Consider the following 66,340-nt stretch of genomic DNA (forward strand, 5'->3'; position numbering starts at 1 on the left):
ATAGTCTGCTATAAAAGACTCTGACTTGAAAAATGTGAAACAATTGAAAGAAGAAAAACAACGCCATTTCTAACAAAACAATTAACCAAACACAAATATGACAAGACATGAACCAACCACAACAACTAAGTAAGAAACTTGGAGTACTTCTAACTTAGTTAATTTCTTAATGAAGCAAATAAGCAATACATGACATAATAATGTGAAATAATATATTAAAATTCCTTTATTAATTATAGACATGAGTGTAATGACAGTATCTCATAATTTACATCACTGAATGTATACAGTGATGTTAATAGCATATAAAATAATAATAGCAGTTGAAACTTAAATACCAATAATACCTACATGTGTGAACTGACATCTAACATTTAATTCTCATTAGTAACAATGAGCCTAAGCCTGACATAATTTGCCTTAGTTTACCAAGTTTATATTTTATGTTGAGATTACAGAATATTTTTTTAGGAATTATTCATTCTTAATCTAGTCAAATTTCATTAATGATCAGTCTAAAATCAGTCCTTTTTTCAATTCCCTTAAACAAATCAAATTGATACAAATTGAGTCTCTGTCAATAGCTAATGGCCTTCAAAACATTTTTCGGCTTGCCTGTTTCTTGTAAATCTGTGACAAATAAACACAGAATTTAAATCAAACCAACTATTTCCCCTAAAAGCAATAAAAAAGCCTTGCATTAAGAAAGTAATTTTTAAAATGATAAATTAATTGTTAATCAATGCATTTAATAATGTTATAGGATTTATTTAAATTTGTAACCACTTTTTACTTGACATTTGTGTGTAAAGAGTCATTTTGAAGCTTGTCATTATAAAATCTGACGCTTTATTGGATTACAGGTTTTAATAAAGTTGGATCAGTTATATAAAAATAATGTGCTTGAACATTAGGTAAATGATAAATAAAGCAGTCATTAATTGGTCATTATTTACATGAATTTTTAAAAGTGTTCTTTATTTTTGCTTTATTTAAACATTTTGTCATGACAGAAAAAAACTTTTAAAATGTATCTTTTTTTGTCTAATTCTGCCTTTAGAAGACAATATATACCACATAGCTATGCAGAGAGAAAAATAACTGAATACTGTGTCACTTTACCTAAAAAAATAATTAGGAATTTGTTTTCTCTGTGAACACTACAAACAATGTAATGACAAATGAAATGGTTCAGAATGAAAATCTCTATGGAAATGTAATAAAAAAAAAGCTTGGCTATAGAAATACTATGAAAAATAATAAAAAGCTCAAATTACCTATTCAATTTACATATTTGAAGCCCATCATCCATGCTTGGATCTATTATTGAATTTATGGATGGAATTTCACAAGTTTATGAATGTTTTCTTTCTCTAGAGTTTTACAACTACCAATGCAAGTAAAATCTAAACAGTCAACACATAACTTGGATTTGCTATGGGGCAATAGAATAAACATGTGTCAAACTCATCATAATTTGTGTCCCCCATTTCTGTTTCCATGGGAGACAACTCCATAATTTACATATCCCTTTGTACACAAATTTAGAATACACAAAATGACAATGATTCATAAAAATTAAAAGCAAACCATAAGTTATATTGTGTTGTTCTTTCAGACTCTTATGCATCATATCAAAATAATTTCAGACTTGCAATCTTCACTTCATCCTACACTCAATTTCAAACCTATAGCATTTCTTCTCTCAAAAACACACATTGTGCATAAGTGGACAGCTAGCTAGTAAATACAAAGTATGAATAACTTTTTCTTTTAATGTACAAAACTGATTGTTTTCTTTTATAAATTTTCAAATAATTTTACTTTTTATATAATATTGCATAAGAATCATCATTAAGAAAATCACTTATGATAAACAAAAATACAAAACTTCAAAGTAACAAAATGATAGAATGAAATTTCATCACTAAAATATAAGCATCATGATATTAATGACTATCTATAACAATGACCAAGTGTACATACCAAGTTTTATAACATTACAGCCAAAATATCACAGCAAATAATAATCAAGTCTTCTGTTTGAAAAAATATCTTTCGTTTCCTATTCCGGATATGATATTTGGATTTTATTATTTTGGTAAATGTTTATATTATAGTGTAATACCATGTTAGTTGTTTATTTATATATATATCAAATATACATATCTACATATAAACATCATATACAGATGCGTTTCATTGTGTCCACATCTCATTAAGATGGTCAACAAATTATTGTGCATTTGCTTATATTTCTCGTCCTTTTATAGTTGCAAAAATAAACAGGGAATATAAACATCAGAGTAGAATACATTAGTTTTGAAATATTCTTAACAAAATGTACCCACTTATCATAATCACCAAAGTTGAATTTTAACTAGCATGTACTTTTCACTAATATGTGTTACTTTTGTCTTTAAGGTAGATCACCAGTATATATTTTTTGAGACAGATTTTTTTTATAATTTGCCAAAATGAAGATTTTACTATGCTCTTTTCAAAAATTTAATAAAAAGTATGGGTCACCGTGCTATTTTTCAAGCAATGAGTCGTTGAAAATTGCAAAAATTTGGTTAGTTTGTTCATGAAAAAACACATTAGTGTGCATAAAAAAAATTCTATGAGATAGAATTTTGAAATAAATTGTGAGAAGAAAGGTTTCATAATATGTTTGAAGAAAATTAAAAGAAAACATGGTGTCACCGAACTTGTTTTCCGGCTACAAGTAAAAATAAAAAATTCCCCTATTAGCCCAGTATAAATTTTGTACTAAAAGAGTTATCTCCCCTTAAATGGCTTATTTGAAAAAAATAGTTTAAAACCCCCAAAAAATGATATTTGATAAAATATTTTGAATGAATCCATTAATAAACAGGTTTTCTTCAAATAGAAAAACAGTCTAACTATTGAATTACAATTCTGTCTCTAAATTGGCAGATTTAGGCAAATAACTAGACCGATTTTGTACTGTGATTGTACAATCCAAGATGGCGGTATACCATCAATCTACCTTAATTGATAGAGCCTTATGCATCACTGTTAAACATTTAATAACCAGTTACCAGGAACATGTTTATTCTTATCAACATCACACTCAATACATAATGTTCTTTTCAAATATCAGAGGAAATTTCAAAAGCATATTTCTGTTGTATGTAAAAATTAGTCACCAGAATCCAAGTTTTAATTGTAACATATGCACAAAACTAAATACATGTAGTAATAAATTAAAAATATCCTCACATTTGTTGTTTATATGATTTTGGATATACATGAAATCAATTTTGATGCACTTATTTTATAAAGAAGACTTTTGTAAATATTTCAACCAAGCTGGCATACAGTGTATATATTTACTTGATACATTGGTACATGTATTAACATTAACTTATGGATAGTTTATTTGGTATTAACAATTATTATATAAATCTCTCATTTTGAAGTCTGAATTTCAGAATATCTTTGGATCATGAAACAATTTCGGATGTTATCCTACATGATACTTTTTTTAAAGGAAAAAAAAACATGTGAACAGTCTCAAAGTTATATTTGGTTTCTTAACATAGTATTTACAAACAATGATCACCATATATTTCAGATAAAGATAGATTTAATATTTTACAATTCATTTCTAAGTTTTTATTCTGAAAAAAACAAATTATTACAGATATTTTAGAACATTATATCATTTATATGTTTGTAAGAAGTATTGATGGGTTATTTAAGTAAGTGTGAAGAGGTTGGAAGGCTCTTATAACTAATTTATCTTTTCAGTTTGTTAGATTTCCATCACAAATTATGATTATTACAAGAGTGCTCAGTTCAAGAGACTTGAAACTTTGTCCCACACTTTCTTAATACATCTTTGTAACAGTTCAATTTTTAAATGTGAACTATGATTGAAAATTTAACAAATTTGAACATCTGTTTGTGAAAATAATGTCTCCCCCACAGCTTTAAAAAATATATTTTTTAACAAGCACATAATTTTTCATTAAAATAATACATATGACTATGTCTGACATATCAATCATTATAATTAACTGTTATTACAGAGTACAATGTTTACATCTTCACACTTAATAGTTATAGAACTTAAATAAACCAAATCTTTCGGTATAAGTCATAATTGAATGGTAGCCAAAAAATATATCAGGATTTATCAAAGCAGTCAACAAATGTTTCAAGAATTAAATGCAAAATGTGTAAGCAACAGTTATAGCATGCATAGCATGATTTAAGACCAGTGGCAATAACAATTATGCAGGGCTATACCTTGACCCGTTCAAATAAAACAAACAGCTACCAGTTGGTACACTTATCAGCCTTAAATTTCAAAACCCTGTTACAAAATATTGGTAAATTCATACTCTGAAGCATTTATTTTTTGCATCATTATTGCACTGTCTATTTTTCGAAATTTAACTTTGAAAATACCAAAATCTAATAATTTTATCTCCCGTTTCTGCAGTATATCAACAGTGGAAAAATCTTGGGATTAAGGATTTTAAAACAACTCAATATTTGCAACTTAAAGGTTATTGATTAAGTTATATTGTGAAAGAATTGCTGTATGTAAAATAATTGTATGAATCTTCTAAAATAGATATGACGTAAATATAAATACAAGATTCACATAGCTTCTCATTGCTTAAATCAAAAGTTTTAAAAGAAAAGAAGCAATACAACTGCTTTAAGAAACATTTGACCAGATAATTTCTGTCACCATGGTAATGACAAAACCATTCAGATGATTAATGTAAGAACTGTTCTCTGATGGAATAAAGAAGGTACCAGTATAAACTGCTACCCTGTAAGAACACTGTTGGTTATTACGAACAACAGCCACCAGATGATGTCTTTTTTGTAGTCATATCTACTCCTTGTCTTGGTTCCATTTCTCTACCAGGTGTCTACAAAAATATCAAATTAAGCGATCAAATAATAATATTGTTGGTTTAGAAATCTTTCCATGTAGAGTATTTCATTAGACATTTGATCATATTTGAATTCCTCATCTTGGCAATTTCTATGAATGTTATTGTGGAAATAACACCTCATATCTAATTGTTTATGCCAGTCTAATTCACCAAGTAACAATTGGTATATAAACAAAAGTTGTAAACATAACATGCATATATTGCACTTATATACAGGGTTTCAGCTAGGATTTTGAGGGCTTTAGTCACTTTTGCGCGTGATAAAAATCAGCCTTATTTTTTATAATAGCAAGGGGTCTAGGATGTTTATCAAACTAGCTATAAAAATATTTCCAAGTCCTTGAAGGACTAGTCTAGGATCTTTGAAGACTTTTGGATAGCTGATGTAGGCAGTTATTGGCAAAATTGAATGAATAGACTGATGTGATGCTAAGATATGAAGATAAGAACAGGGATCTGGTATAAATATGGTTCACAACTTCACTTCAGTTATTTTCAGGGCACACCAAAAGTTGAGTGCCTCTATTTTTTAAACCACTGCACAAATGAACTTGTTACGACTTTTTCACTTCACAATCATTTATATCCTTGAAAAAACGTTTAAATATCTATTTGGAATCAATTTCTTTAATATTGGATAGAAGGATCTGCATCTATACTTAATGTGACTATTCTAATGACTGTAGACTACGTTTACTTTCGATTTTTAAACGAAACGAAAATAGAAACGGGAAGTGACAATTGAATAATAATTTCAGAATAAAACCGGATTTATCTACGAATTTTCACGCATGCATAATACATAGAACAGGAAGCACCTGTTTGCAAGTGAAAATATTTACGTTTTGAATAAAGTTCATTCTTTTTAATCGAAGTTGTTGAAAGTTTTTGATGAATATTTATATAAAGTATGACGAAAATACGTTAAAATGACGAAACTACAACAAGCAAACTGCAAATTATGATTGTATGGGAAATATTGAAATCAAAATAAAGTTGAAATGTCCGGGAAGTTTATCAATTTTGTTCAAATGACGAAAATACGACAGAATTGTAAGAAATTATTAAAATGAAATGCTGACTGACTGATTTTACTTAAATAGATTATTATGATGGTCATTTATGAGGTTTTATAATAATAATTAAGGGATTAGTGACCCATTTGATTGGCGATAGGCGGATTACTTGTCATCACAACTTTTAACACCTTTGGTAAACGTTAATTACCTGAGGGTCATAAACTTGTCAGAAACATAAAGACAGGTAGAATTCAAGTAATTTGATGTGTAAATATTTTTACACTTTCCAAATTTAAGTGACGAAATTGATATGAAATATTTTCGTCACTTTTCGTAAAATACGAACGTGACGAGCGCTAGCAAAATCACTGCATATATAGCTACATTCAAATGAAATTAACACCAAAGGAGTATGTTCGATAAGGTCCAAAAATGGCCCCTTTTTTAGCGTAAATTTAAAATTCAGATTTATTGACCAATATCACGATAAATTACAGCTAATACATTGACTAGCTAGGATAGAAACCATTTTGTTTAAAATTTTACGTTTCAGCGTTTCATTATGACGTCACAAGTTGTACTCATATTGATTTTTCACGAAAAAATCAATGAAAATGGGTAAATTTACATAGATTATTGGACAGGAAACATAGAGCGCATACGTCGACAACAAAGATCTTTTAAAATAATGTTTGTGAAGACATTTCACATGTCTTGTGTGAATCTTAAGCTTGTTGACGCCTGCGCTCTATGTTTCCTGGTCCTTCATTTGGTTGAAATCTAGCTGATTTTGTTAAATTTCACAAAAATTCCTTATTGTGACCTTTTTTGGTTGTAAAAATCAACGTGTTAGAATTAAACTTTGACAAAAACAGTTCTGTTTAACTTTCTAACATGTCTTTAAGGCAACTTAAAACAGTTATTGTCTTGTAACTATGAACTTTATAATTGGGGACAAATATGGCCCTTTCCGAACTTACTCCTTTAGCAAATTTATCTGGATCTTAAATTTTTATACATTTTTCAAATTCATGTTGAACATGTGTTGAAAGACAGTAATTGAGTGGCTGACGTTTATTTATGTGTTACATATTTGTTTCTCGTTCATTTTGTACATAAATAAGACCATTAGTTTTCTAGTTTGAATTGTTTTACATTGTCATTTCAGGGCCTTTTATAGATGATTATGGGGTATGGGCTTTGCTCATTGTTGAAGGCCATACAGGGACCTATAGTTGTTAATTTCTGTGTCATTTGGTCTCTTGCGGAGAGTTTTCTCATTGACAATCATACCACATCTTCTTTTTTATATTTATATAATTGACATATTTATTAGAAGATTAACTTTCTCATCAAAATGATCCTCAATAATTAAGCTTTTAAATAAATCACATAAACTAATTAAATACCTTGTTCAGAATTGCTTGTGCTAGGTCCATAAAAGCTTTTTCTACATTAACATTAGCTTTAGCACTAGTTTCTAAGAATGGTACACCATGTTCTTTTGAAATCTGAAAATAAAAATCAGGAATTAAAAATATATCTCTCAGTCTCTTCTTTAATACACAATGAAGGCTCATTTAAGTAAGTACTACATCTTTATTCTCTTAGCCAATGCATGACAAGAGTACTCCAAATAGTTGCATCAATTTTCTAGGTGTGCTAGTCTAGAACATTTGTTGAGTTACAATGATCTACTCTTGCTTCTGATATAGTTATTATGAAAAATCCATAAAATTCACACCTAATTTGAAACTGTCCCTGTATTGGTGTGCAAACTGTGAACATATCACTTTAACATGTTAAAGAAATATTATAAGGGTGTGCTTTTTATTTGTTTTTTAAATATTATTGCGAACCCTATGATAGTTTTCCATAGATTCACCTGCAAGTTACCTGTCCATTTAAACTTTTAATTTTAAAAGGTTTGTTCCTTTTCTTTAGTTTACATTAAACATGTTAAAATTAATATTGATCATTTCATATTTACTTATGATCATCTTCAACATTTTATAAATCTGTATCAAATTTAATCCAAAGAAGCTTCCTTGTTTCATCAATTTATGTTTTTTCAACTGTGATATAATTATATGTGATAAATTGATATTTTTTTATTTGTTTCAGCTTTAATGACATAAATGAGAACCAGTATGTTTCAGTTTAATACTACTTACAGCGTCTCCTCTATCTTTCGACACTTGTCTCTTACTATCCATGTCACATTTATTTCCCAAAATCATTTTTTCTACATCTTCATTTGCATGCTGTAAAATAAGTGTTTAAGTTGATAAAATGATAATGTAACAAACATATATTTCTATTGTATGTAAATGTATGCTGTATACTTATTGAGCTCAACCAAGATATTCTATCACCATAATATTTTGGCAGACTTTTAAGATTTTATTTTTAGTCTTTGCAATGACTTATAGCAATATTATAACACAAGAGGCTCTCAAGAGCCTGAATAGCTCACCTAAATTTTTTTGGTTCAATCTCTCATCAATGATTATTTTGGCTCTTTAATTTATTTAAATGTTCTTTGAATCGTCCTATTTTCTTTAAAAGCAAAAAAAAAAAAAAAATCTCCTATGTTCTATTTTAGCCATAGGAGCTATGTTTCTTGACATACAAGGAAATAAAATATAAAATTTATACTAGATACTCTGAAACTCATTTAGCCTAAGTTTGGCTGAAATTGATACAGCAGTTTCAAAGGAGAAGATTTTTTAAAGTAAGTCAACATGATGAACAAATTGTGAAAAAAGTCTTTTAAAGGCAATAACTCCTTAAGAGATAAATTGACAATTTTGGTCAAATTGACTTATTTGTAGATCCTACTTTGCTTAACATTTTTGCTATTCACAGTTTATCTTTATCTATAATAATATTCAAGATAATGACCAAAAACTGCAAAATTTCCTTAAAATTACCAATTAAGTTGCAGCAACCAACAATGGGTTGTTTGATTCATCTGAAAATTTCAGGTCTGATAGATCATGACCTAATGAACATTTTAACCCCATGTCAGATTGCTATTAATGCTTTCGTTTTTGAGATATAAGCCAAAAACTGCATTTGCCCCCTATGTTCTATTTTTAGCAATGGCGACCATGTTTGTTGATAGATCAAAACTTCGGATACAATTTATAAACTAGATAACCTAAGGAACATTCAGTTGAAGTTTGGAAGTAATTGGCCTAGTAGTTTCAGAGGAGAAGATTCTTGAAATAGTTTACAACGACAGACGACGGACGCCAAGTGATGGCATAAGCTCACTTGGCCCTTCGGGCCAGGTGAGCTAAAAATGTTATTATTTATAGTAAAGAAGTGAATTATTGCATTTACAAAATGATTTATATATTTCAATTTTCCCACAGAACCGTGAGAATTTTCCTATAATTGATAATAACAATAATACTTCCTCTTACCTCATCAATATTTCGTAACCATTTAGTAATATTTTCAAATGTTTTATGATTAGTTATGTCATAGACTAGCATTATTCCCATTGCTCCTCTGTAGTAGGATGTGGTAATTGTGTGAAATCGTTCTTGACCTGCTGTGTCCCTAAAATTATAAATTGTACATTCATTTACCATAACAAACAACAGATGGTACTTATTAATAATTATATATTATAGTAAATACATGTCTATAAATATTCAAAATTAGAATTTAAACACTAAACAAAATTTTACATTTCCATAAAGATATATATGCAATTTGATTTTTAATTACAGTAAACATATTATCATTAATAACAAACTTTTGACAGAATAATCTCTGATTTTAGTCTACATTATGTGTTCTGAACTAGTAACAGTATCTTTCATTTTGAGGTTGCTGGGTGATCTAAATTGTAATCAATTGAGTTTTTTTAATAATTTGTCAAAATGTAGTTTTTATCATGCTTATTTCAAAAATGTAATAAAAAGTATGGACCTTTTTTGCACTTCACAGGTTGTGCAAAATTGTCAGATTTTGTATAGATTTGTATGCATGGAAAATTCAATTTTGTGTGATCGAAAAACCTATGAAATAAAATTTTAAGATAAAATATGAGAAGATAGATCTTTTAACATGCTTTCATATCAGAAAAAGAAAAAATGGGGTCACTGGACTTGTTTTCATGCTACATTGTACATTGTAACACTTTCTACATGTTCTAGTAAATTAAATACTGTATCAAAGTTATTTCCCCTAAGAATACAACTTTTCAAATTTGAACATTTGTTTCTTCCTGGTTTAAAGTTCTAAGCATAAAATTCATGTACTTGGTATACATGCTCATGTGGAATTGGTCAGTAAAATCAATGAAAATACAAAGTATTTCAATTGGTACATGTAACTGGAGAGCCTAAAATATAGAATCTACTCAGTCATTTGACAGTTTGTAATTCGGACAAAAACTATTCTTTTTCTATACTATTTTTACATATAGAATGTTAGACTTAAGTTGACCTATATTATATAAAACCAACTGTTAAAACTTCCTTTCCCTAAGTGCTATTCTCTTCTCAAGTTTTGTAATAATATACATGTACATATATATATATTATATTTATAAATAAATATTTGAACACGTATATTGCTAAACATGCAAATGTACACTTTCAGAAATAACAGTTGGTATCAATTATACAAGCTTTATAAAAGCATGTAAATCTGGTTTTTACATACAATGTACATGAACATATACATGTCAGTCAACAAGTCACAAAATACAAACACTTTAAAACATCTTTTTTGTACAGTGCATACAACTTTACCACATTGCTGAAGGATCAGCATGCATGCATAAATGAAGTAAAAAGCCTTTTCTCAAATTTGAACTTTTATCATACATTATCTAACCAGATGCTCCGCAGGGCGTAGCTTTATACGACCGCAGAGGTTGAACCCTGAACGGTTGGGGCAAGTATGGACACAACATTCAAGCTGGATTCCGCTCTAAATTTGGATTGTGATTAAATAGTTGACACAGCATAGGTTTCTGACACAGAATGAATGTGTTCTAATGAACTTAAAATTTTTGTTTTCTCTTAGAGCAATTCACTATGCTGTTGAATATTAATCCTCTCAAAAAAATGTTTGAAGAAATTTTCATTTTATTTATGAAATTTCATTTCAAATGAGAAACTGAACCCAATTTTTTTAATCACATCCCCCTTTCTCTTATTCCAAATTAGTCTCAATTAAATTTATAATGGAGTTTGCAACAATAACTACTCATTTAAAAACATCATAAGATATTCAGATGTAAAAAAACTGCTTGTTATCACTTAATGGTAAAGATTATTTTAATTTATCAGTTGGTAGTAAAAAGTGAATATACATTGTATATAACAAAGGTTTGAGTTGATTCTGGACAAAGAAAGATAACTCCAATTAAAAAAAAAATATTGCTATTTCACAATATTGTGCAATTAGATATTTCTTGCTTACTATTCTGGACAAAGAAAGATAACTCTAATTAAAAAAAAAATATTGCTATTTCACAATATTGTGCAATTAGATATTTCTTGCCATTGTGCAATACTGTGCAATTGAAAAGACTTGCTATTGCACAATACTTAATATAATATTTTAGATCCTGATTTGGACCAACTTGAAAACTGGGCCCATAATCAAAAATCTAAGTACAAGTTTGGATTCAGCATATCAAAGAACCCCAAGATTTCAATTTTTGTTAAAATCAAACTAAGTTTAATTTTGGACCCTTTGGACTTTAATGTAGACCAATTTGAAAACAGGACCAAAAATGAAGAATCTACATACACAGTTAGATTTGGCATATCAAAGAACCCCATTTGTTCAATTTTTAATGAAATCAAACAAAGTTTAATTTTGGACCCCGATTTGGACCAACTTGAAAACTGGGCCAATAATCAAGAATCTAAATACATTTTTAGATTCAGCATATCAAAGAACCCAACCGATTAATTTTTTGACAAAATCAAACTAAGTTTAAATTTGGACCCTTTGGACCTTAATGTAGACCAATTTGAAAATGGGACCAAAAATTAAGAATCTACATACATTTGTACACAATTAGATTCCGCATATCAAAGAACCCCAATTATTCAATTCTTGATGAAATCAAACAAAGTTTAATTTTGGACCCTTTGGGCCCCTTTTTCCTAAACTGTTAGGACCAAAACTCCCAAAATCAATACCAACCTTCCTTTTAAAGTCATAAACCTTGTGTTTAAATCTCATAGATTTCTATTTACTTATACTAAAGTTATGGTGCGAAAACCAAGAAAAATGCTTATTTGGGTCCCTTTTTGGCCCCTAATTCCTAAACTGTTGGGACCTAAACTCCCAAAATCAATACCAACCTTCCTTTTGTGGTCATAAACATTGTGTTTAAATTTCATTGATTTCTATTAACTTAAACTAAAGTTATTGTGCGAAAACCAAAAATAATGCTTATTTGGGCCCTTTTTTGGCCCCTAATTCCTAAACAGTTGAAACCAAAACTCCCAAAATCAATCCCAACCTTTCTTTTGTGGTCATAAACCTTGTGTCAAAATTTCATAGATTTCTATTAACTTAAACTAAAGTTATAGCGCGAAAACCAAGAAAATGCTTATTTGGGCCCTTTTTGGCCCCTTATTCCTAAAATGTTGGGACCAAAACTCCCAAAATCAATACCAACCTTCCTTTTGTGGTCATAAACCTTGTATTAAAATTTCATAGATTTCTATTCACTTTTATTAAAGTTAGAGTGCGAAAACTAAAAGTATTCGGACGACGACGACGACGCCAACGTGATAGCAATATATGACGAAAAATTTTTCAAAATTTGCGGTCGTATAAAAAGGGAAAGAGCCAGACCAGCAACTTTAATTGCTGTAAACATGAAACATGCTCATGATGACTTGATAAATGTACTTCCTGATTTTGGAGAGGACTTATGACATACTTAAGTTATTTCACCTCAAGATGTGGAGATGAGAGAATATCCAATTACCATTACTGTAGAATATCATAATTCTGTATAGAATAATATAAGTATACAATTTAACTTACCATATTTGTAATTTAATTTTCTTTCCTCCTAATTCTACAGTTTTAATTTTAAAATCTATACCTGCAAAACAATAAGAAAGTAATTTAGGTTATAACTATTTTGTTCTGTTTCAAAACGTATTTCAGGCTTTCAGCATGTTCAGAGTTCACAGTAGTTTGGATTTAGCTTCAAATTCAAACCATTGTATTGTATTTTGTCGGATAGAAGTTATTTAAGCTCATGCATATGCAGCATGGTATACCAAAGATGTATTCAAATATTGTGAAGGGATTAGAAATTACAAATATAATTCCATCATGTCATAATTATTTTAACATGGGTAGGCATTATACATGTTACATGTATATACATTGTACTAACTTGTCACTATTTTCCAATTAAGTTTGAATATTATAATTATGTTCTCCAGCACGTTACTTATATACATTGTATCAATGAACTTGCATACATGTAACAGACACAAATCAAATTCAAATTTAACTTTAGACAATGTTAATTAGATTATAACTGAACATTAAAACTATTTTTATAATTTTTATAATTGGAAATTTCCTGTTGTTCTAAAAATAGATCCCTGCATCAAGTCGCTGAAATGGGTCCCTGTTTGAGTTTTCCGTTGCTCAAAAGGTACACGTGTTTTTGTAAATATTTCGATCTTCTCGGTGTTTGTCCAATTAGCGTGTGTCATGTAGTCATATTTTTTTCGCATTTCTTAGGATTTTTCATAACATACATCGAATTAAAACGAAAGTAAATGTCCGGTTAAAATATTGAATAGAAGCATGTTTTCGGCTTATTTTGGAAAACTGAGGGAAAGTTATAATGATAACAAGACTCAGCCAGTGTCTTTAGGAAGCGTCCATCGAACTCACAGGCGTGTGTGTGTGTACAATAACGAAAACATTGCTAATAAACACAGGGTTTCATCAAAAACGAATTCAGTTGGAAAAAGTGAAAGGCCCAATCAATTATGAAATGATAAAGCATCAGAAATCAAAAGTTCTAATAAAAGACAACTAAACCCAGATTTATGTAAATTGAATAAAAGAAAATCATTCAAGTATAATTAGAGTTTATATACTATTTTTTATTCATTTTACGGTTAACTAATGAATACACACACCATGCACACAGCCACTGATCAGGCACTGGTCTCAGGATTTATTATATAAAGGTATAAGACGAGTGCCTGTGAATACACATATCCTTTTTTGTGAGAAAATACAAAACTGGCAAAAGGTTTGAAACGGGACACAAATTAAACCTACAGTAACTCCTCAGTGAATAAACCGAATAAAACAGCTAGCAAATAACCCTAACCATAACCCTAAACCAAAAAAAAGAGCTAAAGAAAGACAGAAACATATTAATTTAAGATGGAAAAAAATTGGGGTTGATATTGCCTAAATATTCAATATTGTGGCGAAGAAAAAACCCAATACATTAAGGAGCTTGGTGGTGAAAAACCCAATTTGATATTAACCTGAGGGGTGAATTGGAATTGATAATGCAATTAAAAAACTTTATCACCCAATAATATAAGAAAATGGTGGGTAAAAACCCCAATTTATGAATTCTTATCTGGAGCTCTGTATATATGGTGTCCAGAATCATGCTAAGTGTTTAGGAAATTTTTGTTGTCAAAAATAAACTTTTTTAATTGTTTTAGGATGTTGTGTTTTGCCTATTGAGTATTGTATCTAGGGTTGACATCAGTGTAGGACAAAGCCTCAGAATTCAAATTATATTATAAGCAGTAAAAATTAAACAAAGTATGGTTGTGTTTCTGCTTTCTATTTTACAATAGCTGATTTAGCCTTGCGGCTTTTTGTCTGCTATTACAGGTCATCACAATACACCTTATTGCTAATCCCGCTTCAACTTTAAACTCATACAACAATCACTTTTCCATTGTAGCATCAGATATTTTGTTTTATGACATAAAAATACAGGAACCTGTGTGATATCCAGTAATGGCGGACAAATGGCGATAAGGTGTACAGTTCCCGTAAGATTTTGACATCATTATTTATGATGTCAAAATTATAAATAACAAATATCTGTCGCCAAAATGGGAAAGTTATTGTTGTATGACATCAATGGTCCAACCACAGCAGATTTCCAAATAGTAATAAGGTGTTGTACCACAAAAAATAAAGGGATGTAAAACATTTGAGTTATTACGAGTCATTGTTATCTCCCAATAAACTGTAAAAGACACTCCTGAAACTGAAGTTATCATGACCTTGACACTATTCATAAAGTGTGGCTAGTAAAATACCAACTGGTCAATAAAATTCATGTTCACTGTATCAGTGTATGAGTCATCATCACCTCATCAGTTCAATCACTATGTATAAAATCAAGTGTTATAAACATCAACACTCACCTATTGTTGATATAAATGTTGTATTAAAAGCATCGTCTGAAAATCTAAATAGTAAACAAGTTTTCCCAACTCCAGAATCACCAATTAAAAGTAACTTAAACAATAAATCATATGTCTTTTTCGCCATAACTTGAAGAAGTGTTTTTGGTTTGATAAAATGGCGGTCTGATTTTCCTTTTTTATTTTTTTCTGACGATCAATTCCTGTTTTTAACTGTCAAGAATCTGACTGTGGTTCAACATGTTAAAGTTCTTGTATATAAACAAATGAGACTGTCTATTTTAGGACAATGATTAACAATCAACTGATCGACCGATCAAACAGTAAATTTTCCGTCTGGTCACGTCACTTCCTACTGGGTCATCAACAAGGGAGATAACCTTGTCAAACTCCTCACAACTTCCGAAACAAATCGTAAGCGCACCGAACCTTTCCGAAGATCTGCGAACGATTGCAGAGTCTACTCGAGTCAGTCAGAGACATAATACATATTGTATAATATTATGTGTCTCTTGCATTATACCCCAAATATACATGGAAAAAAGTTCCATAAAATCTATGAAGACTAAAACAATCACCATTAAAAATTCATATGGAGATTTGCATTGAAAAGGGTGGATAGCTCTTGCAAAAAAAAGCAGAAATATCAATAAAAATTGATTCAAAATTAGAACTTTACCCACTGACTTTACCGCTGCTATTCATCAGAATGTATTGATTCTTTATTTTTTTTAGCGGTCTTTAGAGTATAACAAACAACTCTCACGGTGTTTTCATATATTTTATCAAGCTATATATATAATCTAGATTTCGTAATTCATATTAGTTGACCATTTATTGAATTTTTCAACATGTCAAGCACAGGCACTTGTTTTCTATCCATGGGAAGATCTACTATCCCTATATATTACGATAGTAGTTAATATATAGGGATAGTAGATCTTCCTATGGATAGAAAACATGTGCCTGTGATGTCAAGGTAAAGAATCTCAAAAGTTAATAAAAATAATTAAGCATGTATTCTTCTTTTTGTGGTTTAAAGTTTCTTTAGATAAAGTAAGTTGCTGAAAAAATACAATATACAGCAATAACAAATTTTCACATTATTTTTTTTCAAAATGGTTACAAAGCTTCAAATTTGCAATTTCTTTCATGAAAAATGCATGAAAAAAACTACCAATAACTCTTCGGTTGTGTACATTTTATGAGTAGAAGATAATATAATTTAGTCAAATACAAACTTATAACACCATCAATGTATCATACTTTACATAAATTTTAAGAAAAACAACCAAAAAATGACCAAACTTTGAAAGACGCATTTTTGCAAGAGTTACCTCCCCTTCCAATGCTAATTTCCACAGGAAATTAAAAATGCTGATTTTGTTTTCCTCAAGTTATATTTTATAGGACTTTTTTCTGTGTATATAAAGGGCAATATGCTATAGATTCGAACTAAAACATTTTCTGTTGCAATTAGTTTGAGTTCAATTCTTAGTTTACTGAACTATTAATACGAAAACAGCCTTAAAAAAGACACTAAATACATGCAACTCTGACAACGAATTTAATAAACAAATCCAGCCAGCTGAAATTTTAAATGCAGTTAAAACACTTAAAAATGGTAAATCATCAGCTGAAGACTTAATTTCTAATGAAATGATTAAATGTGGTATGCCAGTATTATTAGAACCCCTATTAAAACTTTTCAACCTAGTATTTATGAAAGTCAGCTTCCCAAAATTATGGAACAAAAGTCTGATTACTTTAATTCATAAAAAGGGGAACAAATCTGACCCCTCTAATTATAGAGGTATCTCATTGACCTCTAATTTGGGAAAATTATTCAATAAAATTATACACACTAGACTAATGAAGTTTATTAACACTAATAATTTGATAAGTGAAAATCAGATTGGCTTCAAAGAAAAAGCTAGAACAGCAGATCATATCTTTTCATTAAAGTCTATTGTAGACAAATATAAAACTAAAAAAAAGAAAATTTTTGCAGCATTTATAGATCTGCGAAAAGCCTTTGATACTGTCTGGAGGGAGGGTTTATTCTACATTCTACTCCAAAACAGAATTCCAGGCAAGCTTTTTAACGTCATCCAATCAATGTATAATGACAACAAATGTAGAATTAAATTTCAAAATGGTATGAGCCATGAATTTATATCAAATTGTGGAGTAAAACAAGGGGATGTACTTAGCCCCACTTTGTTTAATATTTATATAAATGGCCTTGTAAATGACCTTGATCATGCAAACACTCAACCAATTATTATAGGAGATGTTAAATTAACATCATTATTATATGCAGATGACATTATTTTATAATCTGAAACCCAAGAAGGGCTACAAAATGCACTAAATGAGTTAACTAAATTTTGTTCCCTATGGAAACTTGATGTTAACAAACAAAAATCAAAAATTATAATATTCAATTCTAATGGAAAATCTCACTGTAATTATTTTAAAGTAGAAAAAGAACATCTTGAGACTGTTAAATCTATTTGTTACCTTGGAATAACTATAAATTGTTCAGGAAGTTTAAGTCATTAAAAAAAAAATCTTTTGGAAAAAGGAAGAAAGGCTTGGTTTAAAATAAAAAAAAACAGTCTCTTTAGATAATTCCTGCAGTATGCTTGAAAAATTATTTGATACTTTAGTTGTTCCAATAACTCTTTATGGAAGTGAAGTTTAGGGTGGAAGCCAAGTGTTCAAAGATTCAGATCCATTTGAACATTTACATATTAAATTTATTAAAGAAATTTTAGGTGTACAGTGCAAAACAACAAATGTAGCCTGTTTAACTGAGACAAACAGAATCCCTTTGTACTTTAAAATTCAGCTTTCAGCTATAAAATTTCTAAACCATATTGTAAACTCGCCTAACACTTTAGTCCATAAAATATATAATAATGTAGAGAAAACAAGTAAATGGGTTAACATTGTAAAAGACTGGTTAAATAAATTAGGTTATGGTCATCTCACTTTTGATACTTTTAATTTAAAATATCACATAAATAGTATCCAACAAAGAATCTATGACCAGGCTTATCAAATTATAAATTGTTCTATCAATAAATGTGAAAAATTAAATTTCTTTTGTCATACTAAAAGAATTAGAAAAAGGCCCCCATATATTGATATATGTAAATTCAAAACTGACCGATCAGTTTTCAGTAAATTTAAACTAAGTGCACATTCCTTAGCAATTGAAAGAGGGCGTTATACCAACATTGAAAGAAGTAAACGCATTTGCTTATCCTGTAACAGACAAGAAATTGAGGATGAATACCATTTCTTCTCAATATGTCCATGCTATACATCATTAAGGGATACCTATATACAAAATATTAATAAAAATCTTAATTTCAATTTTATTAAATTGCAGTCCACTATAACACTTAAGCATTTGACTGTACTTTTAAATAGCAGTTTACCAGTCATTATAAAAATCACCATAAAGTATATTAATGATTGTCTTTTATTAAGAACATCTGTATAACTTGTATTTCTTTTAATATGCATTGCCAACCTAATTTTTGTTTGTGTTCTTTTTTCAATTATTCATGAATATTAATAATGTGTTAACTGTTGAAATTTATAGCCTTTTTTTTTCTTTGCTGTGAATACCACTGTCACTCTAATATAATTGTAATCAATTTAACTATTGTAAGTTTATTGTCTTAATTTTGTATGCCATAACCATTTAATGTAAATGTGTTTGTGCGAATAAAATATTGTCTATTGTCTTTTGTCTACGACGGGCAGCTAGATATCGGGCCGAGATACCAGGCTATATATGATGATCGTCTAAGATTTTTTTTTAATATTCAGTTATGTATATATATAACATTGTTTATATTTTCTAAAATGGACTCATTGGTACTAACTGGTTAACCCCAAAAGTTATATTGGTTAAGATTTTAAAGATCATCGAAATATCGTCGACTCTTTCTATATCTGGTATTGTACGAATCAAGTTGTGGACTACCAAGTTTTGCCACAAGCCGCTTATTGGAATCAATGATCATCAATGTTAATACCTGAAAGTTTAAATACATATAACATATCAGATGAAAGTAATGAGTCATTGGACTATAGTTATCCAGGTTCGCCACAAATGACATCTTCACCAAATTAGTCATTACTCAGAAAACAACTAAACACAAAAGAAGACCACTACCATCAGATACAGAAAATATAGAATTGCCAAAAATATAGAATTGCCAAAAATTGAGACGAATGCAAAAAATATCCCGTTGACCGACTTCTCAGGCCTGCTACTAATGATCCCGACAACAATGATAGTCGTGTCATATACCATTGTGTAGATAAATCAATTTAGATTTACGGCATATTAAGTTTAAGTAGGTTTGACAACCGAGAAATAAAAAAAATCACGGGATTTCGGGACTGGGTGTCATTTTTCAAAAAAAATAGTTAAGTACCTTGTGTTATATTAAGGTATACAGGAATTTTTTTTTGGAGACAAGTGTTATATTAAGGTATACAGGAATTTTTGTTTTGAGACAAGTGCCTGTGAGATATACTAGTAAACAAAATTTGTGAGGAATTTTAAGCATGAGATACATAAACTCACTAACAAGCACATACCACAGAGAACAAGTACACAACAACATGGATACCCTTGGATAACCACAGAACTGCGTAAGATGATGAGGAAAAGCTACCGACTATACAACAACAAAAACAACAGCAGATAACGGGAAAAGAAAATGAGAACAGCATATACAAACCGGAACCATCTAGTACAAAAAGAAACACGCAATTGCTTCTTGAACTATGTATCAAACATCGTAGCACCGGATGATAAACCAAATCCAAAGATTATTTCCTCTTTTTTAAAATGCACGAGGAAAATGACACAGTTGAAAAAACAAACACATTAAACCATCAGTTCCAATCAGTGTTTACTGAAGACAACAAAACTGAAATGCCAAATATGGGAAACAAAAACTGCAACACAATGAATGACATCAACATCACTATAGATGGAATAGAAAAGCTGCCGAAAGAACTCAATCCTAACAAAGCAAGTGGACCAGACCAACTCATCAAGAATACTAAAAGAACTCCATCACAAATTAGCTGCAACAGTCACTTTCTTGTTCAATAAATCTATGTTTCTAGGAAAAACACCAACAGACTGGAAGCACGCATTTGCCCAATCTACAAGAAACAACCACGCCATGAACCAGCAAACTACAGGCCTGTCTCCCTAACCTGAATCATTTGCAAGCTAATGGAGCACATCGTAGTATCCAACGTAATGAAACATCTACAATGTAGAAACTAATAGAATAATATCCGAATTTCAACATGGCTTTAGAAGTAAGAGATCGTGCGAGACACAACTCATAGACTTGATACATGATCTAAAATGTACAATGGACATTATAACACAAACAGATATGATATTCCTAGACTGTACAAAGGCATTTGGTAAAATCAGCCATCCACGCCTGCTACACAAGCTCAGATACTATGGTATAAGAGGGGAAATCACAAATGGATCACAGCATTTTTAGTAGTGTTGTACTGGAAAAACAAGTATTCTGACAAGTGGGAGTAACATCTGGAGTACCCAAAGTCAGTGTACTTGGACCTGTCCTTTTCATAATCTAATGATATCACTGATAGCATAGTCAACAATCCGCCTGTTTGCTGATGATTGCACCATCAACCGGTCGATTAGAACTACCAAAGATCAAGCCATCCTACAAAAACATCTGACAACACTGACGCATGGACTGCATAAACAAACATCTGTCATTGAACCAAAATTATGACAAGCCGTTTTATTATTTATTCTTACTTCAACATATCTCATAAACTTTATAAGATATCTTATATAGTTTATAAGATATCTTATATAGTTTAAAAGATATCTCAAATAACTTATCAGATATCTTATATAATTGTCTTTATAAGATATCTCATAAACTATATAAGATATCTTATGAACTATATGAGATATCTTATAAACTATACAAGATATCTTATAAATTATATAAGATATCTTATATAAAAATTGTTTATAAGATATCTCATATACTTTATAAGATATCTTATAAACTTTAGAAAATATCTTATAAAGTCTTATATAATATATAAGATATCTCATAAAAATGAAATTATATAAGATATCTTATATATTATAGGAGATATCTTATATATCAAAGGATATATCTTATTTAGTTTATAAGATATCTCCTATAATATATAAGATAAGATATCTTATATCTTATATAGTGTATCAGATATCTTATATAGTTTATCAGATATCTTATATAATTGTCTTTATAAGATATCTCATAAACTATATAAGATATTTTATAAACTATATGAGATATCTTATAAAAGTTGTTTATAAGATATCTCATATACTTTATAAGATATCTTATAAACTTTAGAAGATATCTTATAAAGTATATAAGATATATTATAAACTATAGAAGATATCTTATAAACTTTAGGAGATATCTTATAAACTTTAGGAGATATCTTATATAATATATGAGATATCTTATAAAAATGAAATTATATAAGACATCTTATATATTAAAGGAGTATCTTATATATTATATAAGATATCTTATATATAATAGGAGATATCTTGAAATTCGAATAAATAGTAAAACGGCTTGCAATACAAAATAAACACCAGAGATTTGTGTTTTGGTTTTATCAAAATTAACATCCACATTCTTTAAATAACGAGTATATACTAAAGAATATAAGACTTTTGTCAACAACAGCCAGACACTGTCACACACATAGAATAATCAACCATGTCCCAATCAAAAGAAAATTGTGCATACCTTTACATGATAGAGGACTTGATATTTGCATTATTGTAGCAGCATGACGGTGTGAACCCTTACATCTAATGTGCTTATCATTTGACTTTGAACTAAGTACATCTCGACTTTGTCCTATTCTTGTTCTGATGAAGTAGCTCATCTACCCTTCTATATATCTTAGGCTTCACATGTGTCTCTGAATTCATAAAAAGTAGTAAGCATTATTACATCAAAGCAACGGTGATTTGATATATTACAGTGGAGTTGGAGCAGTAAAAGATGTGCACCCATTAATTTTATTTTCTGCGAAAAAAAACCCTGATGTGTAAAGAGAATGTGTGTTATCTAGAAGATAAAGAAATGTGACAAATCTCGACCAGGGAGTCCATACAAGACTTGAAGAAGAACCAGTGTCTTTTAAAAACACATGTTAAATTGACTGATTCAGACTCAGTTTCTTTGTTTTAGTTTTTCATCGATTTGTCTGACTTCAATTTTAAGAACGACCATTGAGAACAAAAGTTTTAAAATGAAAATCTCTGTCTATAGAATTCCTTGTTATCGTCAAGAACATTCATACTTTCTCTAAACTTAGTGCAGTCCTTGAAATTGGAGGATTACGGTAACACTGAAACCCTAGACTGAAGAAAAGTAAGCATGAATCGAAATAAAAGAGGGACGAAAGATACCAAAGGAAAATTCAAACTCAGAAGTTGAAAACAAACTGACAACACAAGCGGGCGAAAGAAAAAAAATAAAATACAAACAATAGAACACTAAACATAAAACATAACATAGAAAACACAAGACTGAGCAACACAAACCCCACAAATACTGGGGGATCTCAGGTGATCCTGAAGGGTTACATGATCCTGCTCAGGATGTGGCACCCGTCATGTTGCTCATTCAGTAGGTCACATTCCAGAAAAGGGGACAAGATTGAAGTAACGTTATTAGGAACATATCCATGATCATCTGGTATTTCAAATTCACCACTTTGAACTCTTTGTTTAAAATCTTCCTTGTAAACAGCAACCCTGTTTCTGTATGAAGTCAACTTCAAATGAATAAAGGTACAAGTCAGCAAGAAGAGGGGCACTGTTGTTTCGCATGGGAATGCAGTTTTTTTTCTTTTTGAGCCACGGCATTGTCAGTATATTTTTTATCTATGAGTTTGACTGTCCCTCTGGTATCTTCCTATCTTTTAGTAGTTATATAAATATAAAGCTGCACAAAAGGTTTCCAGTTAACCATGCAGGAACCACAAGTCTAAATTCCTTAGATCTCCTTTATCAGTGAGTGCATATCTAGTGCTTTTAACACCTTTACTTGAGTGTACATAAGAAAGAAAACATTGAAATTCAACTTCATTTTATTTGGTGTGATCATATTATAACTATATGCCATATTTCTTGATCATAAATGATACTACATCATAATTTATGTTTAAATAAAGTACAAATGTCTGAAAGTTTAAATATAAAACAAAAATTAACAACATTTAAATCACTGCACTCACTTTAACATTCGTCACTCTACATTCTCCCAAGTTCTCTCCCAAAAAAATCATATAGTATTATTTGATATGGATTTTTTTTTTAAAGTACATGTATAACAAAAGGGTGTTAATTTTTTTAATTTGCCATGTGTTTTTCTAGTGCCATTATACATTTTTACCAACAAAAAAATGTCATTATAAATAGAAGCATATAGAATGAGCATTTCTGAACCATTTTTTGGCCTTTTTCCTATCAAAACGGTCTTTATTCTAAATAAATTTGAGACTCTATTGTGAAATGTTATTGTATGAAAGAACCATTACCATTAACAAATAATGAACCACTTGTACAGAAAATCAACTCATTCTCTCTGTGCCAAACTATCTTATTGTATGGCACAAGCTAAAGCTTTCATGCAACTGATATATTTCATGAAAACTGATTTAATAATTTACATACTGTATAGGTTTCTTTATCATAAAGGAAAAATGCTTCAGAGTTAAGTCAAAATAATAACACATTAGACTTCCGTTTTTTTAAATTGAGATTGTTGATGTTGAATGCCACTTTCAGCACAATTGATTATTTGCATGGTGGTCAGTTTTAATTGGAAGAGGGAGCCTGAGCGTCATTAGAAAATTTATTAGACATTTTGGTTATAACCCTTAATATTAATACAACATCATAACAAAAATGACTGAGGTAGTCTATAGAAAGTTTCCAAATATCAAAACTCCATATAAAAACATTGATTCATTTCCAAATGCCATGTAAAAAATTAATAGCTTATATTTTGCGTCACTCAAGGAAAACAAAGCCCTATTATACATGAAGTATTTCCTGAAAGCATACATTAGAAAACTTCTCTACTGAAAATTAGCATAACAAGCACAAGTTAAGTTCTGTTCAGAAATAATAAAGATGAAGAATTATTATTTAACTTTGCTATGAAATATAGTTCTTAAAAAAACATGACATGAAAATAAGTAAATTCATAATCAACAACAAAGGTGCAACAACTATAATGTACAAATCTTAACAAGTGAAGACACCTTTTCAAACCAAAAGTTTGAAGGTCACTCCATAAATTAAAGAATATCTTGATACATGATCCATTTTCATTTCATTCGAAGAAATTGTCAAAACAATGTAAGATGATACACTAAGGTAGCATTTTATGCATGATCTGAAAGTAAATTTGTATTAAGCTTTTATCATTAGTTTGAAAATAAGTTCTATTCAAAGCTTCAGAAGGCATAAAAGGGGAAGACAGTAGATACGACTTTGCATGTTATATATCCAGTATTTTAAAGACATACAACTCTAATGAACTTAATGTTTAGATAAGCCTAATTTCCATACAATATAATTATATTAACTGTAGCCTCAGCTAGAGAATCAGCAATTACTATAAAGTTCTGCATCAAAATTACGCATTGGGGAAAGATTAACTGTTTTGATTTTTTTTCAAGTATACATAAAATAGAATGAAAATAGGAATGTAAATTACCCTGAAAATCCATATTTCTAACAAATAGACACACTTGAAATACACAAATCATGATGAAGTATAGTTGATTCTGTCTACTTTAAATATACAGTAACATCCTCACCATTAACAAGTTTGCTAAGGAAATTCCACCTTTCATCTACTTTTAAATAAGAACCTTCTGTACATTTATAATACTAACTTTACTCTTCAGAGCGACTAGTAAGAAAATTAAAAAATTTGATTCAACTGGATAATTTTAAGGAAGCGTTTTCCACAGAACAGTTTTAGATGATCAAATCTTTTCTTATAGTTTCAAAAGAGGAGATTAAAAGAAAATCAAGTCTTATACATCAAGGTAGAGTTTAATTGTAGTCAGACAAAACATGCAACTTCCTTTCCTTTATATTACAATAAACTGAAGTTCAAATCACTCATGTACGATCTCTCTCATACATTTTACTTCTTTTTTTTACATATTGATATCTTCAAACGAAAGCACAGTATAAATTAATAGTTCTTATTAAGCACTTCAAAGACTTTTTTTAGATTTAGCATTTTCACAACAACATAACAGAAACCCATTTAATCTTGATTTGAAAAACTTTCCATGTTAAAATCTCAATATCATATTAATACCTAGCCATATATATTTCTCTGAACTTTCAGTAAACTTCTTCAAATCATTCTATTACTATTTTTTTTTACAGATATTAAATGGCACATAAATGCAGTTAAAAAAAACCACTAGAATTATAACTTAAGTATTGGAAAGGATTTTTTTTAACTACATCATGAAGTTAGTGGCAAGAAATCTTAGTATGATCTGTCCTTAGAGAGACTATATCTAATCCCCAAACCACCCTCAATCAGACACATTATATTGTCTGTATCGTTTAATAGAATAATGTTTATTCCCCACATGTAAGACACAAGAATATTTAACAAAAAGTATAAGATAAAATAACAACAAAATAACAATGTATCACAGTGTGTGGACGTTGTGTGGCACTTGATTGTTTCAACAACACCTAATGTCAAATTCTTCTCAGGATTTCAGATACCTGAAAATATAAACATACAAAATATCAATCAATGTAAGAATAAGGAGATGTGAATGCCAATGAGATATCTATACACCAAAGTTTAAATGAAGCTTATTTAAAAATACATTATTTTATAAATATGAGTTGTTTGTAGTAGTTTCATTTACAGCAAACAGTATTCAAATGAAAATGAATACTTTCATTAATGATAATTCAAATTAATTTGAGTTTACCAACAATTGGACATTTGTATTTCTTAAAGTCCACAATGATTTTATCAAATAATAAGCTTTTTGTAATTTGTTCTGCCTTAGATTAATGTACTGTGGATTCATTAATATTCGTTAGATACCAATTTTCGTGGGAACAGGGGAACCACGAATTTAAATGTTCAAAGAAATACAAATTTTCCAAAGGAATGCATGCAAACTTTTCCAAAACAACGAATTTAAATATCCTCGAATATGTGAGTTTTTCGCAATCCACGAAAATTAGTACCCACGAAAATTAATGAATCCACAGTAATAGGGAATGGTTCAGTACTCACATTACTTGATTTATAAATAACAAACATGAGAACTTACTTAGCAGCCCAGTCTGTGCGTCCATGTGTACCAGGTTTACCACCCAGTCCTGCTGAGTTCTTGTTCATAGATAAAGGTCCTGGCTGTGCCCTCTTCCAACTTACTGGTGGGTAATCTTATAATATATACATATATAGATATAAGGAGATGTGGTAAGAGTGCCAATGAGACAATTGTCCATCCATGTCACAGATTGTAAAAGTAAACCATTATAGGTCAAAGTATGGTCTTTATGTACAATTATCTTTAAATCAGTTGTACACTGAATAAGTTTTAGATTGCTTTCATTCAAAGGATAGCACATCAAGAATTTACAGTTAGCCTAAATACCTTTGCAAAAATAATCACATACTCAGTGAAATTACTTTTGAAGATAAAATGAATTGTGGTTGTGTTATTTCCTAAATAGAGACTTACTTGCATTCTTTGTGGTCGACATAAATGAAGGAACATAACCTGCATCTGCATTGCTTCTATTACTTCCAATTGGACCTGTAAACATAATTTTTTTATGTGTGAATAGTTTATAATCATTTTGAAAATCATCAGCAAATAAGTGTTTAAATCTTATGTCAGTTTAATCTAAGTGAAACTGAAAGTAATTGAAGAAATATAGTAAACACTTGCATGTAACTTGTAGGTATTGTAAATATATGACCTTACTCACAAAATTTTGATTTCCATAATTTAAAGTGTGTTTTCTGCATTGCTTATATATATATATACTCAGGTTTTCAATGGTTTTTTTAAATATGTAATAAATCTTGCTTGTGTTACAGTAGCTTTATTTTTGTATAAGATGTTGTGTTCTTTAAAGCAAGGTAGTGTCTAATAGTAAATGAAAACATTTTAGGGTGTTATAGAATTATACAACTTTTACCATACAATATTCAGAACAGTTTTATTACAATAATATGGATCTCATTTGACTTAAGTACAAATGTAGTAACTATTTGAAAACTAGATATTGCAAATAAAAGCTGTGTTGTCATTATTTTTGTTTTAGACTATAAACATTATGTTAAGGTCAAACTAGAGAAGTGGGTGAAATTTCTTACAAATAATTATTTGGTTGCAATTACATATAGATTCCTACACTGCAACAAGTGTATTACGATATTTCTCCACTAGAGACAGTTAAATTTTATGATTTAAAGCGTGAGGCTTGCCGAGCTTTTTAAATAATTCAATTCAACTGTCGAGAGTGAGGAAATATCGTACACAAGTTATAGTGTCGGAATCTATTTCTCTGATGACATAAATCATTCTTTTTCAAAGATTTTCAGAAACTTGTGTTCTTTATATGCGAAGTCATCATGCAAGGTCGCCTTTTTTCGTGACATCACAATAGGGAAATTAAGAAGAAAATAAAACATTTTGACGTCATTATCAAATTTTGACTAATCATTTGCTGAGAACAGATTTTTCACTGGTGAGGAGAAATATTTTTCTCACACTGGTCAGATAATGTGAAAATAGCATAAAAATTAGAGAAATAGATTTACCAGTGAAATAAAACCCAATAATGAATGAATGTGCTATGCATATTCCTGAATTAATGAGTTGTTTGGTGACTAAGTTGAATATTTTTCTCTATTTGAATTCTTTGATTAGTTATTCTATAATTATTTTTACACATCTACAGAATAAAAATTGAATACAATTTTAGTTTTTGTTTAGGATTTCACCAGCCAGTTGTCTAGATAAATTTATCTTAGGTTATTATTTGAATACCTATTGAAGGCCTGCTGACATTTGAGATTCCACCAGGAGATTGCTTGGCACCTAATAATGCACCGTAGCTTGGTGTTTCTTTTTTGGCACTGCTCTTTGGATTTATACCTAAAATATCACAAATAAATTCAAAGTTGTTTACTGAAAAAATAAAATTCATCATATATGCAACATTGTTCAACATTGGAAAAGCACACTATATATTGTTTTTTAATCATTTTGTAGTTTCATTTGTTTAACATTTTAATCCCATTTTCTAAAATCCAATAATTAAAAAAATAATAAAAAAATTGTTCTCTTTTCCTCTGTTTGTTGTGAACTTACTTACACTGCATCTATTTAATATTTTAGGGTTCATAAACTGGGTATTTATGTAATTTTTCTATGCTTTTTATTTGAAAACTCTGTGTATGTTTTGATATGCATGTCTTACAACTTCAAATTATACTGATAAGGTGCAAAAAACATCAAGAAAATCCTGTGCAGTTTTCAGTTTTCATATTATTAATGTTGTCAAATTCTGAAACTAGCATTTTTTATTAATGAAGTACATCCTAACACATGAAGATCTTGTGTTCTGTATGTATAATTATTAAGTCAGATAAAGCAAAGACAATCCTACAGCAGAAGACATGAAGCCATGCAGGTGATTAATTACCAACTATAACTATAGACGAGCGTATTACACCTGGAAAATTTATAACAAAATTCATGTCAAATGATAGTTACCAACTTATTATTATAAATAGAAATTAAGATGGATACAAAGTAAATGTATAAATATGTTAATTATACAGATACTTAAACTGAAGGTTGTTCTGGTATCAAATACCTAAAGGGTTCAAAATATTAAACATCCTTGATTCTACACTTTCATTCATGCAAAGTATTGAATTCAATTTGGTTTATGTGATACCCTTACAGAAATTTTATATTTTCTCATTTTGTTCTTCTTGCTACAAGAATAGTTTATACCTTTAAGTCTAAAATTGTATTGTTTTTTACTATACTATAGTTGAAAAAAAAGTAATGTTGTTATTTCTTTAAATTTTGACTGTGCGCATATTTTTGAATAATGTCCCCTTGTACATTCTCTTCTTGCTATGGACCCTTATCTATTTCCTTGCATTAAGAGATATTTCTCTTTAACTACTAAACTTAGTGTGATATCAATAATTGATCCTATAATGTGTTAACACATTGACATACATAATTTGCTTAAAATTAAAATCAAAGAACATAACAATTTCATTGAGCAATTAAGTTGGATAGACCTTATTTAAGGGATATTTATAGATTATCGTTGATTATCTCAACGAGAATGATTTTCTCGCTTGAGCTGGAACAGGGAAAGTGAGAAAAGCAATCGAGTTGAGATGACCAATGATAATCTGTTTATCGCTATTTTACCCATGACGACGTTGTCAATTTCAATGTCAATTTCGTTAACAACGCACGTGGCGTCCTTAGTTTCTAGCGATAATTTTTCCATCTCAAGCGAGTAGCATGATATGAAAATTATCACAAAAAAAGATCAAAGGAAAAATGCACAAAATAGCGATAAAACTTATTAAATTGGTAATGTGTTTGTAATAGTCAATTTTATGAAAGCTTTTTAAGCAATCATTTAAAAAAAAAATAGCGATTTATAAGTGTTATCTAGAATCTAAGAGTATATTGAAAAAAAAAATCTTTTGTAAATTATTTTATTACCTGGCAGGTATCGTGATTTACTAAGGTAATGATTTTTTGCAGAAGAAGCAGACGATCTTCCAGAGGGAACACGAGGAGGCTTATTTACATTCTTCTTGTTTAATATACTCCTGAAATAGAGAGACAGACATTGAATAATATTCAGGTGTATTTCCAGTGAAAGATTTGCACAATTGAAAACAAAAACATTAGTCCAATTTTTTTTTTAAATATTATCATCAGACAAACATTCTCATTTGAATTGTTTTACATTTGTCATTTTGGAACCTTTTAAAGCTGACTAAATGGTATGAGCTTTGCTCATTGTTGTAGGCCATTATGAAGTATAGTTGTTGATATCTCTGTCAATTGGTCTCTTGTGGAGAGTTGTCTCATTGGCAATCATACCACATCTTCTTTTTTATATATATGTAATTCACACATTTCCAATTTGATAGTTATTCATTTTAAATATAAGTCATGAAAACTTACGTTAAAAAGTCATCTTCATCATCATTTTCTTTCCCAAACACATCCCTCTTAGGACCAATGGACGGTAAAGGTTTGGCTGCTACATGTTTGTGTGCTGGCTTCTTAGGTGCACCAAAGTCAAAGTCATCCCAATCATCCCACGTCTCTGACAACCCAGCTCCCCAACGTTTTCTCCCACTCTGCTGAGGCTTCTTCTTTACTGACACAGCAAATGCATTCTAGAATATAAATAACTTAGAAATCAGTTCTTGTTTGTGTGGCAACAATCTTTAATGATTTTGTTGTTCAAGACTTTCTACTATGAATCATCTGCCTGCTTTTATTCTAAATGATATCGAAATCAATTTTTAAATCATGTAAGTTTCTTTGTTCTTTAAGAATGTCTTTTAGATCTATAAAATATGCTTTATAGAATTAGGGTTTATTACATTAATGACTTTAAAGTTTCCTTTGTTTTATCTTTAATTTGAGTGTCTTTAATGACTAAATCAGTTCAAATCTGTAACATAAACTAATTAAATCGACTGATGTAAACACTTTTAAGTGTTTAAAAAGGGTCCAAAATCTTTCATTAGATGAACCTGAACTTTAAGTCAAAAGTGACCCTTACAGGTCCTACTCCTTTTGCAGTCGTCAACAGTAATATTTTTTTCTATAACATAATAACTTACATTATCTATCTGTTTTCCATATGAGGGTGCTACAGTTGGGTTACTTTTCTTTTCAGTAAATGGTTGTGGTGATGCTTGGAACTGTGGTGTTACTTGGTGAGTTGGTGATGGTTGGTGATATGGTGAATTCTGGTTGAAAGATGGATTATAGTTGTACGTTTTCTCCTCTTGCTTTGGTTTTGGTGGTGAAATGACAGGTGAAGGATTATTTTGTATAGTGGGTGACGGTCTGACTGTCTGTTGTAAGCCAAGATTCTGACCAACATTAAAATACTGGTACTTCAGACTCTACAAATATAACAAAATATATTATTTTTTCTGCTTGATCATTAGAAGACTTTATATCTCCCTATAATCAGAAGTGCCTGAATAACATAACAATTTCTTTTAAGTTGACTTAATTGAAAGTTTTAAAGTTGAAATGTAACAATATTAGGTGGATATAATCATAAAGTCAAGTGTTCACATACTGTTACAACGTAGAAAAATCAAAATCTACTTTCAAATTGTTGTATAACATATGCATTGATTTTTTTTGACCAACTGAAAATCATAAGCAATCAAACCACATCTTCTTTTTTTTATATGAAGTGACAAAAATGCTTTGTGTGAAGGCCTTTAGAGTCCAGTGAGCTTACAATTAGGTTTATACAATATTTATGTTGTCATCATTTTCATACTGTTTGCTCATAAGCCAATTGTAAGTACATCTAACTAATTATGTTATACCTGACTAGCTGTTGGTCGTTTACTCGGATTCCACAATAACATATCTTTCATAAGATGAAGAGATTCTGGACTGGCATGTGGTATAATGGTCTTTAGATTGGTAGTAACACATTGTGGCCATCGGAAGTTCATTGCAGCAGCAAGTTTATATCCTTCTTCCCATTCATCCTGGAATACAAACATACTTTAGTTTGATAAGTACATCATAAAGTTGCAAAGTATTTTTGTAAATAGAACTAATTTATTATTCTTGAAGAAAAGAAATCAATACTTTTCTAGCAATTGCAAAAAAGACTTCAAAACCCAAACTTATATATGTGATATAGCAGATTTATTTAATTAGATTAATAAGTGAACAGCATATTAAAATCCTTCTTTACATCTTCAATTCTTAATATATTTATGTACACACTAACCTTTTGGGGGGTTCCCAATATAGAACAAATCTTGAATATTTGATCTATTTCTGAAGTTCCTGGGAACAATGGCCTCAATGTGTATAGTTCTGCCATTATTGCACCGACAGCAAATAAGTCTATTGGAGAATTATAGTTCACAGACCGTAACAAGATTTCTGGAGCTCTGTACCTATAAACATATATTTAACCATAATCAGAACTTTCTAGCAATTAAATTAGCATGCGCAGGAGAGTAATAGTTTGCAGACATCAATAAAATATCCAGGCTAACTCCTTAAAAAATGAAAAATGAATATTGATATACTCTCCTAAAAATCTGAAGCGTGAACTGATAATTCTTACTAAGTTAACTGTTGAATCTTATCAGATGAGTTTCAACAGGTTGACCTTACATGTATTTAACATCCTTGTTTCAATCACTATAAAAGTGCAGGAAAAAAGTTTTTCATGTACGGCAAATACTTTTATGGTTTATCTGGTGTTTATGTAATGTCAGAAAACAGTAAACTACAAAATATACATTGCTGCTAATTCATTGATAAAGACAATCAGTTGCACTAATCTGACACATGAAATTCAGTAAAGTACATGTATATTTATTTATTTTACATACTGGTGAAGAAATACCTCTTTCAATACTCAAAACCATAAGGTTATACATGCCTTTGGGTAACAACATAAACTATTTTGTTGAGTGGACTGATTTTCTTGGCAAGTACATTCTTCAGGAATGTGAGTTAATAGTTATTGAAAGTACTTTTTCTTAGAAAATATTCATTTACTAACCATCTTGTTGAGACATAATCTGTGTATGGTGGCCGTGACCTAATTTCTCTGGCTAGACCAAAATCTGCTATTTTACAACAATCAGCGCCAGTACATAATAAGTTTTCTGGCTTTAAATCTCTGTGAAAGAAACCTGTAAAAGAGTTTACAATAAAATTAAATGAACATACAGTATAATATTTAAACATCAAATAACAGCTCTTTTTCACCTAGTGACCTATAGATGCAATAATACATCTAGAATATATATTTGGCAAATAAATTCTGAAAATTCATAAAACAGGAATACGAATTAATCCTAATTTTCTTTTTACTTGAATGTTTTATACAATGTGCATCTCTTATATATTGGGTTACTTTTAATAACTTTGCACAGTTTTAAGGTACTGGACATTGAAAGTTATAAGAAAAGATAGCAGACACACATATGTCTTATATTACCATTTTAAACTATTTTTAATTACTACCTACCATGTTTATGCATAAACGCTAAACCTTGTAGAACTTGGTAAATAATATTCCGAACTACTGACTCAGGGAATAACTTATCTCTGAAATGTAAAAAAGTCAGATTAATTTCTTGCAAAATCAAAATCAAATAGAAAGACAATGGTTGTAGTAAACTATACCTACTGCTTTGATTGTCAACAACGACATGACAAAGGACAAGGTACGATAAGGCAAGATTCTGACCCCCTTATTTTCTCATTTTTCAAAATTTTGTTTTGGAAAGCTATTTATTACATTATAATTTTCCCTTAGGTTGGTTTGTTTGGATGAATTTTGAAACCATTAATTTCAGAAAATGGGTGAGATTAGGGGGTTTAAAGGGCATCAAAACGCCAAATGAAGGAAAAATTATGATTTTTTACCATTGTTTCTTAAAATTTAATAACGGGTGCCTACGTGACCCAGAGAAAATAAAGGAGATTTAGACAGCAAAAACTGTTTTTATGACATTGGAATAAAAGTATTTGGTGCAGGCACTTAAAAACCAAAAATTTGTTGCAAAAATCACCTGCAAAGTGAATAATATTTACAATATTTGGATAACAAAAAGTTAACCCCCCTCACCTCACCCAGTTGATAAAATTAAACAAACTTCAAACCCAAGGGAATATTTTAATATAATAAGTAACTTTTCAAAACAGAATTTGAAAAATGAGAAAAAGGTGGGCCAAAAACAGGCCTTATCATACCTTGTCCTCTGGCATGGCTTTTATAAGAAAAAAAATTATGCACATATTGGCAAATATTATAAACAATAATTGTAGACATCATATTGTTTTTAAAAAGCTTAGCACTTAGCCCACAAGTCAACAATTTTGTACTGTTATACCACTGTCCCAGGTTAGGGGATGGATGGGATCCCACTTACATGTCTATGTATGTATGTGCCTGTCCCAAGTCAGGAGCCTGTTATTCAGTGGTTGTCGTTTGTTTATGTGTTACATATTTGTTTTTCGTTCATATTTTTGAAAATAAATAAGGCAGATAGTTTTCTCATTAGAATTGTTTTACATTGTCATTTCCGGCCTTTTATAGTTGACTATGTGGTATGGGCTTTGCTCATTGTTGAAGGCCATACAGTGACCTAAAGTTGTTAATTTCTGTGTCATTTTAGTTTATTGTAGAGAGTTGTCTCATTGGCATTCATACCACATCTTCTTTTTTATAGTTTGTGTTTTTCAACAAGGCTAATCTAAAAATATGACTTCATATCAATGTGCAGACAGATGAATTACTGGTATAAGCCATAAACATTTACAGGTAACATTCTATGCTAAGTGCTCCAAGTTTACTTGATAATATACTTCTTGCCATTGCTTTTAACAGAATTATTGCAATTCAAAACATTGTACTGATAAACATTATTGAAAAGTCTAGTTCATTTATAACATTGTAACATTCAATTCACAAATAAATGGGTTGTATGATTCTACAATATTAAATAAGATTGGTTACAGATATGTGAAAAAGTATATACATTTACATGTAACAATTGTTTACAAACTCACCTGTCTTTCATTAACTGATATAAGTTTTCTTTCATAAATTCGAACACAAAAAACAGTTGATCATTTTCTCGTATAACTTCTTTTAGTCGGACTATATTGGGATGGTTTAATTTCCTTAAAGACTGAAATGAAAGAAAAATCAATTTGAAATGTTGTCAAATTTAACAATTAAAATTTAAGAAATCTTCTTAAGCTTCAAATCCCTTCATTGCATCCTTTTTTCCAATAAATCTTGGATTTTTTCCTTATAAGTTATGTTTTAAGACATTTAAACTTCGGGTATTATTTTGAAGAGGCTCTTTAGTACTGAATCAATCTCCAGGACAAAATATATTGATAATTGTTTTCATTTTTTTTTGCAGTTAATTATGTTTATGCTTCTAGATCTTAATCAGATAATCAGTTTTTTTTTTTATCTATTATAGTTTTCAGGAAAATATCCAAAAATGCAAAAACATGGGTTTGGCCAATTCCTCCCAAATTATAGCACATATATATATAGATAGAAACTTAAAACAGCAAACATGTTCATAAAGATATGATTTAATGTTTTCCACCCAAGCTTTAAATTTTCAGAAAAAATGACTCATAGAATGTGTCCATAGTACACGGATGGCCCACTCGCACTATCATTTTCTATGTTCAGTGGACCGTACAATTTGGAAAAAAATATTATTTGGCATTAAAATAAGAAAGATCATATCATAGGGAACATGTGTACTAAGTGTCAAGTTGTCTGGACTTCAACTTCATCAAAAACTACCTTGAACAAAAACTTTAACCTGAAGCGGGACAGACGAATGCTCAGACCAGAAAACATAATGCCCCTCTTCTATCGTAGGTGGGGCATAAAATCCATAAACTGTTCAAGTCGAGATTCTACTGGTACAAATGTATTAGAGAATATGAATGTCTTAACTGGATGATTAACATGGATATATAAATATGTATAAATATACCTGTACATATTTGCTCAAAATAATCATTGAGTGCAATAAAACACTATTTCTAAGGTAGATTTAAATACAAATATAGGTACATTTGTATATACTTTATTGAAGGTCATCCTAAACACAGATCAATAGATTTAAAGTCTAAGATCATGGGAATCAATATGATTATAAATATTAATCAAGAATGTGCTATATCAACAAGGGTAATAAATGAATACACTTTTAAAGACAAGAGGCTATAAGTACTGTATTCCAAAAATTCTTGTTTGTGTTCATAACAAAAATCAACAAAGCTTTTCTTGAAAATACTCAGAAATCGAAAACAGAAAGCATACATACTGATATTCTGGATTATAATATGCATTTATGTTATCACATATATTTATTCCATCTCAAACTATGTCAAAATGAACCTAATTGTAGTTGTTTGACTCCGGTTTCCTACCCTTTTAATTTTAAATTTGTGTGAACATGGTGAATGCAAACCATTATTGTTTTGTTGTGTCATGTGCAAAGGGTGCAATATAATATAAATGGACCAAGATGTGTGTAGGATAGATGGTCATCATAATGCATATAATTTTCAAAATCGGACCAAATTGTAAAGATTTTGATACTATAAGAAACCATGATGCAACTATAAGCACTATTCATTCACTACTGTTTGGATCTCAAATACTTATTTTTTATGTGCATCTCTAATATTTAGTGCTCATGTTGCATATAATTTTCATAAATATATTCACTGTTAAAACCTGTGGGATAAATTTAGTCTCAGTTAATACTTAGAAATCTAAATGAATATTTCCTTGTCTGTAATAGGTACAATGTATCTATTAATGATTTTTTTTACAGAAATATTATTGTTTATCTTTCTGCTTTCAGACCATTGTATTTCTGACTTCAAAATATATTTTTTTTAAAATACCTACAAATTGATGTTAATTTTCCTCTTGCTTTTAGACATTTGCTCAGACTACAGCTCTACAGAAATGAGTTGAGCCAGGCTAGTTTTTACTTTTTACTTTCTGTTCTGCAAATGAACCCTCTGTTAACCTACTTCTTTACATGTTTACAGACAAGTATCTAAGGGTCAAACTTGTAAAAGGACAGAAGAAATTTTACAAAATACTAACCTTAACTTCTCGCAGATTTAAACACTCGTCCCATGAGTAATATTTCTTCTTCATTCTGTAAAAAGAGAAAGAAAAGTATGAGAAAAAACAATCAGTATAGTGTATTCAACCTGGATATTTTACTCACCTTCAGGAGGTAATTATGCTGTGTTTACCTATGCATGCTATGGGCCATATATATATATATTATAAATTTTATTCAAAACACAAAATAAAAACTTACAAGCAAGCCAAAATCAATTACTAGTATTTAATTGATCTACATTTCAAATTTTTCAGTGGGTGTTAAACAAGACTATACACAGTAATGCCTACTCTGCTTTACTAAATGATGAATTTATGTTTTAAGTTATATAAAAAGATAAAGGTTTTGATACGTACATGTACATATGTATGAATTTCAATAACAGCCGGGAAACAGACTAATGTAATAGAGGTCAATGTCAGATAGACCCTTCAAGACAGACATGTACAACTTAAAAATATCAAATTCACTTAAGATATATATTGTCTGAGAAAAAGATCTTATTACAAAACTTGAGAATGATCTGGAACTGTGAATGAGACAAATTCAGGCTAGATGAACCCTGCTAGAAGAGCAAGTGGTTATCCTATTTCTAATTATCAATGAAAAAGTCATGAAAGTTGCTGAAACAAGAAAACAAGGTCAAGGATATTAGATATATGCCAGACTGAAACAACTAAACATAAGGTATCTTTTATGCAAGGCATGAAGAATCCACGACTTTTACCCTCTGAAGTATAAGTCTTTATACAAATAGTTTAAAACACAGTGCTTGTCTAGATCTATATTCACATACTGACGAGATTCCCCTCCCCCAAACTTGGTATAATAATTACATCATCAGTATCACATTGGAACTATAAACAGCTCAAGTTAAATGGCAGATTTATGAAAAGATTTTAAAATGAAGCTGGAAAATAACTCATTAATAGTTTAATCTAACGTTTTTTTGTATACTATATTTGTATGGTTTTAGTGGATCCTCCATGCATTTGTATATATACCATATGTGAACTGATAGGGGATTTCTGTTGTTGATTATATAGGGAATCACTGAAGCCTGACTATAGAGGCCACAGCCCCTTATAAAAACTTCTTGATCTGCCAATGTATAATGTGTATACATGTATATACAGCTGTGTACAATGTACAATGTATATACAAAAGATGATGTATTCATTGTATTCATGGATGCACACATTACATATTGAATTTCCTTGTGTTCTGAAATTTCTTCATTCATACATGTACTTAATTATTCAGAATTTTTGAGTATCTGCTGACTGCAGCAAAATCGTTTTTCACATCTTATGTTTTTTTTCTGCCCCTCGGTATGTCAATAATAACATATTTGGCAGTATCTTTCATTTACCTTTTAGTAACCCCTTATCTGAAATACATATATAAAGAAGTCATGAGAACTATAGTCTACAGCTCCCATTTAAATCATGTGGCGACATTTACATGAAAGGAATTAAAATCAGGTGAAGACAATAAAACTTTTATATCTATCTTCTTGTAATTTACAATATTTTTTTTAAATTGGTTGAATTTGGAAGATTTCCAACAATTTATAAATGATGTATATACCTGTCAATGAGAATTTTAACAGGTGAATAAATCATACACATACCCTGCTGATTGCTATCAAAACAAATAACCATACTTGTCTTCAACAAATAATGTACTCACAATTCACAAGGACCCCAATTAAAATTCATAGGTGAATTTTAACATACACCCTAGCTTCATTTAAGTGATATAAAAACCAGGAAAAATAATCTCAATGCCTTAGTATTACCAATCTTAAGGTCATGCTTCAAACCAGGTGTTTATTCATTGAAACCAATTGAATTTGTAGAGAACAGATCTAGAGTACAGATTTAAGAAATAATAAAACAGTTGTCCATTGTAGCTAGGTATAATGAAAAGTTGTGTCCTTGTAATCAACTAGATAATTAGCTGATACACACTGATGGAAAGTTGGAAACTAGATGTTTAAAGATTTAAAAAATGCCATAGGAACTAAACGTCTATCCAGTTTGCTTAAACAAATTTGTTTTAGTCTCTACTTCAAAAAGTGACTTTTTTATATCCTACAAGGAAGTGATCGAAACAGCTGATGGTACATTGTATAGTCAGCTTACAGGTACACAGACAATTAGCACATGTTTTATTACTTATATATATATATATACAGAACATGTACATGTAACTAAACTTAAGTACTTATTTTTACAGCTATTACAAATATTTAAATAACTACTGAAAGGTTTGTTTTGGTAAGTTTCACCAGTGTGCACAATCCTGTTGTTTTGTAGGACCTAATCTTTTGCGCCCCATATGACTGTACCATCTGCATGTTCTACCTTGATGATCTTATAATTTTTACAGCATGTTCACCAATGTTTGCCTTAAATAAGAGGTTACAAGCCTTAACTGCTATATACATTTGTATATCTATGTCAGGTGAACAGGTAATGCCTTTTAACCATGATGTTATTATCCTTTAAGCAATGGGTATATGATTAAAGGATTTTTTATGAAAGCATGCATTCTTCATGGCATTTTATTGACCAGAAAAGTGACCATCTAATTTAACTATTTTAGTGTCGATAATCAGCTGCTAACACCTTGACTTTTATGTTGTCCACTCGAGAAAATGTGCACTCAATGTAAATGAAAGTTGAAAACTGATTTGACAACTTCATGGTAAACTAAGGTCTACAATGTACCTCCAAGTTCAAACCAAAACTGTATCATGATACATTGTACTAGATTGACAAACAGACCATACCACATAATATTTTCTACAGTCTACTAATGAAAGCTGGTCATATTAATATATATTAACATCACTTTTGCAGAACGCAATATCAATTGAAAAAAAATAATAATAAACAGTGGCATACAAATTGCAATCTTACAATGTTTAAACGTATTGCAGACTTGAAAAAAACTGTGTAAAAATAATGGAAAACATTAAAGTCTTTTTAAATACACAGAAATATAACATGTATAAGGATTGTGAGAAATCATACTCTACTTACTTTTTAATAGCAACACTTTCTTGGTTTTCTATACTTTTAGCCAACAGAACACTTCCATAAGTCCCATCTCCTAACTGCTTGAATATCTGGTATCGATTCATTTTATCTGGTTTTTTTTTTTATATTTTCACATGAAACAAGCTAATGATTTATGTACATACACTAAACAACGTTTTTGAGTTCAAAACACAGTGAAATATATACAAAAAATGTGAGCAAATCAATGGAGAGTGTTGCATGTCAACCAAAACAGGTCTTCGTCAAAGTTAGATGGTCACTAATACACTGAAATAGAGACATTAACTTTACAATGGTTAATTGACAGATTTCATTATGTTCTCATACATTTAATTTCTGTCTTTCAATATAAATTTGTACTTTGTGCTTCATGATGTCATTGCTGTTTAAAATAAATTCAGTAAAGCTTTTGCAACTGATGTGTTCAGTTTGTTCTTCAGTTGACATTGTGCTGTTTAAACATTGTGCCAAATTAGGGGAGTTTTATCAGAACTGATATATAACCTGTTGTCTCATTAATGGTGCAGTCAGGTGTATCCCCGCACCTAAAACTTATGACTTCACTTTATTCAACAGACAAAACCAATAATTGGATAAAGTTGTGTGAACACATGCTTAAAATCTTCTGTTTGTTTGGTTTCACCCTCAAGATTTTTTTGTAAAGTGTGTCCAAAATTAGGAAAACCCCTGTTCTGGGAGTTCCTCTAATGTTCGGTGATTTCTACATGCCTTCCAAAAATAGCTTATTTTGAATAAAGGAAAGATTTTATATCTGGCACAAAATATAGTTGAATTTGAACCAAACACACTGCCAAGGATGCAGAGCAAAAAGTATTTAATTTGATATAAATTTGACTTCAGTAAAACAAACTGTGATTTTTTTGTAATAAAAATTGGCCAAATATTGTAAATCACAGGATTGCAGTACCAAATTTATTCTTATCTATCCCTTCGGAAGGCTAAAACAATTACAAGAACGATTATATTTGTGTTACTGTCATGACTTTGTTGATACAACGAAATTGAGCTAATGCGTGGTATTTCCATTCGCTATCCTAATTCAATGAACTTCTTCCTTCTTTTTCTTCCAGGTAAGGGAACCAAATTCAAATTTGTATGTATTAGGTCCCGCGAAAACTAAAGCAATGTTTGTTTTTATCTAATCCGAGATTACTCTGACCGTCTGATGTCAAAGCTCGTCCTATATCAAAAAGTGGATATTTGCCTACCCAAAATAGATGCGCTGCTTCGTCTCTTCTGGAGCAGACTGAGGGCCTTGGAATTATATAAATCGGGCTTCAATCTCTTCATTTATGTCAGTTTCACCTACCTGCCAACCCTTATTTTTCTATATTTAAACAGTTTTCACAGAGACCCATCAATTTCTGCATTTTGACTTTAACTTTCAAATGGACCTCAAGTTACGAGAGTTCGTGGCCTCGAGGCTCAAATATTCCTGTATAGGAGATCGATGTTTAACATTTAGAAGCAACCACGTTTTTTCACCTCCTTTACAGGAGATCTGTACATTTTGTAATTAGCATTTAGTCACTACCATGATAACAATCGGAAGCTCTTGGACATGCAGGTAACTTGCATCAAAAATGAACGAGGTGTGACATTAAGGTCATTTGCACTGTTCTCTTGGGTCACTACACGTGATCATCTTTGAAAATGAAAGGCAAAATTCAGAAGTCGATTGGTCACTGTGAAAACTGTCTAATTATGAGAAAATAAAGGTTGGCAGGTCGGTGAAACTTACATAAATGAAGAGATGAATGAAAAATTAAGAGATTGAAGGCCGATTTATGTAATTCCAAGGCCCTCAGTCGGCTCCAAAAGCATCTTCGCTAGCCAAGGGTTACGATCCACTCCCGCTCTCTTCACCCTTGGCGGATTGAGCCAACATTTGTGATAACAATGTTGCGCCATCTATCGGAAGATAAAAACCACGCCAATTCCGAATACATTAGTCTTGACCAATAGTAGCACTTGAACTCTTCAGCTTGGAGGTAAAAACACGGTAGCGTCTAGATGCTACACACTTGGTAAAGCCGGAAATGAAAACATACGTCAACATTCATGCATTTGTGCATGAAACATACACAGGAACTTCCATTTGTTGATTAAAAACATTCAAGTTTTCACTAAATATAGTCGTATGTTTAGGGATGTAAAGGCTTGTTGCACAAAAAACACGTGGCAATTGTTTACAAACACTTTCTACATTTACACGTGATTATGTTACAGGCGCATTTTGATTGGATGCAGCGAGTTTTGACTGCAACCAATAAAAATCCTTACCTTGTGTCTCCGAAATTTTATCTCAATCCGCCAAGGGTGAAGAGAGCGGGAGTGGATCGTAACCCTTGGCTAGCGAAGATGCTCCAAAAGCGACGAAGCAGCGAATCTATTTTTAGTGGGCAAATATCCACTTTTTGATATGGGACGATCTCTGACGTCCCACAGCCCCAGCTTGTCTGGCAAAACAGCCGTCAGAGTACAAAGTACAAGTATAAGTACAAAGGAGAAACTATATTAGTGATAATAATTTTACAAGAGAGGATAATTCACAAGAGAGATTACTCTGTCATCACGACAAAGATTGAAGATCAAAGTAATCTCGGCCTAGTTTTTATTGTGGTTGTTACATTTCTGTGTAGTCATTTTGATAAATGACTTTACAGCAAGGTTGTAAGTGGCCTGTACGTATTGTATATTGCGTTTACATCAAATTTATACAGCGAATGTTTATCAATCCTCGATATTTTTGGTTTCGAAGACCATGTTTCTGTGTTTGCAAGGCTTGTAAAGATGTATCTATAAATGGTGAAAATAGAACAATCATACGCTCCAATTATTAGTGTATTTGTGTATGCCTTTAAGGTAGACTAGATTGGCACGATTAATAATAGGAGAAATGAGTGAAATTTGATCTATTTATCGGTCAATCGTGGAACTCACCTCCGCCATGACAGTTGTTGCTATTTGTTCAATTATTTGGTCACGTGATAAGTGTAGCAACCATGAAAATTTTGTCGAGAGTTATCTCCCTCCAAAGTTATTCAAGTATTAGCTTTATAAATTAAAAAAAACCTTGTCTGAAAAACCGTTCTCCCTACTGTATACAAATCGTTGGATTATAGTGAAATAAGACAATCAATCATTGTAAAATCGGAACCTATCTATAAAGATCTATATAATTAACTTTCAAATTATACATCGAACAAGGGGCTCTCACTGTGGGGGATCCAGACTGAATTTGGATAAAAGACTTAGATGATGTCGATAAGCCTTAAAGGGATGGGACCCATTTACTCTTGTTCTAAGAGGGAACCCGCTCCAGTCATGCTTCAGTAATTCCCTTATATAATCAACAAAACAATTGCCAGTCATGCCGGTTTTATAGCCATCCAAGGTCGTTAACAACTTTCATCGTGGTCAATCATGCCAGCACGTGGAAGGTGCACTCGACTCGGGCCAATCTTCATTGACATGGATTGTCAGTTTTCCTACCGAAATCAATGGTCCCTCCCGGGCACTCCAATTTTCTCAAAACCCTACCACCTAGAAATAGCACAATAGTGCTGTAAGTGGCGTTCAACCCAAAGTAATCCATCAATGATTCGATCGGAATCATATTTTTGAAAGCTGTCATGTTAAATTATTATGTCCTTTTAAGGTTTATGTACCCTTCTGTGGCAATTTTTGTACGAACTATTCAAATTTCAATTGTATCAAAACTACAGATATAATGAATAATAGAGATAGGCCATTTTGTACATATTCCAAGGGGAAACTTGATTCAAAGCATTACTTTTTACTGTTCCATTGCATTTAATAGAAAAAGAGGACTTTGTGGCAAATAAATCAAGATTTTTATAGAAAATCCACAGCCTTTATCCTTGTACTCTCATATTTGGCAATTTGATGACTAGTAGAAATAGGATTATTGCATGCAGTGCTAGCATTGATTTCCTCAAAACAACTTTATAAATGTAGTTGTTGTTTAAAAAATCTCTGTATTAAAGGCTGTGGATTTTCTATAAAAATCTTGATTTATTTGCCACAAAGTTCTCTTTTTCTATCAAATACAATGAAAGAGTAAAAAAGTACGCTTTGCATCAAGTTTCCCCTTGGAATATGTACTAAATGGCCTATCTCTATTATTCATTATATCTGTAGTTTTGATACAATTGAGGTTTGAAAAATTCATACAAAAATGGCTACAGAACCTTAATTTAAACCTTAACAGTAAGTAACTATATATACTAGTGTTGTCAAATCGCACAGGTTTGTCAAACCAGTTACTCTGATAATCTTTCGACCAATTAACGGCTCATCAACTGGTTAACCGGTGGTAAATTTGGCATTTACAGGTCTTATTTTATACAGTACTCTACAAATGAACAGTTTTTCAAACGACGAATTGAAGTTTATCCTTAAGAATTATAAGGTTTTACTTTCAGCATTACTTGTGAGATTTTACTTTTGATAACTCAATACTAGCATACCTTCATTCAGAACGAGAAGATGAGAATCTTCTTGATCTCGGCGAATTGACAAAGTGTAAAACCGGAAAAGAGTTCCTTTTTTTCTCTGGTGTCTGTGCGTAAATTATGTGTAGTATATCAATCTGAGTAGATAAAGCATGCTACTCCGTAATGGATGAGTGTATTTCAGGGTTGCCCCGAGTTAATAGACAAGTTGTCTTCGTGCAAATTATTTTTTTCAATGTAAGTGAGGTCTTTTCTCTGTGTGTTGCATTTTAGTGTTGTGTTTCTGTTGTATCGCTGTTCTCCTCTTATACTTGATGCATTGCCCTCAGATTTAGTTTGTAACCAGGATTTTTTGTTACTTCAATCGATTTAGGAATTTCGAACAGCGGTATACTACCGTTGCCTTTATTAACAAGACAGTAAACCATGGTAATCATTATACTGGACAATTGTTTCATCTAATTTAAGTAGCACTTTTAAAATTCAACACAATGTATTGTTGCGATTTCAATACAAATTTATTAAATCCATTAAAATTGTTAAAAGGTCAGGTTAACCGGTAAGTTTTTTTGGTATTCGATATTCGGTCATTCAGACGGTTAACCCCGGTTAATCGTTGACAACACTAATATAAGTAAATATATATACACAAATATTACAAAAAGTAGCATTATTTGAATGAGCTCTTTAAAAAACTTACATACAGTACTGTTAGTGGAACTACTGCAAACACCATCAGTGACCTCAGCCAAGCCATCCATCATCATGTTTTTCGACCTTTCACTGCTGCTTATCCCATATTATATAAACTTGTACAACTGTTAACCAGTCACTCCTACTGCAGAAAACAATCCCCACACTGACTGTGCAGTATAGACTCTTTAGCAAACATCAAGAGGGAAGTTCCATGTGTGACATCCTCTATATCTCCAATCTACTAACAGCCCAGCATACTGTTCCTGTACCCTTTTTCTTTCATTGGCTTTGCTACACCTCTCCTCCTAGGGAACTTTAAGCTCTATAATTTCTACTTTTACTGCCATAAAACACATGTCATGTCTTAAGGGCTAGTTGGTACAATGTTGGGAAATTGCAGTTTCTTTCCTTGATCTACTTCTAACTGCCAATCTCTTGCCTGAGTTATCATTCCTGGCGTGTTTTGTTTACTTTTTCTCTGACATAGTTCTCCATCATTCTCAAACTGGATCTTGATAGGTTTCTTTATTATGTGGTTTGCTTCTTTTCTTTGTTTTTCTACCACTTAAGTAAGTTCCCAGAGTTCTTGATTGTGTCGCCATGTATATCTCCTCTGTGTTAGAGCGATATTGCATCATGAAAGAACATGTAGAGTTTCTCTGTTTCCGCACTGGTGTAGTTGGAATTGAGTACTGTATATTGCCATATTTCTGATAATGTAAGGGATCGATGTTCTAATTCCTAATTTGACCTAGTTGCTCGTCTGTTTTCCACTTTTTTATATTTATATTAAACTAGACTTTGTCTCTCTGGGGTGTTAGCATTTTTCAGGAGTGTTTTGTTTACAGTCAACTTTAATCAGCAAATAAAAAAAATAATATCACGCGCAATATAGAAACACGAACATATTTGAAGTTGTGGTGTTAGTGCCAATGAGACAACTCTCCATCCAATTAACATTTTATAAAAGCAAACCATCATAGGTCAAAGTACGGTTTTCAACACGGAGCCTTGGCTCAAACCGAACAGCAAGCTATAAAAGGGATCCAAAAATTACTAGTGTTTAATCCAAAATTTGCTACATACGGAAATTCCTCCACCAAGTCAGGAATATAGTTATCAAAAGTACCATGATTATAATTTAGTACGCCATACGCGCGTTTCGTCTTCGTAAGACTCATCAGTGACGCTCATATCAAAATATTTATAAAGCCAAACAAGTACAAAGTTGAAGACCATTATGATCCAAAATTCCAAAAAAAGTTGTGCCAAATACGGCTAAGGTAATCTATGCCTGGGATACGAAAATCCTGAGTTTTTCGAAAAGTTAAAAGTTTTGTCAACAGGAAATTTATAAAAAAAATGACCACATTATTGATATTCATGCCAACACCGAAGTATTGACTACTGGGCTGGTGAAACCCTCGGGGAAGAAACGTCCACCGGCAGTGGCATCGACCCAGTGATGTAAATAGTTATCAAAGGTACCAGGATTGTTATTTAGTACGCCATACGCTCGTTTCGTCTTCGTAAGACTCATCAGTGACGCCCATATAAAAATATTTACAAAGCCAAACAAGTAAAAAGGTGAAGAGCATTATGATTTGAAATTCCAAAAAAAATGACAGTTGTTATTTATTTGTTTGAACTTTTGATTTTGTCATTTGATTAGGGACTTTTCGTATTGAATTTTTTTCGGAGTTAATCTTTTTTGTGGTTTTATTTCCCACGCCCAGTAGATTAAGGACAAGGAACCATCCTTTAATGCCAGATCTCTTACCAAGGATACATATAGCCAATATGAGTTCATATATCGATGGCAAATACCCTTCTGCAATACAATCCGGTTAAAAGGGGCAATTAATATGGGTCCAAACCAAAAAACCTCATACGATTAAAATTTATTATGGGAACGTACTTAGATGTTCGCAAGGAGAATTTCAACAGCTTGAATAATCTCAGATGAGATCCAGTAAGTATATCTAACACATTTATCTCTTTCATAACACAAGAAGTTAAAATGGGTTACAACCAAAATAAATTGCATGATATAGGTCTTCCGAAAGACAATATGATAGACAGGACAGTTTCTACGCTTTGTGAAGATGGATTGTAAAAATTCTAAAAGTGATTACTGTAAACGAAATTGAAAGGTCTTAGGAAAGGTTGTTGTTCATATTCAATTAACCTTATGTAAATGGATCATTTTGTATACTATCGGTCAACGATATCAACCCCACAGCCACGAATTTACTAATCCTGTAATTGAACCGAATAGGAGATCGATATATTTCTTTAATATTTTAATTTTCTATTTTCACAAGAGTTTGTACGTTAATTAAATATTTAGGTACCGCACTAAATCTGCTTTTAAGTATTGTTCTTATTGAAGTTTATATACATTTGAATAGAAATTCCGTGTCATTTTACAATGTGTACCCGGGTGCGGGATTTTCGCGAAGTGTTAAAGAACTTATGGTGGCCTTCGGCTGTTTTCTGCTCTTTCATCGGGTTATTGTCTCTTTGACACATTCACCATTTCCATTCTCAACTTTATAAGTATTCAGTAACTGAAAGTTAACGAATTTTCCTTTCTGAGTTATCTCCCCTACACTAATCATGATACATTTGGATATCAATCTTAATGTTTTACAGCAAATAAATAGACTTGACAATGGTAGAATGTTGCAGTTGTGAACAAGAAGTAGAACAAGAACACCTGTTGTGCTATTGGTATTATTATTTTAGAGAAAGCATTTATATAAATTTTCTATAAAAACATGAACGATAAAATATCCTGTTGGACTATATATATTCATCAAAGATACAAGGCTTAAATTTTTTAGTAAACCAGACGAGCGTTTCGTCTACAGAAGACTCACCAGTAGGACTATAATCAAACTGCAGTTGTAAGATCAAATCAAATATGAAGTTATAAGCATTTAAAGCAGAAAATACGAAAAGCTGTGAGGCATTACATGGCTGGGATAAACTAACCTATGTGTTTATCATCGGATTTTGTCTTATGCTTAGTTCGTTTCTACTTGTGTGTTACATTTTAGAGTTGTGTCGTTGTTCTACTCTTATATTTATTGAGTTTCCCTCAGTTTAAGTTTGTAACCCGGATTTGTTTTTTTTCTATCGATTTATGAGTTTCGAACAGCGCTATACTACTGTTGCCTTTATTTGAATAAAACAACATTTTATTTGATTGATATCGTTTGAAATTTTCAAAGTTAATGGGCTTTCCCTTTGTTGATTTTCTCTTGCAGTTCGGTATTTGTACTTTTTGATAAACATAGAAAATGAACGATCAACGATTTTCAATGTCAACACATAAGTTCTGACTACTGGAGCATGTGATAACCTCGGGGACTGTAGTCTGTCAGCATCTACATGGTGGTTGTAAACATTTCAAAGGATAATAAGCCTATTTGACAAAACGTTTGGGAATTTTGGTCCTCTAACTTCGTATTTTATTGGGCTTTTTAACATTTTTGTATTCGAGCGTCACTGATGAGTCTTTTGTAGACGAAACGCGCGTCTGACGTAATTTCAAAGTTGAATCCTGGTATCTATGATGAGTTTATTAGCACGACATACGCGCGTCTCGAATACATAAGGGTCATCAACGATAGTTGAATCAAAATAATTGGAAGGCCAAATGGAATTTGAAGTTGAAGTGCATTAAAAGAAAAACAAACAAAAATGTCAGAAAATTAGTGTAATATACTCTTTGGCATGTATATGAACATACAATGCAATACATTTTCTTATGTTTGACACTGAAATAACAGGTATGCACAAAATTAGCCCTAGAGCATGCCTAAGAGAAAATAAATATTAATTTTATAAAAGCACATTTATATTTATGATACTTCAATATTACTGTATAGTGTACATAAACAGTCCTCTAGCCTAATTGTGCTTGCATAACTTGGTGGATTTCCGTTATATTTGTCAGTTGTCTAATCAATGGTGAATACTGTTTTATAATAAACATACAATATGGAAGGTGGTTTGCTGTATGACACCTATAATTGCAGCACATATATGTTTACTTATAATATCAAACGCTGGTAACCATCCATATTTTTTTTATTTATAAAAGCTAATTATTAAAAGTTAATGTCAAGCTCATGAACTTTGTCATCAAGTCAGTTAAGGACAAACTTTGTTTAATAAAAAGAAAATATTGTAACACACAATGAACCGATATAAAAGTAGTGAAATTTATAATTATTTCAAACTAAAAACTTGATTTTCTACAGAAATGTATCTATCTGTAGATATTTTTGATTGAGAAGTTCCATACGTTATATGAGAATCAACACTCATGATCTCAAAAAAGATATAAATAAAGGCAACAGTAGTATAACGCTATTCAAAATTCATAAATCGATAGAGAAAAAAACAAATCCGAAATACAAACTAAAACTGAGGGAAACGTATCAAATGAAAGAGAACTACGACACAACAGAGACGCATCACCGAAATGTAACACACACAGAAACGAACTAAAGTATAAAATGCGTATATAGAAATAAATGATCTCTAGGTTTAGTAAGAAATGTACTCGCAATTTAGTTGATGAATCGCTGTGGTTTAGCATACAATGCAGATATACTTTTTTTTTAAAAGAGATCAACACTACAATGTTTTTATTGCTGTTGTTTTTTTATTTGGTCTTGTTGTTGTCTCTTTGACACATTCTCCATTTCCATTCTCAATTTTATTAAAGTTTTTCAAATATCCGGAATGAGGCAAAACTTGTTTGTTTATTAACTAATCGTCGGTCTAAAGTATTTGGGGAATTATTTTATTAAATGTTTAAACGAAATATCAAGGTTTTTCCTGAAAAAACAATAAACAGGATTTTTATAAGATGATGAAATATATTTAGGTTTATAATTATATATGATTGATTAATACATTTCAACGTAATGTATTGTTTTGTGTGCGTAAATGTTATTGCTGTTAGCAAGGCACCCTAATTGGAGAATAAATATGTCTTATTCTTATTCATGCCTTGGGCACGAACAACCCTTTGTGTTTCACATAGAAACTAATGAAACTAGTGGTACCATCATGGTCAAAATATCTACCACCAGTTTCATCGACCCCGTGGAGGTAAAAACTACAAAATACCTGACTCATAGTTTGGTTCGCCAAAATGCAATTTTGATACAAGGGAGAAATAAAAACTAAAACATGAAACGTGAGAATACATTTTCGGTAGTTCAAAAGTGGACTAAGAAGTTTGCAATTGAAGATATTCGTAAAATTCTCTGACTACAGCTACTAGTATTGGTAGTATCATGCTGGTGAATCTTATCAATAACAAACAAGTTTAAAGGACGCTGATGTTGGCGTAAAGGGATGATGCTCATTAACATGCTACATCTGTAAACAAAAGTGTATCATGCTGTATAGAGAAACAATCATTGTTTTTGATTTTTCTTGTTTAACCTTTGACACATTGAGCAATCGATTGGATAAAAAAAACTGCATTGCCAACATCGCGTGTTACTCATTGCTTAGTTTTCTATGTTGTGTTTTGCATACTGTTTTGTATCACGACCATTTTTCGTTATTTTGCCATGACATTGTCAATTTTTTTTCGACGTCCATATAATTCTTTACTTAAACACACATACATATTCTTATATCTATAAATTTGAAATTGGGATATTCTCACAATATTTTCCTATTAAAATTTCCCATGACAATGAACAGTTTTGGAAAGCAATATGTTGATATGATAAGGACTGCGTGCAACACTTTAAAAATTTATGTTCGGATAATAAATCTTGCACATGTATATGATTTGGTTTCATTATTTTTTTAAAAATTAATAGTCTGCAAAGATTAATTTACATTGGTTGAAGTCATATGAAATCTCAAATTAACAAAAGTATGCATATATGTTTTTTTATAACAAAATAGATAGTTTTCATTATTAAATCTATGTAAATACTTTTTCTGAAGAAAATAATTTAATTTGTCCACACTAAGAAGAAGTTTCCTTTTTTATTGCTTGCTTCCGGAAGCAAGCAATTCGCCGACATATTTTCCGTATGCAAAGTGACCCTAGCGTGAATCTGCTCATAAAAATCTGGTGATCTTAAACTTAAACTTAAACTAAACTCGGTAATCTTTGGAGTCAAAACACGGCATTTAATGAGCTGCCATATTTGTTAAATCATCACAGGATGAAAGAAAAAAAATGAAGAGTATACGATGTATTTGCGTAAAAAATGAAAACATTGTGCACGGAAGACTAAGTCTATGATATATACATGCATTGGTTCAAGAATTGAATAAACATGATTTTTTCTCCAGTCACTCGTTTCATATGACTTTAAAATACCAGTTTAACAAGCTTCTTATGCCAAAAAATAAAATAAAATGAAAACTACACGTTATAAAAGTAAATTTCATGCGTCCGAAGCGCTTTTAAAGATTTACCTTCACCAATAGACCACTTTCGAGTTCATCCGTCACCGAAAACACATCTTCAATTATGCGCGCCATTATGATCGCCTGTATCCGTGCACTATTGACATTTATCAAGCTTCTTATCGTCATTGCGTAGGATAAACTAGAAATAATGTTTTTTTTTTGTAAGTACTAAATCACAATACCCTAATGACAGCAGTGCTGATTGTCAATTATGAGAATTTGATTTGCCGAATAATTCGTGCAATATAGTTATATAGTTTTCCAACCACTCGCTTAACATTAGAATCGAAATGACGATACCCCTAAACGCACGAATGATGTTCACTGAAACCAGAGTTTTTGACGGAAATGCATCGAACTCGAAAGTTGTCTATTCTCTCGATTAATAATCAACTCTTTCTTGCTTTTTATATAGATTATACCGTTAGTTTTCCTGTTTGAATTGTTCAACACAAGTCATTTTGCGACCTCTTTTAGCTTCATACTGTTTTGTGTGAAGCAAGGCTACGTGTGAAAAGCCGTACTTATAACGGTTTATTTTCTACAAATTGTGACTTGGATGGAGAGTTGTCTCATTGGCACTCTTACTGGTTATTGATGTATAATACACTATAGATAGTATTTCCTTAATCATTAGAAGAGCTTTTTATTGCCCTAGCTTTTACACACAGAAAAATCAAGCAGCGATTTTTTCTGCTATGTTTTACAGTTTAAATAACCGGCAGACCATGATTATACAATGCAGTGCACCCAGACTCATTTACTTCGGTACATACAATTATGTGTCAAGGATAAGAAATATAATATTATTCCAATACGCAATTCAATTGCAACTGCTAACCGGAAGAAAAGGAGATTGTTGTCAATTTTAAAAATGAGGTCAAATATCTAGATTTCAGCATTTTGCAATTGATCATTGTCGTTTCAGTTTGATGTAAAACAAACACAATCGTACCTTATATGTATTACGAGCCATTATTTGTCTCCTAAAATTCACAAACCGAATTTAGTATAGCAAAGTGATATCGTATGAACTCTAGAAAATTAAATGAAACACGATGACCATGAATATCTGGAAATTCTAAACAGACGATATATAATGCTACGTCAGAAAATATATTTTTGATTAAAAAAAGTGGAATGCCAGCATGAGCTTTGTTTTTTTAACCCCTTTATATTTGAAAATAACGGTAGACTAAATTATATGATAGGACTTGACGATTTCAAATATTTTTCATTAAGTATCGGAAATTTTGTATTAAAGAGGCAAAATGGTGATTTGTATCATAATCTAGATTTTTTTTGGCTGAGAAATGTGAAAACAATAGGAAACTTGAAATTAACCAGTTTGTCAGAGATTCTTGTTTGAAGTCGCCCATGTTTGTCAATATCGAGGATAAGATCAAGATATGAAGAAGACCTGGTCGTTTCCTTTATATCAAGTACATGGATATATCTGATGTAAGCACTCATTGAAATGTTGGTAATGTAGTGACAGAACATCAGTAATATATCTGAAAATGCTATTAAAGAACTTTGCATAATTTGTTTTCATTTTGTCTGTCAAAATATTCTTATGCTTTATGCTTTCTATGAAATATGAATTATGTTATTCTTTAAAATGTAAATTTTCTGTGGAAAGGACTTAAAACATTAAATCATCAGAATGGTGTAATGAATATTTGTTCGTACCAATGGAACATGAGGTATATCTAAAGATTCCCTTGAAGATATTTGGAAAAAAAAAATTTGAGTTAAATGTTTTGCTGTAATGGTATTTCCAAATCCATTTTTTAGTTAGATTTGGATGTATTTATTGCGGTAAGCTTGAAAGCAAAAACAGACAAAACATAGTAAGTATCATGAATATTCTTATAGTTCAATTCTGACAAATAAAACTTTTCTAAATATCAGCTAGCTGATTTCAAAGTGTTATTTTCCCAAAAGATTTCACTTATATCATGAGACACATTTGTTTGATTGTCTACATCATCAGATAGATGGTCCTTTATCTTATCGAATTGTTAACCAATGTACCAGGTTTACAATCTAATACGCCAGACGCGCGTTTCATATACATGTACATAAAAATCATCAGCTACGCTCAGATCAAAATAATTTAAAAAAAAAAGAAAAGCCAAACAAGTACAAAGCTAAAGATCATTAATGACCCAATATTCCAAAATATTGAGCCAAATACGGCTTATAAGGTTATCTATGCCTGGGATAAGAAAATCCTTAGTATTTCAATTTATTAATTTAGTTTTTTTTTATTCCGATCTTTTATAGTTTACTATTTACAAGTTTGTAATCGGGCTCTGATGGTATACATAATTTTTAATTTCAATTTGTCTGTTTATTACCTGTTTCTCTATATGCACTATTTTGCTTTTCTTAGGTAATATCTTCTTATGAGTGTATTTGGTTCAGATATTCTTCAAATAAACGCTATGATGAGTTTATTTAGCAATCAAAAGGTAGAAACGCTTGAGCTTGGATTTTACATATGGGAACGCCATTTCAGTTTATTGCTGGTAACAACAGCTTCTTATTATATAAGTTTTCTTATTGTACATCTTTTTGAATATAAACCACCATGCAGACACAGATAAAAAACTAAATCTACAGTTGAAAATTCGTTCCGGCCTTCCCTTCTCACTCATTATAGAACTCATACCATTCCTAATGTGGGTTGACTAAATTTGTGTCTTTCTGATTGATTTTCTAGTTATGAAATCGGTAAACTAACTTAATGTTACTTTAATAAACCCTTGCAACACCACTCATGTTGTGAAACATTATAGCCTGTCCAGAAAAATATTGCATTGTCTTATAATCTTAAGCACTATAAAAACAAATAACTATTTCAACAAAGAAAAAAACAAAATGCCATATAGACAACTTCGAATTTGTTTGGCTTTCTATTTTGTTTTATATGAGCGTCACTGATGAGGCTTATATAGACGAAACACGCGTCTGGCGTTCTAAATTATACTACTGGTACCTAGACAAAGTATATATATATATAAATAAATAAACGACAGGAATACAAAATATGAACATAGGACAATCACACGATTGTTTGATGTTTTGATACCGAGTCACGTATATTACCGACAATGACTCTACACTTTGTGTCAATGTGTTTAACGAGTAAATCTCATTTTAATGGATCATTGGTCAGACTTTGTGGTAAGTAATAGCTTTTTGATATCAAATACTTACTATTCTGACATCATCAATGTAATAAACGAGATGTTACAACGTACTTACACTTGACTTGTGTACCGCATAATGTTGGTAGAAAACATCATTGTATATATTTCGGTCAATTGTATAATTAGGCTAAGACTATGTTTATTTAAGGATGAAAAACCCAACGCCAGACTAAAGTATAGATGAATTAAAGACATTAGATTTGCTACAGGTATCATCTTATAGTAGTCTAAACATATTAAATGCTATAAATACCGCGAATAACAGGACATCAAAACGGTAGATTTGGTCTCAGTTTTACATTTAATCGAAATCGGTTACCTAATTCGTTCAAGCCAATGATAATGTCTTCTATAAATGACATATAAGTTGATATATTTTTTACTTTCAACATAGTGTAACTTTGTGGTATAGCATTTTATCACAATGATATAAGATAAAGCATTTTCTGGAGGAAAAAAATAAGATGATATATATTTTTGAAAACAGTTTTTCATAATATTGAAATATGTAATCGTTATTTAAGCATTATTTCTTGTAACAACATGATTTAAAAGAAACTTGTGTGTGGATTTTCATATCCCAGTATTACACACAGTATTTCGTAATATAGAAATATGTAATCTTTGATACAAGCATTATTTCTTGTAACAACATGCTTTAAAAGAAACTGTTGTTTTTTTTGTGGTTTTAAATAAAAGAATATTTACCTAATGCTATATTCTATGATTTAATATTTTACCCGTTTATAAAAGCTTGATTTGAATGTGAAACTTGAAATTTTTAAAGGATAACCTTTTTTTCTCTATTTCTTTCAGATCCACATGCATTCCATTGTTTATAATGTTGTCCTAGTTAGCTTAATTATGAAAGGACCAGTGTGTGAGGACTAGTGTAAGCGTTTGACATCATATTGTGTTTATTGCAAAGCTTTCACGAATGTGACCTACCGAATAAGAATATTTACCGGATTTGTTATCACATAAGCAACACGACGGGTGCCACATGTGGAGCAGGATCTGCTTACCCTTCCGGAGCACCTGAGATCACCCCTAGTATTTGGTGGGGTTCGTGTTGTTTATTCTTTAGTTTTCTATGTTGTGGCATGTCTTCTATTGTTTGTCTGTTTGTCTTTTTCATTTTAAGCTATGGCGTTGTCAGTTGATTTTAGATTGATGAGTTTGACTGTCTCTTTGGTATCTTTCAACCCTCTTTTAAGAAATCCTATCTTCCTGAAACGAATGAGCGAATTTGAATCAAACTTTAAACTGCAGTATTTATTGCAGTTATGTCATATGACCATTTCGTTAACGCCTTTCCTAACATGAAGGATAGAAGTAAATGGCTTTATCTGAAACAACAATAATGGGACAATCATTATCAAACTTTTATGAGATGAAACATGTGATGATACTTTTTAATATAACTTTTTGACACTATCAACTTTGAAACAAAATTTTAATTCATGAAATTACATGAAGAATCTATGGCTGCCAAATTGGTTGAAATACCAAGATTGCTGTGCATCGCAGTGCAAAGGTATAAGTACGATTCATTTTCCAACGTACCCTTATTCTTTAGAGGAAGTCGAAATTCCCCGCCTTATTCTCATCAGATTTATCTTACAAAATCTACAAAGTGATATTAAAAATGAGACATTTTCCACTTGACAGTTCGAAAATAAACTCATCATAGATACGAGGATTCAGCTCGTTGATGTTGTGTTTTTAAGTTTCAAATAATTTGGCCCCATCCCTACTGAAGAGAATTCAATTGTCAAAATGCATATCTTTTGCAATAAAAAATAATACCTTTAGTATTGGGCCGGTTAAGGCCATTTCGCGTTTTCGACTTCGCGTTTTCGAGTTTTCGGCCTATATAATATAAAGGGCGAAAACGCGAAAACGCGAAATGGCCTTAACCGACCACCTTACCTCAGTGTCATACATGCCACTGCGTTGCAATTAAAATCCCAGTCAAAGATTATATTAGCCGTATTTTGCACAATTTTTTTGAATTTTGGTCATCAATGCTCTTCAACTTTTTACTTGTTTGGCTTTCTAACTATTTTGATCTGATCGTCTCTGGTGAGTCTTATGTAGACAAAACGCGCGTCTGGCTTACCAAATGATATATCTCGTATCTTTGATAACTATATTTATTAACCATAGATATTTTTTGATTATAATTGTATTGACATTTTTGAAAGTAATGGTTGGCATCCCCAACAGGAGAACCACGGAGAATTTAGATGTAGGCCAGAAGTTAGTACTTTTGTTCTAGCATGACAAGACGGGTATTGTTTAATCTGAATTTTTTGTTCAATCTTTCAGATACATTTTAAAATAAGGAAAATGTCCCTCGTGCTTAGATCTGATACGTTGTCCGTGTTTGGGTTTAATTTTTATCAATTTCGGGTTTCTTACCTCTTCAATGCTTTGGGTTTTGCACATTCAAATATTGATCCTCGTATCTTCGAGTATCAACGAAGAGACATTAATTACCAAAATACACATCTTCTGCAATTATAGTTGTACCGTTTATGGTATCAATTATGCATATGATAATGATTTTGCAGGGCTTATATTGGTTAACATTTCGAAATTGTAGATCCTTAATGCTATTCAACTTTGTTCTGTATTTAGCCTTATAATTTTTTATTCGAAAGTCGCTAATGAATCTTTGTAGATGAAACGCGCTGGTGTATACAATTATCAGCATGGCACCTGTAATGGGTTATTTGTTGTACCTTTCCCTTAAATTCAATATTGTAGTTGTGTAAGTAATCAGTACTAATTTTAACTGCAATCTATAAATGGTATATAATTATGCAATTTGAAAATCAGAATTTAATTGAAAATAGATAACTAAAATTAATGTACACATCTACGTCATTTGAGATCTGGTGGAGCATTGCCTTATAGACAATCATAATCATAAATCTGATTTTTATATGAAAGTCATTTATTAAAAAACTTTTCTTTTGAAAAATATATAACCCGAATGAATGTAGTTGCCTCGTACATAGCTCCGATTTCTTTTTTTGGTTTGACTATTATTTATGTCCTTTTCTGGGTTTGACTATTGTTTATGTCCTTTTTTGTGATGTAAGCTCTTCAATGTGTTTTAGGTTTCGGATTTCCAATGAGTTTGGCCTCAATTAAACATGAAGATGTATTGATTGTCGGAAAACACTTCTGTGTAGTGTAGTTGCATGCCTATTGTCTTTTTTTTTTTTTTTTAAAGTTATGTTGTACCTTGCTTTGGCTAATGGTTTCAGGAGTCAGAAATATGAATCTTTTTTTTTCATTTCTAATGGTGTTTTTGTGTTTTTCCATTTGGAAGAGTACTTTCCGTTTTCCATATTTCTTCGGAGTTCGGTATTTTAGTTATACATGTATACTGTTTTTCGATTGTACGATGTTCTCTGACTTTTTCGCATTATTTTGGTCGGATATTTCTTTTGAAACTACTATAACTACTATACAGATTGACTTCATATTTAATCAACAGATTGCAAATGGTGTGTTATAAAGTGTGATCACGGTTAAGATAAGTGAGATACCTGTTTCCTGTTTGTCAGTCCTTAGAATTCTTCTTTTGTTGAATTAACTTAATGTATTTCGTGACAAGTTTCTCCAATACTACCGCACACAATTATTTCTCATTTGGTCAGCATACATTTGAAATGTAACATGTGTGGGGGTTTCCGGACATGTCAGCAGTGAGTTCCTGATTGGAATACGTTAATTTACAAGTAATCCTAGTACGACAATGAATACATTCTTGCTGTTTTCTAATTGTTTTCGTTTGTCTGAGGTATTGGCTGGTGGTAAAATTTTATGAATAAATGTTCTTTTACTAAAAATTTACCAAACCCGGTTGCTCTTTTCCTGACAATGAGTTTCAGTTTTCTGAAATTTGAGACTGTAAATATGTTTAAGACGTATCCATATTAATTCGGGACAACACACCTTTTTTTATTAGTGGTGTTAACAATATAATAGTGGAATAGGAGTGTTAATGTCAATCTTTTTCAAGGAGCTAGAAATTATAACCCTGTTTAGCTCATGTCTACCGTTTATTATGTCGTCACTTTCACCCACACGTCACGAACTCTAAATGTCATACTTCTACTTATGTCACATAAATGTAAAATTAATTGATGTATTTAGATGAAACACAACTGATAATACATAGAATAAGTAGTTTGTATATCGCGAGGGACAATTATAGGAGTAATGTTTATTGCTATCCTGGGATTCATACTGCTCATAGCCATGGTACTTACTTCCACGTAAATCTGTTTATTTAGAATAAGTTGTTAACATTTTAAATGTATGACTGACATTAAACAATCGGATAATTGCAATTTGTATTAAAAATTTACATCAATTTACCTTTTTATTATTCGTGTTAATACATAATACAGAGTTTTCATTGTAAACAGATTTTAATCATTACTTATACAGACCATTGTGTTTCTAATATTTTTCATCGATGACAGAAACATACACAAGGTCATATGACAATCAATATGATCAATAAGATATATTTTCTGTAACAATCTAGTTACAAAAGCGTCCTGGTCTAAAAGATAAAAGCTGTGTCATCCCAACAAGAATTGTATATATATAATATCATACAAACAATCGTGTGTATTGAATTATATCTTAAATTTCATATAAAGGTTTATGTCAAATCTTAGTGCGTTATCATTTGTTTATTTCGATTCCTTTTGGTATAAATCCTTAACTGCATTTATACTGCAAGGGCAGGTATGTATCAACTTAACAGCTGACACGTTGCCCCAACCAAAAATGATCTCGAGGTCGAACAAAAATTGTTCATCTACAGACTCTATGTAATTCAACCTTTCAATGTGATTTGTTGCTAAATTAATTCAGTAGTCGTTATCTGCAAAACAACAGTCACGTTAAATGAGGTAGAATTGTCATGTTTAATTCGGCTTAAAAAAAAACGAACAAAAAAACAAAATTAGTTTGTCATTTGTAGCAAAGCACTATTTTATTCATGTAAGATTATTACGGCAACAGCAGATTATCAATGTTTAGCTCTCGTAAGTCGATTTAGACGAGACAACTCAATGTAACTAACTCAAACTGAGGGAATCTAATAAACTCCAATAGCTACCTGACCGAGTGTGTCAAAAGGGTACATATTATAGACAAGTTAAGCGTCTACTTCTATGCGTGCATCACCCACCAGCCGAATGCATCCACTGAAAAAAAGTCCCAAATCGGAAAGAAATAGGACACAATCGGTAACATCACAGATCAGACAATTGAATGTTTGAGAACGAGAAAGCATGTCACTAGTGAGTTGAGACCCGGGTACTATATTCCCGTCAACAAATTTGTGATGGTGATCCCAACACATATATTCTATATAATATCGAGTTCATTCGTTTTTCCTAATAACTCGGTTGATTGTGTTTTGAGGACATGCATGTAAACGAAGTAGGCAGAAATTAAACATTTAACCCAGCGGGCACATCAACGTTGCTTCAACGTTGAAACAACATCATGCTGAAACGTTGAATCAACGTTGAATAATAGGTTGATAATGAAAGGTCATTTCAACGTTGAAAATACAACGTTGCATCAACGTTTAGATATCAACGTTCATTCAACGTTGAAAACTCATAGTTGATACAACGTTGATAATGTTAATAATTAGTTTCTTTATAATGTTTTCACATTTCTTGATCAGTGTGAAAAATATATTTAGTTAAATATCTATTCTCTGCAAATAATTGGATGAAACTTATCATTACCTCAAAATTTTAACAGATATATGTTAACCCCAAGTGAAGTATGTAAAATAGGACAGATATTTTTTTCCGATTTCAAGGGGCCAAAACATTGTTCTTATCCTTTGTTACAAATTTAATTTATTTTTTGGTTTTAAAATTATAACACAATATTGATTGCTGTATTTTTTACTTTGATACCTATTATGTTGGGTTTTATTGTTTGTTTTGTTCACGCATCGTTGTCAATATAATGGAATTTGATGATCCTTTCTGTACAATACACCTTTTTTACACAAGAAAATGCCTGTATCAAGTTAGGAATATGACAGTTGTTGTCCATTCGTTTGATGTGTTTTATCATTTGATTTTGCCATTTGATTACGGACTTTCCGTTTTAAATTTTCGTCGAAGTTCAGTATTTTTGTGATTTTACTTTTTGTAACAATTAGAACTACAGTTTTTGTCGTCAACTTGGAAGCTTGTCTTAATCGATAAAAAAAAGTAAAAGTAAGCATAAAAATTTACAGTACATGCTTTAAATGACACGTAAGTATCTTTCTGCTTTCAATCTTCTTATTTCCATTTGTTTTCTTATTCTGTCTCTTGAATAAATGTTCCATCATTAAATGGACAATTAGATGAATCTAGCAACTTAAGGGATTTAAGGGTAGAATAAATATTGCATACATGTCTTGCAAACAGTGTATCCCGAATAATTTGAACACTAAACAGAAATTACATTTTGATGTTAAAAAGACAATCACGTCTTACGTATAATATAAATATGTTGTAAATAAACCAATCAATCATCTTAATGATGTCAGTTGTATATAAAATTTTGTTTGAATCAAAGTAGTTTTATGCACATAATGTTTCATTCCTTCCTTTAACAAAATATTTATATGAACGTTGCCCATTCTTTTTTGTTATGACAATTAGTATCAACTACCTTTTCTTTTTCGGAAAGACTGAGTCTTCTTAATTTTTTCATTTTGACCATTGTATTGCACAATCCTCTAGTTTTCTGTCTAGAAATGGAAGACATAATGTTAATACACCTCTATAAAGAGAAGAGTTGTTTGACTATGTTCGGGTCACCATTTACAACGTGGCTTATCTAGTTATTATTGTACAAGAACGTTGCTATCAGTGATGCAACTGCTTTAATATTATGTTTTTAAGGCCTTACTTGCGAACAATATACGTGATACCACTCAAATTCATTTTAAGTTAATACAGAATTAAATATCGCCTGTTTTACGTGCAATACCTATTCACATATAATTCGTCTTTACTTAAATCACTCTTTGCATGTACCCCCTTTATCACAGAAATGAGAATTTAAATGAAATATCTACTGGAGTTCTTCTTCCAAATATATATATTATCATAACCACCAAACTAAAGTTGTTCCATATATATGAATGGAATACAACATCTTATTAATATTTTAATTCTTTACAATAGAAATTGCAATATGAAAAGTAGAACTGGTATATATGAATGACATATTTTGATATTAAATATTAAGGTTATGAATTATGTAATTGTTCTACAAATTAGATTTCAATTCCCTGCGGTAAAATTCAGCGAAAGCGACTATTATTTTTCTTTATTGTTTGTGTAAATTTTGATACTGTCGCCTCGATTGAATTGATCTATATGACATTCCAAAAAATCATTTTAAAATAAATGTGTCATGGACATTGAAATCCGTACAAAGTATTATCTCATCATTATTTGAAGATATAACGGTAGAGTGTTAGACAGTCACGACGAGTTGATAAATTTCTGTCTGGTTCCCAATGAGTTGAATAGTGAATCTATAGGAAAAATAAATTCAATCCACCTTTACCTTTTTATTTGCTTTAGACAAAAACTACACAGCCCCATCATATCTTAAATTCGATAAAAGTATACGCGATTTCTCCATGGAATCACATCAAATTGACCGCGATTCGCTTCTGACATTTATAAAAGTACAATTGTGACAGCAAAGGATGTCATTATATAAATGTTGATGGCATGTGGGTGATTATGTCGACACGAAAATTTAAATTAGATATGATGTTGTTACAAAATACCAATTTCTGTAACCGATCTTGCATCAATATTGAGGTTATGAAACCCTCCAACCGTTTCGCACGTGTCTTTCTGATAAAGAATTCAATTTTGAAACATGTGTTCACTATGCTTAACACACATTACCTGTAGTAAAACTTCATATTTATTAAGTTTATCTGATTTTAATGCATATTAAAGAAGGATAGCAATTCAATAGACGTAATGAATAATATCTAGATTAGAAATAAGTGATTCGAAAATTTCATAAAGTTCAATCTCAATCAGAAGAGAATTAAGTTATAAAATTGTGAAGGACAGCATAGAATCAAAGTAAGTTATTGATCAAGGCAAAACATGAAGTCTTTAAAACAGTTTGAAGACAAATTCAAATTCAAAAGTTGAAGAGTTTTCAATATTATAAAATTTGTTTTATTTCCCGGTTCTTTAGTTCTTTTTGTACCTTTTTACTTCCTTGTAGACTTTCCTCATTTGGGCATTCGGTGTTCCTAATGATGGCAAATTCTGGAAAACGGTAATCCGAATTTGTCATTTTCTAGCATGATTGGTTATCGCATTCGGTTTGGTTTAATGGACATTTCTTGATTGAAAAAAAATACATTGTTAGCTGTAATAGATTCGTCAATTTATTTGCTTTTTAAATATTAAATTATCAAATCAAAATAATTTATTTTGAATTTTATATATCAGTTTATCATGCATCCAGAGGCGTATACAAAAACTACGATGTAATATGAGTACAAGAATTACTAACCCTTTCGAGAATGCGGATGTTGTGCATGCTTTATCCTCTTTATATGACAAGTATGTCGTTGTTCCAGCAGATAAAGCCTCCAATGATACTGTCTTCATATGTGAAAAATATTATATGCAATGTCTCACAACAGAGCTTGGAATAAATAAAAATACTGGTAACCATACATATTCTTTAACATCATTTACCAAGGACGAAATTTTACAAAATCATAAATCTGTCCTTCTTTCTTTTGGTATCAACATCAAAGAAAACGAAGAAAACTTTCCTTCATTATACTTGATACCTAAATTATAAAAAAACTCCATATAAAGATCGACACATAGCTGGGTCTTCAAAATGTTCGACTAAACATCTTTCTAAAGTACTGACTACTATTCTTTTTACAGTTAAAGATGGGCTTCAAAAATTACGTAATGAGATATATTCTACCAGTGGTGTTAACCAGATGTGGATTCTCAAAAATTATTTGAAAGATCTACTGCTTAATCTCCGATCACAACCTTTGCAATTTTGCAGCAACATAAAAACTTTAGATTTTTCTACGTTATACACTACTTTTCCCCATGCTCAGTTGAAAGATCGACTTCACCATCTCATAAAACATTTTTTCTATAAAAATGGAATCGTAAATACAAATTTCTTGTTTTGGGTAACAATAATTCATATTTTGCGAGGAATTACACTGAATCCTCCAGAAAATATATTGAAGATGATATAATCAAAATGCTGGACTTTTTGATCGGCAATATATTTGTTGAGTTTGGAGGATTTATATCTCAACAGACAGTCGGTATTCCAATGGGTACTAATTGTGCACCCCTGCTGGCCGATTTGTTTTTGTACTCGTATGAAGCATAATTCATTCAGAACCTTCTTAAGACAAAAAAAAAGCACCTTGCGAAATTCTTTAATTTTACTTTCCGATATATTGATGATGTTTTATCATCGAATAACCCATATTTAAGCCAATACTAACATCTCATACTAGTATATCCCAGTGAACTTGAAATTAAGGATACTACTGATACTAGAAGGACTGCTTCATACCTTGACCTTTTCCTCAAGATGGACAACTTCACACGAAAATCTATGATAAACAGGACGATTTCAACTTCCAAATTATCAATTTCCGATTTATCAGCAGTAACATACCCTCTGCCCCTTCGTATGGTGTTTACGTATCACAATTGATACGTTATTTTCGTGCTTGTTCACCCTATACGGACCTCACTGATGATTCTTTAGCAGACGAAACGCGCGTCTGGCGTGTATACTAAATTTAGTCCTGGTATCTATGATGAGTTTATTCATATACAGGAGTGTGCCCCTTACGCAGAAACTGCTCCAACAAAGTTATTGGGAGGACAGAATAACATTGACACTCCGACACCATCGCGAATTGGTGGATACATACAATGTGTCTTTGACCAAACTAGCTAAGGACATTTTAACCACATGGAAGATTGTTGTTTGTCATTACGTCGTCTTATCTTTTAATTACCAAACGTGAATTATTCCCAATTATGACTGTTTTTGCTGAGTGTGAATTCGCATTACTATGAGACGTGTTATGGTACTTATCTATCCCTAATTCATGTATTTAGTTTAAATGTTTAATGTTTTATTTGTAATTTTCATCGGATTTGTCAAATGTGTTGACGTCTTTTTTATTATATTCATGTGTTATGGTAAAAAAATTAAAGAAAATTAATCACCGCCTTCATTTATTAGATTTCATTTTGTTCAACGATGTTTGCTGTACGATGTTTTACGTTTGAAGTTAGATTCAAAACAAACCGGACATACCTATATAATATAGTAAGTTGCTACCTTGGTTTGCTATTTTAAAATAAGTATTGAATATAAATAAACTCATCGGAGATACCAGGACTAAATTTTGTATATACGTCAGACGCGCGTTTTGTCTACAAAAGACTCATCAGTGACGCTCGAATCCAAAAAAGTTAAAAAAGCCAAATAAAGTACGAAGTTAAGAGCATTGAGGACCAAAATTCCTAAAAGTTTGGCCAAATCCAGCTAAGGTAATCTATGCCTGAGGTAGAAAAGCTTAGTATTCCAAAAATTCGAAATGTTCATTGTTATCAAATGTAATATCAGTAATTAGAAATGTACATTTTTATTAAATGTAATATCAGTATTTAGTTCAAATATAATCTTAAATCAATTCTAATTTTATCTTATTCATTCAAATGTGACGTCATTTTTTTTTTGTCGATCTGTTTTACAAATTCATAGGTGACGTCATTTTTTGGGCATTTTTTACA

The 66,340-nt window shown here is 30.9% G+C and overlaps 2 protein-coding genes across 2 annotated transcripts; both read right to left on the minus strand.

Annotated features, from left to right (window-relative positions):
- Positions 1-4,540: 4,540 nt before the first annotated feature.
- LOC134685661 (ras-related protein Rab-10-like) lies at positions 4,541-15,777 on the minus strand. The gene is made up of 6 exons (XM_063545623.1): positions 15,391-15,777; positions 13,001-13,061; positions 9,394-9,532; positions 8,137-8,226; positions 7,372-7,473; positions 4,541-4,916 (listed from the first exon to the last, which is right to left on the minus strand). The coding sequence occupies exons 1-6, from the start codon at positions 15,515-15,517 to the stop codon at positions 4,836-4,838; spliced, it is 600 nt and encodes a 199-aa protein (XP_063401693.1). The 5' UTR covers positions 15,518-15,777; the 3' UTR covers positions 4,541-4,835.
- A 7,803-nt stretch (positions 15,778-23,580) lies between these two features.
- Positions 23,581-43,585, minus strand: LOC134685670 (serine/threonine-protein kinase dyf-5-like). The gene is made up of 15 exons (XM_063545635.1): positions 43,532-43,585; positions 40,550-40,834; positions 37,475-37,529; positions 35,386-35,507; positions 33,839-33,918; positions 33,368-33,500; positions 32,579-32,750; positions 32,163-32,330; positions 31,434-31,721; positions 30,763-30,980; positions 30,292-30,401; positions 28,579-28,686; positions 27,262-27,336; positions 26,845-26,959; positions 23,581-26,278 (listed from the first exon to the last, which is right to left on the minus strand). The coding sequence occupies exons 2-15, from the start codon at positions 40,648-40,650 to the stop codon at positions 26,263-26,265; spliced, it is 1,761 nt and encodes a 586-aa protein (XP_063401705.1). The 5' UTR covers positions 40,651-40,834; positions 43,532-43,585; the 3' UTR covers positions 23,581-26,262.
- Between the last annotated feature and the right edge of the window lie 22,755 nt (positions 43,586-66,340).

This window comes from Mytilus trossulus, chromosome 1, assembly GCF_036588685.1.
Source record: "Mytilus trossulus isolate FHL-02 chromosome 1, PNRI_Mtr1.1.1.hap1, whole genome shotgun sequence".
NCBI lineage: Eukaryota > Metazoa > Mollusca > Bivalvia > Mytilida > Mytilidae > Mytilus > Mytilus trossulus.

Bases quoted from the DNA above. Each gene is read 5' to 3' on its own strand.
- LOC134685661 (XM_063545623.1), bottom strand. From the start codon at position 15,517: ATGGCGAAAAAGACATATGATTTATTGTTTAAGTTACTTTTAATTGGT. The intron at 8,227-9,393 runs GTAAGAGGAAGT...CTTATTTTACAG, and splicing joins GGTTACGAAATATTGATGAG to CATGCAAATGAAGATGTAGA. The intron at 7,474-8,136 runs GTAAGTAGTATT...TTTTATTTTCAG, and splicing joins CGAAAGATAGAGGAGACGCT to ATTTCAAAAGAACATGGTGT.
- LOC134685670 (XM_063545635.1), bottom strand. From the start codon at position 40,650: ATGAATCGATACCAGATATTCAAGCAGTTAGGAGATGGGACTTATGGA. The intron at 37,530-40,549 runs GTAAGTAGAGTA...CTCTTTTTACAG, and splicing joins GAAAGTGTTGCTATTAAAAA to AATGAAGAAGAAATATTACT. The intron at 30,981-31,433 runs GTAAGTTATTAT...TTTATATTCTAG, and splicing joins ATGGAAAACAGATAGATAAT to AATGCATTTGCTGTGTCAGT.